Source organism: Astatotilapia calliptera, chromosome 5, assembly GCF_900246225.1.
Source record: "Astatotilapia calliptera chromosome 5, fAstCal1.2, whole genome shotgun sequence".
Classification (NCBI taxonomy): Eukaryota; Metazoa; Chordata; class Actinopteri; order Cichliformes; family Cichlidae; genus Astatotilapia; species Astatotilapia calliptera.
Genome location: NC_039306.1, coordinates 30,885,021 through 30,957,109, shown reverse-complemented (window position 1 = coordinate 30,957,109; position 72,089 = coordinate 30,885,021). Strand labels below are relative to the sequence as shown.

Here is a 72,089-nt window from a genome sequence, read left to right as displayed (position 1 = left end):
AATTGCCGTCCCGGGTTTCCTCCGTGGCGTGAGCGATAAGCAGAGTTTTGTCCTTTCCTTCTAAGATTCCTAATTATTTAAAGTAACACTCAGGTATGCCATTCAGCTGGGTTAGTTACAGCGCCGGGAGCAGCTTGGGAGAACAAGGAAACACAGACTGCTTCAGGTTGCCTTCCCAAATCAACTCAAAGGTTTATTTGATACACAGCAGTTTATATAGATGAAAAAAAAGGTTCGTGTGTCAGCTTTCCCAGTTCAAACCGGTACAGACCAAATAAGGAAACGTCTTCCTGCCTTCTGAGCAAAGTATCCCTTGTGTAGTTTATCAGTTCAGCTACAATTTATGATCATCCCAGCAAAATACACTCCTAGACATAGAATACAGAGTTCTTTCATCAGTGAATTCTGAAACAAACCACCTAGCCTTTAACGAGCCTTTTCCAGGAGATAAAGAAAAAGGGAGGATGGGAGTAAGGAAGTGGTCTCATCTCTGTGGTGTTTTTGACCTTGAGGTACCAGCTTGTGAGTCTCACATTAATTCTTGGGTCACAGAGAAAGAGAAAAACAACTAGTAGATTGGCCTTATTGAGTAACAGTTTTCCTGTATAAAACAATATCCTGTAAATGCTTACCGTGGTATCAAAATATCATAACACATAGGACACTGAGAAAAAGTTTACACAGGTTTATTTACAGGTTGCTAAAAGTGCAGAGAAAAAAACTGTCTGAAATGCAGTGGCTTCTAGGCTGCATATAAGTCTGTGTACACACACACACAGTCACATTTACTGGAGGTGAGGTCTGCAGAGAAACAGAGATTAGAGCAAACTGACAGGAAGCATTAACAGCAGGGATGGCAAAACAAGGCTTATGAAGCTCTGATCCCTTTTTCTACAACTGTGTTAAAAACTGGCCAACTACCCCAAGCTTCATTCATTGCACTCATGGTGGACATCTACTGGCAACAGTGGTTGTTGCACAGCCAAATCTGACTTCATTTGATAGGTCGTTGTTGTTTATACCCAGCACTAAAGACATCTGGCTGAGTAATTCCATCTATAAAATAATAATAAAAAACATAAAAAATATAGTGAAATGGGTTTGTCATTGATTGTAAATTACATAATTGACATGGAGGATATTACATAATGCAATGAGGCAGTACGTATGACTATGTTGTGATGTGTTTATATACAAACCCTGCCCTGATGTCGTCAGTTCATTGTTTTCACCCACATTCCTTTATCTCATTTCCCAATATTCATCTCACCATCTTCCCATATTTATTTCCCAGTGAGTAGGAAGGCAACTCTTGAATAATATGCCACCATGAGTATATTATATTTGAATAAATATGGAGAATAAACTAATTCTGAAGCACCAACTGTAAATATTCCCACACTTGGGAACGTTTCATCAATGGCTCTATTATTGAAAAGTCCAAAATACACCAAAGCAAAAGCTATTAGTAACGCTCAGTGCGCGTAGCACAAGATGTGAAACAGTGAATCAGTCATCTTAAGTACACCGAGTGTAGCTCTGGCCCACTGCTTCACAATAAACAAATTAAAAGCTCCATGGTGCTGAAGGTCAAAAACTCTACTGGGAACTTCTGATTGGAAAAGGGAGGAAAACTTTCATTGATTTTTATTCACATATTAGACACACAGGCTGTGTGTGCTGACTGCACAGGCTCAGGCTGAAGCAGTGCAGCGCCTGGCCGTTTTTCAGGTACCACTAAAGTTACAATGTCACTATTAGATGCCAGTAGATTGCAGTCAACTGAATTCAATTCTCTTAACCCTCCTAACTCCTGTAAATCCTGCATTTGTAACTCTGCAAAAAGCTGACAAACTGAGAATAGACTTAAGTAACAATGAGTAATATTTAATTTCTTTGACAGGTGTTGTTCAACACACCTATTTACAACGTGGCTGTGAAGATCTGCTGGCATCTTCCGGTGAGTTACTGTGACACCTACAGACCATCCACCTCACACCTAAAAACCTGTTTGTGATGAAGTGTAAATACTTTGAGAAAGCCTCTCTTTTGCTTTGCTTTGAAGGCTTTGGGAATTTGAATTCCCAAAAGATTTAGAAGAAAAAGAAGCCAAACCTTTTCTGAAACTGGAAATTTATTTTATTCATTATGTTCACATAACCTCTAACTGAGGCTACGTCCACACGTACCCGGGTATTTTTGAAAACAGATTTCTCTGTGCGTTTGCACCTTTCGTCCACACGTAAACGGCGTTTTTGGTCACTGAAAACTGAGATTTTTAAAAACTCCGGCCAGGGTGGATATTTTTGAAAACTCCGTTTTTGCATTTACGTGTGGACGAAAAACGGAGAAAATGCAGCATCAAAGGTGTGCGCATTTTTTGACGTCACACTGTGCGTTATTGTTTCGGTGAAATGAATTTCTACGATACTGTTACTGTTAATTGTACTCTCTGCAGTGTTTAAATGCTTACATATACACACAGTTACTGTCCCTCCACACATACGACTCGGTTCTGCTTCTATGCCCCAGCTTTGTTTACTTTTTCCCACCGAGGCTTCTAGACTTCTGATTGGCCAACATTTCTGCACGGTTAGGAATATATCGCCACCTGTTGCTTTGGCATGTTCCTAGCAGCGTTTTCCTTCATTTCTGCGTTTACGTGTGGACGGGATTATTTTTTAAAACGAAAACGGAAAATCTCCGTCTTCAAAAATACCCGTGTACGTGTGGACGTAGCCTGAAACTGTACCGTAAATATCCTTTCTGTTTCAGATGTGGGCATTAAACATAATTAATAAAATGAGGGACAGAGTTTCAAGCCTGAATCCTGCTTAAGTTTCCAGAGGCCATACCTCCTAAATTTCAGTGATTCGCAATTATTAACAGTCCAGCTACAGTGTTTCAATATTTCTGTGATTCTTTAAATAGCTTTAAAAGATAATTCTTCTAACTTTATTTTACCTAAACTCCTCAGCAATGCCAGAAATGACATCCAAACCCTTAAAGAGAAGCAGCAGGAAGCATAAAGCTCCAAACTGCTCACAGCACATGAAGTGGTAATAGAGGTAGTTCCCCCGTGTCCTTCTGGGAGCTTCCTCCTTGCCCCCTTTTGAACATGGCCTCCCAGAACCTCAGCATACTCTCCAGCATTGTCACAAAAGCCACTTTGGCTCAAGTCTCCAAAACCCTCAGAGACATGGAAAGCCAGGACATCTTCTCCTTTTCCATCAGAGATGACATGGTCCAGACTGTCCTGAGGGAGATCAGAGAGAAATATCCAGAAGAAATTCTACTCAACAAAATTGCAAACTTTGCACCAGAGCTTCTCAGAACAATTGTGGACGTAGCAAAGAACACCATATGCAAGATCTTCAAGCCCCCTTTTGGAAGTCCACCAGTGTCTGATGTTATTCCAAATGAAGAACCTTCTTCTAAAGGTCTGCCAATGTCTAATGTTCTTTACACTGAAGAACCTCCTTTTGAAACTGAGTCAGAATTTTAAAGGGTCCTTAAGGGTTAACTTCACTAAATCCTACAAGGACTAAAAACATTTGTTATGCACTGGCTGAGCATTTTATGTAGGCTAAAAAATCATGCAAAATATATTCAAATAGTTGAAATCATCTAAACTATCACACCCCAACATATAGCATAAGTGAAAAAGTGAAAAGCAGCTATAATTGCTATAGACAATTATAGCTTGGAGTGTATGAAGTTGTAGAATTCCATTTGCAGAGATAGGCATTATTGCTAAACGTTCAAGGATGCATAAACCATCACAATCAGAAGCACATATTCCACGTTTGTTTTTTGTCCTTTTTACTAATATTCAAAAGAATATTCTTGCTAACTTTGGTTTCCAATTTAATTTAATTTGGTGTAAACAATGAAAAACTAAAAGGGAAAACACGTTTCCAAAAGTTGAAGAGAGCACTGAAAAAACGATTTTACAAAAAGAAAATCGCCACTTCAGAGGGACCTGACAATGAAAGTGAAAGGCAATTATATGCCTCTTCGTAGTCAATGCTAACTGACAATGAGGTTGTGCAGGATGCTACCATTATGAAAGATCAGCTGTCACTACCAGTGATGTCAGAGAAAACGTCTAGTCAGAAATTATTGGATGAGAACCTTGAAGACTTGCCAATAGGACACCACGAACATGACGAGATAAAGGCTGGTCATCCGATCACTGATAGCGCGTTGTCAACAAATATCTGTGAGAGAGACACGGAGGATGATGATGTGTTAAAAGCGGTGTTAAAATGCTCAATCAACAATCTCTTTATTCCATACGACACTTTGAGCATTACGTCCGGATGGGAGACTTGCACAGAAGGGTGTCCAGCCAATCTCGAAGTGTCTGACCATTTCTCACATTCTTATAGTTTCGGCCCCCTCCAAACTAAGCATGCACATTATTTCTCTCTCTCAGTGAGGCTAAGTTACGACCTTGGCTGTCTGTGCAGTATGTTTTGTTCTTTCTAATCAGACAAATAAGGCCATGATTCTCTGCAAACAGTATTTCTTATACATACACACCTGATAGAAGTAACTTTTAAGTTTAAACTGCAGATGTCTATTATTAAAAGATACCTCCGTTATAAAGCTTTCAAATGTATTAAAATGTTCATATATTTTTGTATCACATGCCATTACATCCTGTCACACACACACACACACACACACACACACACACACACACACACACACACACATGCTAATAAGTAAGCTTGAAAAACAGGAAATGCTATGCAACTGTCTCTTGGTATAAATAAATCTGACTGCAATGCCTCGGGTGTGAGTATCACTCGATCACTCACCCGTGCACGTAGCTCTATAAAACTCCTTATGACTGTCTTGTATTCCTTCATCGTATTTAAAAATGTCACACACCACTGACAACACCCCTCGTCCAAAGGCAGCCTGTCACAACGCGCTCCATCCGGAGATGGACCCCAGAAAAGGAGGATGCTCTGAGGGACTGTTATGACACCACAGACTGGGATGTGCTCCTGAGCCCACATGGTGAGGACATAGAGGGGGCGACACACTATCTTACAGACTACCTCAACTTTTGTGTGGACACAGTCACCCCTGCTAAGACGGTACGGTGTTATCCTAATAACAAACCGTGGGTAACACAGGAAGTCAAAGCTGTCCTCAACATGAAGAAGAAGGCTTTCAGGAGCAAAGTGAAGGAGGAGATGAAAGCAGCACAGCGGGAGGTGAAACGCTGCCTGAGGGAAGCAAAGGACACCTACAGGAGGAAGGTGGAGCAGAAGTTGGAGAGGAACAATATGAGGGAGGTCTGGAATGGTGTGAAAACCATCACAGGCCACAACACCAAGAAAAGCACAGTGGGGGGGACTGTGGAGAAGGCAAACGAACTCAACAACTTCTTCAACAGGTTTGACCAGCCCACAACCCCCCCACCCTCACCCTCACCTTCACTACAGAGTCCTCTCCCCACTCTCCTGCCTCCCTCACTTCCCCCCCTTCCTGACACCATGACACCCCCTTCCTCCAATCCCTCTCTCAGCAGCAAGACATCTCCCCCCCTCCCCTCCTCCCAAACATCTCCCAGTGTCACAGTGGATCAGGTCAGGAGGCAACTGAGGAAGCTTCGCCCCAGAAAGGCAGCAGGCCCAGACAAGGTGTGTCCTAGGATGCTTAAGGCGTGTGCTGCTGAACTTGGGGAGCCGCTACAACGAGTCTTCAACCTCAGTCTGTGACTGGGGAGAGTGCCCGCCCTATGGAAGACATCCTGCATCGTCCCGGTCCCCAAAAAGAACCGGCCCAATGAGCTGAATGACTTCCGACCGGTGGCACTGACGTCACATCTTATGAAGACTCTAGAGCGGCTCTTCCTCAACTTCCTCCGACCACAGGTACAACATGCCCAGGACCCACTACAGTTTGCATACAAGGCGGGTGTCGGAGTGGAGGATGCCATCCTGTACCTCCTACACAGAGCCCACTCACACCTGGATGGGGGAAAAGGCACGGTCAGGATACTGTTTCTTGACTTTTCCAGTGCCTTTAATACCATCCGGCCCTGTATGCTTCAGGAAAAACTGAACAGGATGGAGGTGGACCCCTGCCTGGTGGCTTGGATCTCCGACTACCTCACCGACAGACCACAGTACGTCAGGCTGAAGGACATCACGTCTGACACTGTGGTCAGCAGCACAGGAGCACCACAGGGAACTGTGCTGTCCCCTCTTCTCTTCACCCTGTACACCTCTGACTTCTGCTACAACTCTGAATTATGCCATATTCAGAAGTTTGCAGATGACACGGCCATCATGGGGTGTATCTGGGATGATCAGGAAGAGGAGTACAGAAGTCTGGTGAGGAACTTTGTCGCATGGAGTCACACAAACCACCTGCAACTCAACACCTCAAAGACTAAGGAACTGGTTGTGGACTTCGGGAGGTCCAGAGAAGGTCCACTGCCGGTTCAGATAGAGGGGGAGGAGGTGGAGGTGGTCAACAAGTACAAGTACCTCGGGCTGTGGGTGGACAATAAACTGGACTGGTCATGCAACACAGAGCACCTGTATAAAAAAGCCCAAAGCCGACTGTACTTCCTCAGGAGGCTGAGGTCTCTTAACATCTGCAGGAAGCTCCTGAGGATGTTTTACCAGTCGGTGGTTGCTGGAGTACTTTTCTATGCTGTGGTGTGCTGGGGGAGCAGCACAGCAAAGAAGGACTCATCCAGGCTGGAGAAACTGATCAGGAGGGCTAGCTCTGTGGTCGGCATGAAGCTGGACACTCTGGTGACAGTGGCAGAGAAAAGGACACTAAAAAAAACTGATGGACATTATGAACAATGCTGGGCATCCTCTGCACACGGCCATAAACAATCAGAAGAGTCTGTTCAGTGACAGGTTGCTTCTCCCCAAGACAAGAACCAACAGACTTAAAAACTCCTTTGTCCCACACGCCATCAAACTGTTTAACTCCTCTCTGGAGGGGAGAGGGAGGGGAAACAGGAGGACAAAGGAGGGGGGAACAACTAAGCTGTAGTGCCTCTGCACCTCACTGTACAATACCTTGTGCAATACTTTTTGTAAATAGTCAACAGTGCAATAGACTCAATACTTGAAATGTGCAATTCACTTGTATTTTTCTTTTTTATTCCTATTTATTCTATTTATCCCCTTTGTATATTTTATTTATATTTGTCTCTGTATTTATATATGTGTGTGTGTGTGTGTGTGTGTGTGTGTGTGTATATATATATATATATATATATAACAATTCTGTAACTGTAACTTCGGTCGTTGCTGTGCTTTATTTTTGGAAGTCGAATTTCCCAGAGGAACCCACCCGAGGGATTAATAAAGTTCTATCTTATCTTATCTTATCTTATCAGCAGTATAATGCATCATAAAACGGTGTATCATCCCATTCCTGTTTTTTTCCTCAGAACAAACAATTAATTAAATCAAACAATCAATCTGCTGGTCCCTCTCTAGTTTAAACAACAGTGTTTTCAGTAGCTTTCCACTAGAAGATGGTCCCCTGTTATCTACTTACTCCCAGGCAAGCGTGAGCGAGGGTCTACAGCAGTCTTCAACTAACTTTAAACATCTATGAAATAGATAAATGTATTTTCATGAATAACAGGATATTTATTCCATGTTTTTTTTTTTGTAGTTAGTAACAAATATGACATGATACAGCTTAACTTTCTCGTTGACTCTTCTGCACCTGACAATGGGAGAGCAGATTGTCACTTGTAACCAGCATGATTTAGACGCTACAAAATGAATCTTGGGAGCTGAGTTTGTATACTCATAACTGTTGTTAGCTAAGAGATTCTTGTATAAAGTAAAATTAAAAATACTTAAAATACAACCCTGAACATTTGAAAAATATCAAATTGTAGAATTTCTATCACAAAGCTATTTATAATTGCTAAAGGTTCAAGAATGTATAAACCATCACAACCAGAAGCATATATCACACGTTTCTTTTTTGGTGCATTTGTAACAGAGTCAGAAAACAGCTTAATGAATTTCCTCAAAATTGATGTGCTTTGTGAATAGTTGGAGCCACCTGGTGGACAAATACCGCAACTGCAACTGTTAAGGTTCCAAATTGCATGCACAGCACATGCAAAGGAAAATACTCCCAAGCTGGTGGTAGGTAGGGTTGCCAACTCCCTGAAAAATAAATAAGGGACACCTCGTGGCCAGGGCCGGGCAACCCAGTTGTCTTCACCCTTCCCAGTGTGGTAGCTCTTTTTTTTGTGTGTGAAATTATTTTTTAACCATTTGACTTGAATTTGATTTAAGCAGATGGATATTCTTTTTGATATGACCATATGGGAAACAAATGTGCATTTAGCCATTTATTTTTAGCTCAAAATGACAACATTAACACAGTAAAACAGGTCTCTTTCTTAAACAGAAGCCTGTCATGCTTAACTTTTGAGAATATAAGTAAATCTTTCTTTAAAAGAACTCTGTCCTGCTTAACTTATTATATAAATTAATAGAAAGCAATAGAACGAAAAATATTCTTGTAACAGTGCACATATAGTGCATTTAGTACAATTGGCTTCAGCTGAGGTATTATTTCAGCTTTTCTAATGCTAATCAGCTGCTCCTGTTTGTAAACCCACTTGTTTCCATGATTATGCATCTTAACTCATCATCATATTCATCTATGTATTACTTTTATGTATTAGTCATCTATTTGTTGTAATCATCTATCCTTGCAGTTGTTTATTACACAAAATAAATTATATTATCACACTTCTGGCCACATAGCGCTGATATTCACTGCACATGCCCATATTAACCTTAACCAGAGGGTTTAAAAAAAACAAACCAGTGTTTACATACCATATCTGCTTCTGCCGTGGCCTGGTGGATAAAAAATTGGTTAAGGGTTCCCCGAGCTGTCACGCCCCTCATGTTCTTCATGTGCCCACCACTAAAAGCATGCCTATGGAAAAAGTGCGCCGGCACACAGTGCAGTGCACGTTATAGGTGTTATCGTGCATTTTCCCAGCCAGGTGTTTTCCTTTTCCCATTCTTCCCTGTACTTTTGCAGCCTTTTTTTTCTTTCTCTGAGGGGAACAAACATTGCTGCTCTAATGCTGGGCTTACACTGTGCGATTTTTGGTCCATTTTGAGCCGATTTTTGAGTCGTGCGACCGATTTGGTGATCGGACCGTTTTGGGCCTTCATCGTGCATCGTTTAGTATACGTGGGGTAACGAGAAGCGGCTGTGTCACCACACCCGCTCACACTGCTCACGCGCAAACACGTAAACGTCGGTGAAAAAGACGGAGCAGCACGGCAGTGCAGCGTGTGATCTGGACACAAGCGATGGAGGCACAACTTGTAGAACTTTGGAAAGCTCATCCGAGCCTTTTCCATGTGGCATCACAAAATTATCATGACCACAACAACCGTGAAAATAGTTGGATTTACACTGCTGCTCAATCACAGCTGCCTGATCATGTTTTTCATTAGCAATTTAGCAAAGTTGATGGTGTTGGTGTGTGTGTGTGAGTGAAAGACAGAGAGAGCGACAGATTTTCTGTTACAAGCTTCATGTTATGGAGGCACAGTGTGAGCACTCAGGTCGCATCAGAGCATCGGGCGGTATAGTGTGAGACCTGCATCGTGACCTGCAAACTTCTAACCCCTGCGAGTCAATCGTGCAGTTTGAGCAGGAGCTGAATAACGTGACTGAAAAAATCGCACAGTGTCTGCCCAGCTTTAGGTGTACAGTCGTCCGAGACTTGCACCGCAGTGTCGGCGTTTGTTTCCCTGTTGGCCATGCTTCTTGTTATGGTCATCTGTTGTCTTCCGGTATTTTCTCCGCAAGCGACCTTTCCTCGACCAATGAGATGAGCGGTAATCTGAATTGTCATACTCGAATTGTCATAAGTGTGCTTTCAGCTCATTGGTCACAAAGCAGGAGAGGGGCTGGGAATTATGTTTTCAAACAAAGCGTTAATTCCATTAACATTTATAGACGACTTTTGATTCTCACTGTGTTACAGGATAAAGTGCGTCCCTTATTAGCTCAATACGGGACGTGTACTTTTGTTTCGAAATACGGGACGATTCCGTTTTTTAAGGGACGGTTGGCAACCCTAGTGGTAGGTGCTTGTGAGCGATGCTGTTGTCAATTTTGTATGTGTATTGATGAAAACATTCTCATAGTGGTAATTGTCAACAAATGTATTTTGATTTTTAAGCAGTAAAAGCATGTATCCTGAAAGTTACAGGCATTTTGATGCATGGGTAGTAATTTTATTCACGAGTAGCATTTTTAGTTAGCATGCTAAGCTAATACTCGTTAGCTAGTTGTGTGCTTTTTGACTTGCATTCAGATCTAATTTTTCTCTATGAGATTGTAATTGTTCTAATTCTTGTTAACAGAACTGAATGTTGCAGTTGCTTTTCACACTGTTGACGACTGTGTGCTGTTTTCTTTGTACCAGGTAGGCGCTGTTAAGTACAAGTTTTAGTTGATGCTGTTGTATAGAAAGAAAATGAGGAACAATGATGTTTGTTTTATTATAGAAGAGCTGTTTTTATATGTTATTGTTGTTGCTGGTTAGGAAAAAGGAGATATAATGTCTCTCAGTTACCATAGGGAGAGAGGTAGATAAATAATACTGCCACTATATAATCACAGGTTTGGTTTCAGCTAGAACTTTTAAAGAAAGACTTTGTTGATGTTGTGTTGTATAAATATATATTAGTCTTTTGTTAAGTGTTATGTTTCGATAAAAAAGGAAAATACTCCCAAGCTGATGAACTGAATGTTGCAGTTGCTTTTCACACTGTTGATGACGACTGTGTGCTGTTTTCTTTGTACCAGCTGCCAGAATAAAGAGGGAGCCCAGAGTAAGGGCAAGTCCAGTTTCGCAGTGCCATCCTTTCTACATGGGCATATGACACCACATGCACCATAGACTCACAGAACAGCAACAGTTACACATTTTATTTATAGACAATATATACACTCAACAAAAATATAAACGCAACACTTTTGTTTTTGCTCCCATTCCCCATGGGATGGACGTAGAGACCTAAAATTCATTCCAGATACACAATATAACCATCCCTCCCAAACAGTGGTCACAAATCTTCCTTAACCAAGATGGCGCCGCGTATGGATGCCCTGGTGCTTCAGTGCGTTACTTTTGTCTTGTTTTTGTGCATTTCTTCTGTGTCTGGGCACTCCTCTGGATATTCTTACACCAGAGAAGAGCTCCTTAACTGCAGGACTACAACGCCTGTGGATTTATTTCCAATATTTGTCGCATCTGCGGCAGATTTACTGCTGACTCTGATCAGGAAAGTGAGACGTCGAAAGAGAGGTAAGCGAGCCGGCGTACTCGTGCGTTTGAGGAAACGCGGACTGAGAACGGCCCTTCCTGGGATCTTCCTTTCTAATGTACGCTCACTCTGGAATAAGATAGACGAACTGGCCCTGATGAGAAGCATGAACAAAGACTTTGCCTCCTCCTGTGTCTTATGTTTTACGGAGTCGTGGCTCAGTGAGGACATCCCGGACTGCGCGCTCAAGCTGGAGGGCTTTCATCTGCTGCGCGCGGACCGGCAGGCCGCTCTCTCCGGTAAAACCAAAGGTGGAGGTGTCTGCTTCTACATCAATAGTGGCTGGTGCACAGATGTAACAGTGATTGCTCAGCACTGCTCTCCCTCTCTGGAATATCTTTTTATTCACTGCAAACCGTTTTACTCTCCGCGGGAGTTTGCTTCATTCATCCTGGCCGCTGTTTACATCCCGCCGGACGCAGATGCGCAGGCAGCTCAGTGCGCACTCGCGGAGCAGATTCTCCACACGGAGCGGACATTCCCGGACTCTCTCATCATTGCTCTTGGGGACTTTAACAAAGCCAATCTGAGCCATGAGCTTCCAAAATATAAGCAGTATATTAAATGCCCGACCAGAGAGGAGAGGACATTAGACCACTGCTACAGCACGATCAGCGGGGCCTATCGCGCGGTGCCCCGCGCTTCACTCGGACTTTCTGACCACGTCATGATCCACCTAATCCCCGCGTACAGACAGAGGCTGAAGCTCTCCAAACCTGTCGTGAGGACTAAAAAACTGTGGAGCAACGAGGCTGTGGAGGAGCTTCGCACGTGTTTGGAGACCACAGACTGGGACACAATGAAGGCTGCTTCTAACAGCTTGGACGAGTTTACGGACACTGTCACCTCCTATATCCACTTCTGTGAGGACAGCATTGTGCCATCACGCACCAGGGTGAGTTATAACAATGACAAACCCTGGTTTACTCCTAAACTCAAAAAGCTGTGGCTGGAAAAGAGTAAGGCGTTCAGAAGCGGAGACAGGGACTGCTACAGAGAGGCCAAGTACAGGTTCACTAAAGAAGTGGACATTGCCAAACATCAGCACTCTGAGAAGATGCAGCAGCAGATCTCAGAGAATGACTCGGCCTCTGTGTGGAAAGGTTTTAGGAATATTACAAACTACAAGCCTAAAACCCCCCACTCCACTGATGACTTGCTCTTAGCCAACACCCTTAACAACTTCTACTGCCGTTTTGACGAGCCATCAGGCAGCCTTCACACCTCCAACGACCCCAACAATAGAGACACTTTGGACACTCATTCCCCCACCTCCCCCCCCTCCATAGAGCCATCACCACCTTCAAACTGTTCACCTGCAACACCCGCCCCCTCACCCCACACAAAAGAGGATTTCACACCACCTCCTCCGACCACAACTCTTCATATTCATGAAGCAGATGTGAGGAAGCAGTTTAGGAGTCTGAATGCTCGGAAAGCTCCCGGCCCAGACGGTGTGTCTCCTGCCACCCTCAGACACTGTGCAAACGAGCTGGCCCCAGTGTTTTCTGTCATCTTCAACTCCTCACTGCAGGCATGTCATGTGCCTGCCTGCTTCAAGTCCTCTACCATAATCCCTGTCCCCAAGAAACCTAAGATCACTGGACTAAATGACTACAGACCCGTGGCTCTGACATCTGTGGTCATGAAGTAATTTGAGCGCCTAGTTCTCTCCCATCTCAAGACCCTCACGGCCCCCCTCCTGGACCCCCTGCAGTTTGCATATAGAGCCAACAGGTCTGTAGACGACGCCATCAACATGGCCCTACACTTCATCCTGCAGCATCTGGACTCCCCAGGAACCTACGCCAGGATCCTGTTTCTGGACTTCAGCTCTGCCTTCAACACCATCCTTCCAGACCATCTCCGAGACAAGCTTTCCCAGATGAATGTGCCTGATCCCATCTGCCGGTGGATCACTGACTTCCTGACGGACAGGAAGCAGCACGTGAGGCTGGGAAAGAATGTCTCGGACTCCCGGACCATCAGCACCGGCTCCCCTCAGGGCTGTGTTCTTTCTCCTCTGCTCTTCTCCCTGTACACCAACTGCTGCACCTCCACCCACCAGTCTGTCAAGCTAATCAAGTTCGCAGATGACACCACCGTCATTGGGCTCATCTCGGACGGGGACGAGTCTGCCTACAGGAGAGAGGTTGAACGTCTGGTGTCTTGGTGCAGCCACAACAACCTGGTGCTGAATGCCCAGAAGACAGTGGAGATTATTGTGGACTTCAGGAAGCACACAGCCCCACTCCCCCCCACCATCCTGACTGACACCCCCATCACCTCTGTGGACTCATTCCGCTTCCTGGGTACCACCATCACCCAGGACCTGAAGTGGGAGCCCACCATCACCTCCGTCATCAAGAAAGCCCAGCAGAGGATGTACTTCCTGAGGCAGCTGAAGAAATTCAACCTGCCAACACGGACGATGATGCAATTCTACACTGCAATCATCGAGTCCATCCTCACCTCCTCCATCACCGTGTGGTACGCTGGAGCCACTATCAGGGACAAACAGAGACTGCAGCGTGTTGTGTGCTCTGCTGAGAAGGTGATTGGCTGCAGACTCCCATCTCTGCAGGACCTGTACACCTCCAGGACACTGCGGCGTGCAGCCCGGATCTCAGCTGACCCTTCTCACCATGGACACAGTCTGTTTGACCTGCTCCCCTCAGGCAGGAGGCTCCGGTCCATTCGCACCAGAACCTCTCGCCACAAGAGCAGTTTCTTCCCCTCTGCTGTTGGACACATGAACAATAACCACATGATTGTCCCCGCCACTAACATATGACCCTACGCTGTGTAACTGCATCATTTCATGTTTGGCACTGATCACCACCTGCACTCATGTATATATCTTTCTACGTAGCACTCATAATTCTTATTCTCATGTATATATCTCATGTATATCTCATGCACATATCTTTCTTTCTACATAACACTTTAATTCTTATTGTCTGCACTGAAGCACCGCAGCAATTTCCTAATGTTGTAAACCTCAATATCTGGCAATAAACCCATTCTGAATTCTGAATTCTGAAATCAGTCCAAATGTGTGGTAGTGGGCACATCTGCTATATTGAGATAATCCATCCCACCTCACAGGTGTGCCACATCAGGATGCTGATCTGACATCATGAGTAGTGCACAGGTGTACCTCAGACTGCCCACAACAAAAGGCCACCCTGGAATGTGCAGTTTTGTCTCACAGCAAAATGCCACAGATGCCACAAGCAATGAGGGAGCGTGCAATTGGCATGCTGACAGCAGGAATGTCAACCAGATCTGTCGCCCGTGCATTGAATGTTCATTTCTCAACCATAAGCCGTCTCCACAGGCGTTTCAGAGAATATGGCAGCACATCCAACCGGCCTCACAACCGCAGACCTCGTGTAACCACACCAGCCCAGGACCTCCACATCCACCAGGTTCACCTCCAAGATCGTCTGAGACCAGCCACCCAGACAGCTGCTGGAACAATTGGTTTGCACAACCAAACAATTTCTGCACAAACTGTCAGAAACCATCTCAGGGACGCTCAACTGCATGCCCGTCGTCCTCATCGGGGTCTTGACCTGACTCCAGCTCGTCGCCGTAACAGACTTGTGTGGGCAAATGCTCACATTCGATGGCGTCTGGCACGTTGGAGAGGTGTGCGCTTCACGGATGAATCATGGTTCACATTGTTCAGGGGAGATGGCAGCTGAGAATGTCCCAGTTCTTGCATGGCCAGCATGCTCACCGGACATGTCACCCATTGAGCATGTTCGGGATGTGCTTGACCGGCGTATACGACAGCGTGTACCAGTTCCCACGAATATCCAACAACCTCGCACAGCCATTGAAGTGGAGTGGACCAACATTCCACAGGCCACAATTGACAATCTGATAGACTCCATGCGACGATGTGTTGCACTGCATGAGGCAAATGGTGGTCACACCAGATACTGACCGGTTCTGGGTCCCCAGACCCCCAATAGCGCAAAAAAACTGCACATTCCAGGGTGGCCTTTTGTTGTGGGCAGTCTGAGGTACACCTGTGCACTACTCATGATGTCAGATCAGCATCCTGATGTGGCACACCTGTGAGGTGGGATGGATTATCTCAATATAGCAGATGTGCCCACTACCACACATTTGGACTGATTTGTGACCACTGTTTGGGAGGGATGGTTATATTGTGTATCTGGAATGAATTTTAGGTCTCTACGTCCATCCCATGGGGAATGGGAGCAGTAACAAAGGTGTTGTGTTTATATTTTTGTTGAGTGTATATTTATATACATATACACATACATATATATATTAGGGCTGCCACGATTAGTCGACTAGTCACGATTACGTCGACTATCAAAATCGTCGACGACTGATTTAATAGTCGACGCGTCGTTTGAAGCTTTGTAAGATCACAAAAGACGCAGGAATAAGTAGCAGGATTTAAGAGTGTAATAACGGACTGAAACAGAAGATGGCAGCACTGCATGTACAAGGATGCCAGCTGCCGTTAAACCCCGAAGAAGAAGAAGTAGCTCCGTCCCAGAATTCATAGCGCAGCCCAGCTCTGTTGTCAACAATGGCGGCAGCTAGTTAGTTTTTATATTACTCTTATTATTCTTTCCGGGTCACAAAATAAACGTTTAACATATTTTCAGGCGAGAATGTAGCTGTGTAAACCTCAAATATCTGCTCAGTTTATCAAGACACCACATATTTTCAAAAGCGCTCCGACGTTTTCGGAGACGTCTGTTACCCACTAGCTCGATAGCTAGCCGGGGGCTAGGCTAACTAGAGCCGTGAGAACACCGGACTCCCGGCAAATCGTTTTCAAACCCACTGCCGTCACTTAGCTTAAAATGTTATTGTTTGGCTTTTTTTTAGTATTTTATTTGTTCCTGAGTAAATCGGTTTGGCTGAGATTAAAGTTATAGTTTTTACACAGCTGAATAAACGTCAAGCAGACAGCTGATTATCAGAAGTGTGAGATGCTCGAGAATTTACTCCGATGTCCTGTTATATTTTAGATAGCAAGGAGTTTATTAAACTTCACCGAAACAATCTGCAAACTTCATTAAACTTTAATAAACTATCATCTTGTCTTTATTTTTAATTAGCACTTAACTTAAACACTTAAAGCTGTAAGCTAATGATAGTTATATAAGAGCAGATGCTGCTGGTGCAATAAGCTGTACGCTGTATGTCCAATGGATGATGATGTGATTAGTCGACTAATCGCAAAAATAATCGGTGACTAGTCGACTATCAAAATAATCGTTTGTGGCAGCCCTAATATATATATAAATTATTGCTGTTAGTGTTTACTAGTATTAACAAGATTAACACTCCTTCTTCCTAGCAGTTCATATCTCGCGATGCAGGGTCCGCTGTTTTGCATGTCTTCCTCCACTTCTTCCTATCCATGGCGTCTTCTGGTGTAACATTCGCAGCCTTCATATCATCTTTGATTCAGTCCATCCAGTGATTTTTTTGGTCTTCCTCGTGGCCTGTTGTCACTGTCTAATTGCTGGGCTGTCTTTGCGATAGAGTTTTTATCACTACGGGCAACATGGCCGTACCATTGGAGCCTCGCCTCCCGCATCTTGTCTGTGATTGGTGTCACTCCCCATCGTTTCCTGACATCTTCGTTTCTCGCTCGGTCTAGTCGTATGAGACCCAGAGGCCACCTCAGCATCTTCATCTCCATGGTGTGAAGGGCTTGTTCGTGCTTAGTCATCGCTGGCCAGCACTCTGACTTACAGTTTTGTTCCTCAAAATCCAATTGGTGATTTAAGTGTTCCAGAAATGTTTTGAGCAGTGTGTTTTGGCGATTTCTTTACATTGACACAGAAAGGTGGTAAGGAGAATGGTATTTTGTTAATGTGCTAGATGGAAGTTTGACTGGGAGACTAAGGTTATGGAAGAATCACAGATGTACTGCAGCACATCAACTTCCATAAATTGTTTCTTTATATCTTTAATGTCAATTTCTTCATTCAGACTAATTTTTATCATTCTCTGCAAGTCCTTCTGCCTCTTTCCTATTTGATATCAAAGGGTTTTCAGTAGATTGGTCACTTGCCTTCATCATTCTTTGGTCTTAATGACCAGTGGGCAAGTGTTGAACTATCTGAATCTATCTGAATTGAAGAGCCACCTCCACAGGACAAGACTCAGTAGTCCATCTGCATCTTAAGAACAAAGGACACTCTTTTGAGGATGACAATGTTCACATTTTGGACAGAGAGGACAGATGGTTTGAAAGAGGAGTGAAAGAAGCCATCTATGTCCACTGTGAGCGACCGTCTTTGAACAGAGGCGGTGGTTTACAACACCAACTGTCTGCCATCTATAATCCAGTTTTGAGATCCCTCCCCAGACGCCTTAACGCCCACTCACATCCTGGGCCATCTGACCTCAGGAAATTGCATGATAAGGTGGGGCCAGGTTTCACAATGAGCTCACCCGAAACCCTGGCTGATTGGGACCCACACCCATTTTTACACCTTGGCTCAGGCGATTAGAGGATCATCAGGGGGTCCTTTTGTCCCTCTGTGAGGGAATATTCTCCCACTAGGTTTAAATCTGGGACTCCCCACCATTTGACCTTAGAATTGAAGAAGCTTCTCGGATGAGAGGTGAAACGTCTTCAAGCAACTTAAAGAAGTCCAGACGCTTTTTTTTGCAAGCTCCTTTGACAACTATCTGAATCAAGTAATTCTGATTTGATGTTTCCTTCAGCAAGATGTCTGACAGCACTGGCTCTGTGATGGTTGCACCATCATGAATCAGAGCTGATTCAGGAGGGGGATCTAATAACCCATCTTCAGGCGCGTCTGAAGCAATGACTGTAGAAACATGGACGACGCGACAGCTCCCCAAAGATGATGGCAAAACGTCTCTATCGCCCCCTGGTGTCTGGCTGCAGTATAGGTCATAAACCCCACCTTCTTCTGGATGAATAATCTCAGTTGTTCTCCTGACTGAAGTTTGTATAGCATCTTGCTATGCGATTGCATTTGTCCCTGACCACCAGAATCCCTCACGTTAATTTTTATCGAGTGGAAAAAAAGTTGGCGTTCATCCTCCAGCTTCACTCTGCTAATGTTATGCTAACATAGCTGTGTCGCTAGCAATCACGTAGCACAACATTATATACCAGGTAGTCCAACTTCAATAACCCTGCAAACGCCACTGCTGTTTAGTTTTCTGTCTTCATTTATGTTGGAAGTGGTAGCAGAGCTGTACGTTTTAATTAGTTTCAAAAATCTCTCAGTCAGAACATGGCATGTCATGTTTAGGTGGAAACTAGCGAGCTAACTTCCTGTTCGTGCCAAACTTCGGGATGCCTTTGGTTTTCTCACTAGTTCTTTCTCTGACACTGTTAGGAATCTGGGTGTCTTATTTGACAGCTCATTTACACTTGATAAACAAGTGTCTGCTGTTGTCAGATCCAGTTTTTACCAGCTTCGCCTTATTTCTAAGGCCAGGCAGTATATCCCGTATAAAGACCTAGAAAAGCTCATCCACGCCTTTGTAACGTCAAGGCTAGATTACTGTAATTCACTTTATTGTGGTCTCCACTCTTCCCTTTTACATAGATTACAGACAGTTCAGAATGCTGCAGCACGCATTCTAACTAAAACAAAGAAGTTTGCCCACATTACTCCTGTCCCTGCTGATCTGCACTGGTTGCCTGTCAAATATCGTATTCAATTTAAAATTTTGTTGTTTACTTTTAAAATTACCAATAACACTGCACCAAGCTATCTTAAGGAACTTTTAAACCCATATGCTCCTGCTAGGGCTTTAAGGTCATCCTCACAGTTACTGCTGGTTCAGCCCAGATCTCGACTGAAATCTAGAGGTGATCGATCGTTTGCTCTAGTTGCACCGGAGCTGTGGAACAATCTCCCGATTGGCATCCGGGCGTCTGATTCTATTCATTCTTTTAAATCACAGCTAAAAACATATCTTTTTAAACTTGCCTTTTCTACCAGTTAAATGCTGGCTTGCTTGCAGTGACCTATTGACCTATTGTATTAAATTCTCTGCTATCTTTCCATTATTGGTGTCTTTTATCATGGTGGTACAGTCTTACCTTGCTATAACCTATGTGCTGCAGTTTACTCTTATTGGTGGCTTTTATCTGTGAACATAATTCGTTACCTTTATGTATTTGATGTTAATGTGTGAACTGTTTTATTTTTTATTGTTTTATGTAAAGCACTTTGGTATGCCCAAGGCTTTTAAATGTGCTCTATAAATAAAGATTGTTGTTGTTGTAGATTGTTGTTAACTTGTAACTCCGTTAAATTTAATAAATTCTGTTTTCATGGATGCCTGGATGTTAAACTTAATTGTTACACCTGGTAAAGCAGCAACGCTGATCATTTTATTAAAGATGAAATAATTTAGATCGTTTTTAACTCTGTGTTCTTTGACTTTGGGGCCTGAAGTGGACGGAGTTTTGGACCCAGATTACTCCGCGAAGCTCCTCACTATGGCAGCCGTAATGCTCTGACAATCCATCAAGCAGTGCGGCTTACCAAAGTTGTACTAAAACATTTTTTAACAGATTTCTGCACGCCCAAATCGGTTCGAGGTCAGTAAGCACAACCAGAATTCATACATAAGGCACACTCTCGCTTTTTGAGAAAATTAAAGGATTTTCAGTGTGCCTTATAGTGTGGAAAATACATTATACAGAAGAAAAGAATATATCGCGATATATATCGTTACTGCACGTGCTTCAAATTACCGTACTTTCTGGACTATAAGCCGCTGCGTTTTTCCTAGGTTTTGAGCCATGAGGCTTATACAAAGGTGCGGCTATTCTGTGGATTTTTCTTCCACCACTAGGGGGACTCTAACCAGAATTAGAATAAAAAACAGGATAGATGAAAAATCAATGCAAAGAAGAATACCCTACTTTTTCTTTAGCAGATAGAACACGCACAACAAATTACCAACTGGTAACCATTTTCAAATCCTCGCCCCTTCATCATGGAAACCACACGAAGAAGTTCGTATGATGCAAGTTTTAAGTTGAAGGCCATCGATCTTGCTATCCAGGAGGGAAACCACGCTGCTGCACGCAAGCTTAGCGTCAATGAGTCTATGGTGAGACGTTGGAGGCGACAGCGGGAAGAGCTCATGCAATGCTAAAAGTCGAGAAAAGCTTTCAGAGGACATAAAAGCAGGTGGACTGAACTTGAAAATGTCCTGGAGGAATGGGTGAACACACAGAGAGCAGGTGGCCGAGGTGTATCCACTGTACAGATCTGACTGAAAGCCAAAACAATCGCCCGCGAAATGAATATTAAAGATTTCAAAGGTGGGCCGTCATGGTGTTTCAGATTTATGAAACGTAAAAACCTGTCCATCAGGGCACGGACCACTCTCTGTCAGCAACTCCCCCCGGACTATCAGGAAAAAGTAGAAAACTTCCACAAATTCATTGAAAAAAAGATACAAGAAAACTCCATCGGACCAGACGATATAATCTGCCTCTGACTAGGACCGTTAACAAGACAGGTGCATCATCCGTGTTGTTGAAAACAACAGGCCATGAGAGGACGCACTTCACCTGCGTTCTGGCATGCACGGCATCCGGACAAAAACTTCCACCAATGGTGATTTTTAAGCGCATAACTATGCCGAAAGAACAACTCCTGAAAGGCATAGTGGTCAAAGTTAACACCAAAGGGTGGATGATAGAAGGTCTAATGAAGGAATGGTTAACAGAGTGCTATGGGAAGCGCCCGGGAGGATTTTTTCACTGGAAAAAAGCACTGCTTGTTTTGGATAGCATGAGGGCCCACATCACAGATTCTGTGAAAGCAGCGATCAAGAAAACAAACTCCATTCCAGCTGTGATTCCTGGAGGTACAACAAAGTTTTTGCAGCCACTTGACATCAGTGTAAATCGGGCATTTAAAGCTGCACTACGGGTTGAGTGGGAGACTTGGATGACAAGCGGTGAAAAGTCATTCACAAAAACTGGCCGCATGCGAAAAGTATCCTAACAGCGTGGAGTGCTGTGAAAGAATCCACCATCACCAATGGGTTCCGAAAGGCTGGACTGCTGCGCGAAGAGAGCGGCGCACCTTCAGAGCCAACTTCACCAGAGGATGACCGTGACACGGAGAGCGAGACTGATGGAGACAGATGTGATGAAGCGCTTCTGAGCCTGTTCAACTCCGACACTGAAGAAGACGACTTCATGGGTTTCAGCGAAGATGATTAAAGTGACTTGTGGTTTCAAATACAGGAAAAATGGAGGTAAATAAATAGCGGTTATTTTCTCTTGGTTCTGTTCCGTTTTAATAAGCAAAGTTGCTGCCGTGTTAAAAGGCATTGTTCGGAAAGAATCTGTTCAGGTACATACATGTACATTTGCAGTGCAAGATTGTTCTGTACATGAAGTAAATATCTATTTTTTCATCATAGATATCTGCGGCTTATAGCCGGGTGCGGCTTGTATATCTTTTTTAAAAAAAATTTTTTAAAAATAGAGCAGATGCGGCTTATATACAGGTGCGCTCTATTGTGCAGAAAAAATTAGGGCCAAAAAGAAACAAGCCCTTCAGGCAGACGCTGCCAAATGTGTAAAAATAACTGAAGTGTTTGGCGGTAGCTATGGCATAGCTTCCACAGATTTAGCAACATCAGTAAGTGGTGGAGGCCAGCAGGTGGATAAGGGAAAGGGGAGGCAAGAGAAGGAGAGACCCGAGGCGGCCGCCGGTCATAGTGGCAGAGGAACTGAAGTTATGACCTGCTGTCTATCTGTGTCAGATATAAATAGAGCAGGGCGATATGGCCAAAAATATTTATCACGATATATATTTGAAAATTTGCGATAACGATATAACCGACGATATAATTGATGCGAGACAAAATACAACTCCACAACATTACTAGCGCAAAAAGACAACCTTCCATTTATTTTCACTTAAATAAGAAGCTGGTTTTTATGTACATTAAAGCTTTATAAAAATGTAACAGTGCAAATGCAAATTCCTTGCCGAAAGTTTAACCAAAAGGCATTTCCAGTAGAAATGGGCTGACATATCCTGAGCATAACCATGTATAATATCCACTGAAGTTAAAAAGAGGTTCTTTGCAACATTAAACTGCAGTGTGCAGTACGTATTTTTCGGACCATAAGGTGCACGGGATTATAAGGCACATTAAGCGAAACAAAGCAGTCAGATAAATCAAACTTTATTAAACTCATTCTTCTTGCTTCCCCCACTTCTGTACCATTGATTCATTAATGTTGAATTCTCTGGCAGCTGTTCTATTCCCATGTTGTTGCAGTATATTAATGACTAACCTTGTATTGTTGATGGATTATCTCAGTTGTTCTCCTGACTGAAGTTTGGTCCGTTTACAGCATCCTGCCATGCGATTGCATTTGTCTCTAACCATGAGGAACCTTCACGTTAACTTTTATAAGTGGAAAAGTGTTAGTGTTCGTCCTCCAGCTTCACTGTTTATGTTATGCTAACATAGCTGTGTCGCTAGCGATCACGTAGCACATCATTATATACCAACTAGCCCAACTTCAGTAACCCTACAAACGTCACTGCTGTTTAGTTTCCTGTCTTCATTTATGTTGGAAGTGATAGCAGAGCTGTACGTTTGAACTTTTTCAGAAATCTCTCAGTCAGAACATGCTTTATCATGTTTAGGTAACTAGCGAGCTAACTTCCGCTAGCTTCCTGCTAACTTCTAACTCCGTTAACCCTTGTATGGTGTTCGGGTCTGTGAGACCCGTTTTCAGTTTTTTTCAAAAGAAAAATTAAACAATTAATTATTTTTTCAACCTGAAATTCATTGGCTTTGGCTTATTTTCTGTGAAGAACATAAATCCGAACTAATTTTCAATGACCTCATACTGTACCTCCCCCCACGCATTTACATTACATACAAGGTGTTCGGGTCCACTGGACCCAGGTCTAATAAAAGTGTTGAAAGTGCAGGTCCTGTGTTCCTACACTCTGTCTTCCTCCTTTCTGGTGCTGCTGATAGTGTTTTCTTCCCCTCCTGCTCTCGCACAAAGTTGCAACATTGTTGAAAATTCAACTATCAACACCGTCTGCTCTGACATTCCCACACATTTTACCCTCTTTCTTGAGGGATCCAAATTTTATTTTCTCATACCCTGTCCCACCTGCCAATTAGGGGCATAATACTATAAATAAGACTTTGCCGGTGTGGTTCTTTATCACAACTGATCAAGATGACAAAAGATTATCTGCTGCGAGGGCCATCCAATTGATTTTGGAAGAGAGAGGGGTTTCGGATGATGATGTTGACAAAGAGGTTTCAGAATATTTCGCATTTCTGAAAATTCAGAGTCTGACAGTGACTTTGAAGAAGAGGATGAGGTTGAGCACCATTTAGTAACAAAACAAAGACGAGTACCCCATCTGCAGCCAGCTCCAGGACCAGAACAAGCCCACCAGACAGCAAGTGAAGAAATATGGATGTCAATAACTGGTGAAATTGGATGGTCTTCTTGCCCAAGAAATGAGCCACCCTGCAGAGCTGCTACTGTGATAAGCCAGGGCCAACACGGCTGACAGTTACTCATGTGCAGGACATCAAGTCTTCATTTGAGCTTTTCATCCCAGATTCCATCCAGAAAATTATTCTGGATTGCAGTAATCTAGAAGGAAGGTGTGTTTTTGGAGAGATGTGGAAGGAGACCAAATTCATCTAAGAACCCCAAAGGCCTACTTTGGGGTTCTTATCCTTGCAGAAGTTTTCAGGTCCAAAGGGGAATCCACAGAATCCCTGTGGGATGCAGAAACCGGCAAGAACCTTTCCGTGCATCAATGTCTCTGGAAAATTTCCACAAAATTTCCAGGATTATCTGTTTTGATAACGGAGACGACAGACCAGCTCAACGGCAGAGAGACAAGCTAGCTGCCATCAGGACAGTGTGGGATAAGTGTGTGCACCACCTCCCCCTGTTTTACAACCCTGGGCCTAATGTCACCATTAGGGCTGGGTATCGTCACTGATTTCTAGAATCGATTCAATTCCGATTCACAAGGTCCCAAATCGATTCGATCCACGATTCGATTTAATTCGATTCGATTCGATTTAAATCTGGGAAATTTTGACAGTCAGAAGTATAATTCAGATCAGAACATTTACATATTTTTGTATCTATAAAAAGGAAGCTGACACTCGCAAGACTTTGTCCAAGGTGTGAGCATCACAGCAGATGCCTTTGTGTCAAAGTAGCTGAAGATAAAACACAGAAAAACATGAAGGTGATTTTCCTGGCCTGGGATTTTATAAAAATATTCTGCAGTACATCAAAAACGAAAGAAAACCATTAATTAATGAACATTACCTCTGACGTTACAGCGGTTTTATTAGACACACGGCTAAGCATTTTGCATTTTGAATAATATTAAAAAGTTTAAATTTGTTCAGTATTGAACAGCAGAAATGAGGTTTTCTTTTCGGAAGAATGTAAAAGGGAAAAAAACAGCGGCCGACAGCGCTGTAAACAACAGTAGACGTGTGCGTAACAAGCAAGCGAATAATGAAGAAAGCGAAACTATTCGAGAGAGGGAGAGAGGGAGAGAGAGAGAGCTGCGCATCGCAATGGAAGCAAAACAGTAAAAGAGTGAATTCATGACGATGTTTATGTGAAGCGTTTGGATCTTCTTTTGCTGCTGGTTCGGTCAATATTGTTTGGAGAGAGATCAAACTAACAGCTTTAGAATCAGCGCATAAAGGGCGTGAACACAAAGCGCGGACCCGGATCAGCGAGCTGTCGGCTTTCAGCCCCGACTGTGAGAAAGGCGACATCTAACTGATTCTGATCCGCGGGTCGCGCTGTGTGTTTAAGTCTATGTGCAGAATCCCTGTACCTGCTCTCATTTACTGTTTGGTGGTTCTTGAAATTTTGTGAGATGTCACCAGAGATTCTGGCATTTCGGACAAAATAAATTTATATTAAAAAATCGATTCAGGATTTTAATGAATCGATTTTACGTTATCCAAGCCAGAATCGATTATAATCGATGAATCGATTATAAAAACCCACCCCTAGTCACCATTGATGAGCAGCTGATCCCATTTAGTTGTGAAACATATTGCTTCACGTGTAAATGTGTTGTGTCTTTCCACTCACTCCACTTGATTATAACTGATTAATTTTATAACATTTTATGAAAAAAACAAAACAAAACAAAAAAAAACGAGAAGCACATTAATTCATAAATGTGATCTAACAAAGGTAAAGGGAAAAACTTAACCATGTTTGATGTTCATATGGCTTGTAATTGAGATGAAATAAACATCTGTTGAGTAATTTAACATAAAATTGTTTGATAGTGTTAATTTGGAAAGCCAAAACTCTAGCGGGTCCACCAGACCCATGAACACTGGCTGAGTAACAAAAATATGAACACCACACAAGGGTTAAATGTAATAAATTTTGTTTTCATGGATGCCTGGATGTTAAACTTCATAGTTACACCTGGTTAAGCAGCAATGCTGATCGTTTTATTAAAGATGAAAGAATTTAGACAGTTTTTAACTCTCAGTGATGCTGCAGTGTTGTTTGACCTGAAGAATACGGAGTTTAGGACCCAGATTACTCCCAGCTTTAAGAGCATTTTAGTCTGACAAATATGACGGCCGCTTGCATGTTCTGCAAAAAAAAGTTCTTTGTCGTGTATCTGACGGACAAACACCAAACCAGTTCCACATCACTTAAGTTGCACCATTTTTACAAACCAATTCTGGTTCATTTGTTTCACTCAACAATCGGCCATGTGCGTATGAAAACAAAGGCACTGCGCATGGGCGTTTTACTCATATTCTATCGTGATATTTCATTTTCCTATCGTTGCCTAACATTATACCGGTATTACCGTGAACGGTATAATATGGCCCAGCCCTAGATATAAACCAAGTTTAGTTATAGTTTGTTTTCGTTGTGCTGACTTTTTACAGTCGCTTAGAATAACTGGTACTGCGTACTAGCTAGCATGACGGAGTTTATATACTGCTGGGCGGGTGCTATGAAGTTACTGATAGTAAATTTTATTTTATGCTTAAGGTTAGTTTCTCAAACTCCTCAAAATCTTAACAAATTGTGCCAATCCTTACATGTTGCACCAGGCTGATTTATCATCAAAAGTGGAGAAGTCTGTGACAGAGGAGACAGAAGAGCAGCAGAGAGAGATGGAGCCAGAGAAAAGAGCAGGAGAGAGAGATGGAGAGATGACTTTATGTCATCCATGAGGGATGCATTTGACATATGTTTCACATATTATAGCCCAACAATTTACTTATAGCAATTTAAATCCGAGCAATCAGTTTTTGGCAAATACCGGAAATCACTTTTTGGCAGACAATCAGTTTTTGGCACAACACCGGCTATTGCAGCAACAGCTTCTTGCCATTTTTTGTGTTTCTTTTTATCGCTGTGTAACTGAGTTCAATTGAAAGCCTGCATGCGCTAGTACCTCTTGCCACAAGTTCCCAGAATCCTTTGCGGTTTTACCCCTGAATGACGTCACATTTTTGGTGGGCCGGTCTCTAGTCAAAATGCCCGGGCCGATTTTTTGTCCCAGTCCAGCCCTGACCACGTTGATGTTAAATTGGGGTGTAACGTCATCATAGCGGCTTTGACTGGCAGCTGCAGTCACGGAGAAACTTGCGTATCTCTGTTTGGGAATAGCAGTTAGAGCGTAGGCTCTGAGAGGAGGGCCAGCGTTCATGCTACGAAAATACGATCGACTATTTTAACCTGACAGCCTGAGGTGTTCTTCAGTAAACTGGACTACCCGACAGAAGGACCTGAGGCCCGCTGCACTTTTTCGGTAAGTTAAACGTGTTTATAAGCTAATCCGTTACTACCGTCCTTAGCTAGGTCCTGAGACCTAGTCTGCAATTACCGTTACTGTACTTTTATTACAAGTATTATACTGTAAAAGCAACAGGCTGCACTCTGCTTCAGCTCCTATGAAGAGCTGATTATTAAATATGTGCAAACAGCAGCATGTTTTCTTTCTCTTGCCACATCTGTAAAGACAGTAACACCAAATTTTAAAAAAGAAGAAGCTTGTACTTCAGTAACTCCTCATTAATCAGTAACGATGGATTAAACAGTGGAACTGAAAAAATGTAAGACAAGAACTTCAGATCCTGAGTGTGTGGGACAGAGAAGGATCAGCTTTATTTCAGATTTGAGAAATAAACTTTATATTTCAGTTTGTGATGATTCTGTTCTCTTTGACTTAATTTTGACTTATTAACTCAACATTTTGAGAAAAGTAACTTGAAATTTCGAGTTAATGCTGCCAATCAGTAATCTACGTGAATGATGTCATTTCCTTGTTACCCAGAAGCTGAATTAAGCCCTCAGGTACAAATGCTATAGCTAAGTGATGAAATCACTATAAGCTAAAATGATGAAATCCGTGTGTTATTAGCTGAATCACATGGCGTTACTATCAGCAAACGTACCCGCAAAAGCGCCAATTTGTTGCGATCCGGTTTTGAGTGCACGTTACTTTGGGGTAACAAGAAAGTGACTTCATTCACGTAATTACTGATTGGCAGAGGTGACTCGAAATTTTGCCTTTTGAGAAAAGTAACTCAAATTTCGAGTTATGTTTCTCCAAATTTTAAGTTATGTTTCTTCAAATTTCGAGTTAATAAGTCGAAATTTCATGGAAATAACTTGAAATTTCGAGTTATTGATACTTGTTTTTTTTTTTGTTTTTTTAGTGGCGGAAACGGGCTTCCATACATGAATGAATTGAAGGAAAGTTATGAACTGCTTCTGAGAGACAAATAACACCAGGATCCTTTTCTACGTAGCTGACAGCTGGTATCTGTGCAGGGGCGGGTCTAGCAAAGTTTTGCCAGGGGGGCAGCGAGGGCATGAAGTAACGCGTTAGTGTAACTACGTTATTATTGTTGTAATGAGCACGGTAACTAGTTAATATGCCAAAATCAGGAACGCGTATATTGTTACTGGGATTTAGATAGGGTCATTATTCGTTACTTTGTGTGTTGCATTCGACTTACCTCGTAAATCTTAACATGGACCTGGGAATGATGTCACACTCTGGTTAGCCTTGTCAGAGAAGTCGGGATTCCAATATGGCGATGCCTTTGAAAACGGTTGTTTTGCTAGCCCTCTACAAGAACAAATTACTACTAAACACATATGCAACTCATCTGCAGTCTGGAGTTACCTACATCTTACTACTCGGAAGGCAGAATTTTGCGAGTCCCGAGTACAATCAAAAGCACCACGACTGCAGTTTCCGTGTTGGATGTAAAGAGCGCACATGACGCTGTGACATATGCTAGAATCATCCCGGCCGGAAATGACGGTCCAGGATTGGGGTTTCTCTCGTGGAAATATGCACATTATTTTTCCTTTCTGTTGTAAAAGACAAGAATATTGTGGTGAACTATACTCTTTGTGGAGGTTCTATAACTCTTTCAACATCAAAGACCAAGTTAGTTGAAAAAGAACCTGAAGGTAACGTCGGTGACTCTAGCTCTGCTGAGCTATTCCAGCAAAACAACAAAAGCTTGATTTCGGACAGCCTGCTGCACAGTCCATCACCCAGCCACAGCTACACAGGCTGATTGGCAGGTATGTTGTGGAAGACATGAAACCCATCTCAACGGTTGAGTCCCATGCTTTCAGACAACTAATTAGTCATATACCTGGGCGAGGGAGAGGTGGGAAGACACCATGCAGAAAGACATTTTCCAGTTACCTAGACCAAGAATATGCCAACATGGAGTCAGAGCTCAAAAATACACTTGACAAGGTAGACTATATCCCCACATCAGCAGACATGTGGACTGTGCATAATACTTTTTTTTCTTGGTGTGACCACGCATTGGATAAATGCACAAAACATGAAAAGTGAGAAAGCAGCGCTGGCATGCAGGCGAGTCATAAGTATGACAGTATTGCATCTGAGCTGAACAACATTAATTCATCTCATGGCCTATCATTTAAAATCACATCAACTGTAACGAATAATGGCTCCAATTTTGTCAAGGCTTTTAAAGTGTACCAGCCACCACCTGAGTCGAATGACTGAAAATGAGGAGGATGAGGTGACTTCTGTTTCCATTGGGGATGTGCTGCAGAATGGTGCTGATGGTGCAATTTTTTTACCGCCACATCAGAGATGGATATCGCACACAATGAATCTTATCTCTTGCACTGATGTGGAGAAGTGGCTATTGTCTGAAGCTGCAACAAACACGATCTACAGAAGTGCCACCACATAATGTGTAGGGCTGTGGAACAAGGCCAGTCGTTTCACAGTGGCTGCTGAGATTGTGGAAGACATTATTGCAAAGAAGCTACTAGTACCTTGCACAACAATGTGGAACTCGTTCTATTATGCTCTGGAGAGAATTTCAAAGATACCTTTGGTGGAGCTGAACACAATCTCATCCACACTACATTTGAAATGTTTCAATGAGAGGGAGCATCAGTGAGTACAGTGCGGTCATGAAACCACTTACTGTAGCACTGGACATTCTTCAGGGAGAAGACCATTGTTTTTATGGCACACTCCCACCCCCACTGGAATTGCTGATGACCAAGACTCTGGCTATAAAAAATGGTCTGCAAATCCTTGTTGGGCTACCAGATGCAGTTGTCCAGGTAATTGATGATATTTTCATTTTTTTTTTTTATCTTTAATGAAATGTATTACTCAATTGCTTTTTATATTGTTGTTGACTTGGCTGTCTCTGACCACTACTGTGTGTTTTTTAACATCACCGGTTTTATTCAGCGGGAGACCTCGGTGCGAACTGTGAGGAGGCGCTATCTAACCTCTGAAGTGGCTGCAAATTTTACCAGGGTTTTAGACGAATGCCCCCCTGTGATTTTACCTGCACCCTGCGATTTGATTTTTAATCATTTCAACAGCAAACTGAAGAAAAGCCTTGACTCCGTTGCTCCACTCACCACCAAAAAGATTAACGTAAAACATGCATCACCCTGGAGAAACGAAGAAGTCAAAAAACTCAAAAGAAATTGCAGGGCAGCAGAAAGGAGATGGAGGAAAACTGTCCGAGTCAAGTCACAAGTCTTAAACTTTGAATTTCAAGTCCTTTCGAGTCTTTAAAAAAAAAAATGAAAAAAGAATGTTGCAGTTATGCTAAATGTAAATATTAGACCATGTAATTTTTAAATCTGTGTTTTTCTCAACACATGACAAAATAGTGAACTTAGAAAATATACACAAATTGTGAAATTGCACCTCTATAAAATGCAGCTCAATTAAACTTAGCTCCAAGAATAATTTTCACCGACAGTTCTGAGATAAGCTGCATGTTATTCTTGGATGCGGTTGTAGGACCAGCTTTAAAATCGCATGACAAAAATATCATACATATTAAAAAAAACTGCATCACCAACGTAGCCTGGACAACATTTGCTAGTTAGATGAAGTCAGCTATCTCATCGTAGCATATTTATATGCATATTTATAATTATACGGTTCTTGGAGTGAGTGCATACACTCATGAAGTTTAGTAACTTCAGGTCACTGCAACAAGCCCAGGTACAGTTTACCGACGGATGGGTGCAGGACCTTGAAATGCACCGTGTAGAAAGTAAAGACCATCGTACGTATCATAAGTTTACCAGTCTCACAAATCGTCGTCATAAATACACATTCGTTAACTGTTTATTAATAGGACCTTTGAGCTCAACGGTAATTAATTAGTAGTGGAAATAATTTCTGGTTCATTACAAAAATGTAGCAGTGACAATAATATTGTATGCTGTAATCGTACTGGGCAATTAGTGATACAAAACAACTGTTTTATCCTGTGAATAAAAGTATATGTTTTTGTCAATGTACCATAATAACAGAGGCGAAACGCAATATTGTGTCAGGACAATTTACTATTTATGCACAATAAACAAAGGAGCATAGCGCGACAATTTCTGTTCAGCGCCAGACTTGCTTGTAACCTATATCACCAATTGTGTTATGAAAATGACGTATTAACTACTAAAAAACACTGACCTTCGTGTAAATGCTTGGAGCAGACTAACCTGTGAGCTGGAGTGTTCTGGGACGTTATATTTGGTCTTTGAATGGCTGCAATCCAGGCCATCCGTCGCGTCTTTGTTACTTCGGAAACATGGCTCGAACAATTTCTCTTCAACGACGTAATCCGATAACAACCGATCTCTTTACCCGTCGGCTTCCCGTGGCTGTCATGCGACCGGCTATTGCAGTTAATAATACAACAGCTTCTTGATATTTTTGTGTTTCTTTTTATCGCTGTGTGACTGATTTCAATTGAAAGCCTGCGTGCGCTAGTACCTCTTGCCACGAGTTCCCAGAATCCTTTGCGGTTTTACCCCTGAATGACGTCACATTTTCAATCTCTATATAATATGCATGTTAAATTTTATATTTGGGGTGAAATATCAAGTCTTTTCAAGTAAACCGGTTCAAGTCCAATTCAAGTCCCAGGTCATTGGTGTAAAAGTCCAAGTCAAGTCACAAGTCTTAGAACATTTTTTCAAGTCAAGTCTAAAGTCATAAAATTAATGACTCGAGTCTGACTCGAGTCCAAGTCATGTGACTCGAGTCCACACCTCTGCACCAGACCAATGGATGCCCTTTTTAACTGTGTCTTAGATATACGATCTTGGATGGCAGAAAACTTTTTACAGCTTAACCAGGACAAAACTGAAGTTTTAATCGTCGGTCCTGAGGCTCAGAGAGAGAAACTCTTGTCTAAATTAGAGGCATTTTCACTATGTCCTTCGCTACAAGTGAAAAACCTGGGTGTTAATTTTGACTCTGAGCTTGGTTTTATCCCACATGTTAAACATGTAACCAAAATTGGATTTTATCATCTAAAAAATATAGCCAGAGTTCGCCCTATTCTCTCTCGGGCCAACACGGAGATGCTGATGCATGCTTTTATTACCAGTCGCATTGATTACTGTAATGCCCTGCTCTCTGGTCTTCCTAAGAAGAATATTTCAACTTTACAACTTTTGCAAAACTCGGCAGCTCGTGTGCTGACGAAGACCAAAGGGCGGGCCCACATTACACCGGTTTTAGAATCGCTGCATTGGCTCCCCGTGTGTTTCAGGATCGATTTTAAAGTTCTTTTATTGGTTTTTAAATGTCTTAATGGTCTTGGGCCTTCTTATCTCTCAGATCTGCTTTTACCATACGAACCCTCGCGGACCCTGAGGTCCTCTGGTACTGGCCTTTTGATTGTCCCTAAAGTCAGGACACATACTCACGGAGAGGCAGCTTTTCAGTGGTATGGTCCTCGTCTGTGGAACAGCCTGCCGGAGGAGCTCAGGGCCGCAGAGAACGTACATGTTTTTAAGAACAGGCTCAAGACCCACCTTTTTAATTTAGCTTTCACCTAACGTTTATTTATTTTATGCTTATTTATTCTATCCTGTTATTCTATTATTAATTTAGACTTTACCTAATATTTATTGATTTTATTCTTATTCATTTTTTAATCTTCTTACTCTATTTATATTTATATTTATATTGTATCCTGTTCTTATTTATTTTATCATTTTACCCTGTATATATCCTATTGTGTCATATCTCCAGTGTTTCCTTGGAGGGTGCTCTCTGCACCGGGGCTGTGATCGACCGTGGCTGCTGGGTTTCTGGGGGTCTTCTCAGCCTGGCTGGGGGGCTCCTTGGCCTCCCTCCTGCTGTGTGCCCAGCCTGGAGGCTGCAGTCTGTGACCGGCTCCCGGTGCAGACGGCTCCCTGTTATAGTGTTTCCTCACTTGGCTCATGCGAGCCCAGCCCAATTTTTACTCTTTAAGTGTGCGCGTGTGTGTGTATGTGTGTGTGTGTGTGGGGGGGGGGGGGGGGGGGGGAATATGTGTATTCACATCATTTATGTTAATGAGAGTGTGGGGAGTGAGTTGGAGGGTGGGGTGGGCTGCTTTTAACTATGTAAAGCACTTTGTGCTACATTTTTTTTGTATGAAAAGTGCTTTATAAATAAAGATTGATTGATTGTGCTATGCTGTTGTGTCACATGCAAGTGAATGCTGTTACAGTTTGAGATTCTTAATCCCAATAACAAAATAAATAAAATAAATAAATACAACATAGTAAAATGCACACTATTTACAAATTAAAATACTTGCTGTGTCATTATTACAGGCAGTCAAAACAAGGTTTGCACATGTCCTTGGAAGTGAAGATGCTTTGCTGACTGCTGTTACACTACCAAAATTCAAGCTTCATTGGTTACATGACCAGGCGCGGACGGACCTCACAAAGGCCGTCCGCGCCTTTGTGAGGCGCTCTACCAGCACATCTGCTGGTAGAGTGTCGAAATTTTTCCCCGAGCAAGATCAGCTACAACCATGTTCCAGTGCCACCAAGACAACACAGCACCCGAGTTGTTCTCCTTTGAAGAGAATTAGGACATATATGCCACTGCTGAAGCTGAGGTAGCCGAGTACCTCAAATCAGAAGCAACAGGGTTGGACTCTCTGAAGCATTTCCCGATGATAAAGAAACTCTCTCTTAAACTTAATGCAGCCACTCCTTCAAGTGCCCCAGTTGAAAATACTTTTTATTTTATTTATATATTATTTATTTTATTTCTCTTTGTCAGGCTGAGGCTGTAGCCCTCTGGGAGGCACTACAGGAGCCTCTGGACTAGACCACCAGGTACCGGAACAGCTTCTTCCCTACAGCTGTCAGATTTCTGAACTCTGCCTCCTGATATCTGACCCACATTAAACTCACAGACTTAACATACACACACCCACAACCACCTATAACTGAACACACAATGGACAAAAACAAACAAATGGACAACTGTACCCTCATACACACAATAATAACATGGACTGAACCACTGCTCACAACCACTAGCACAAATTATCCACATATCTCACTGGTCTAAACTGCACCACTGTAGATGCTGTATAGACAATCATTCTGTACAATACGACAATAACAATTCCACAACTGTTTACAACTGTTTATAACTTGCATAGTTCATATTTCTGTATAGTTTTCATATTTATATCCTGTTCATAGCTTGTACACTCACTACAGCCTGTACATACTTATAGTTATAGCATATTCATAACATACCTTCATACGTGTACATTGCAACATACCAATAATAGACCCATATATTGTACCCACATGCCTATATCAGACCCATTTTTGTAATATATCTATATTATTGCTAATATATATTTTGTAATAATCTCTATTATGGCTAAAGCACTTTCTAAATGGATGCAAACTGCATTTCGTCACCTTGTATTTGTGACATGTGCAATGACAATAAAATTGAATTCTATTCTGTTCTATTCTATTCTAAAATACTTTAAGTTTACCCGTCATTACTGAACATGAGGTCTCCAGTTGGTGCAGTTCAGCAGTTAAGTTTACAAAGAATGGACAAACCTCACTGTGTTTATGTTGAACCATTTTTGCACTATTCTGATACCTACAGCTCCTAAATGGTCTGAGGCACAGTTTAATGTTGGCACTGCTAAAAGTATACTTTCTACTCATTTCAGTGGCAAAAATGAATATATCTTTCAAAAGTTTCAACACACTGTAAGTTGTCTTTTGTGATCCAATGCTTCTTCCTAGTGATACTACGTACAATGATTAGATTTATAACACTGCTGCACCAGCCCCAAAATGATGTGTTTGCATTTGTAGAGGGTTGAAATAGATTAAAACAGACAGATAAAAAAGTGACACATAAAAAAAAACATTGTTAATTTCTAATTTAGTTTCTATCATTTCATCAGTAACTTGCACTCACACTACGACACTGCCATTTTAACCATTTTTGGTTCAGGCCATTAGGGGGCAGAGTGCACTTGTGGCAGGTTAGTGCTAACATGTAAGCAAGCTAGAAGACTGGCATCCTTGCTGGGTATCCAGTTAGGGAAACAACACATTAATAAGAGAATTATGGGTAAAACCAAAGTTACTTTCCCTAGTAACTAGTTGCTTTGAAAGTAACGAGTAACTTGAAGCAACTGAGTTACTCAGTAACTGAAGTAACTAGTAATGTAACTAAGTTACTAATTTAAAGTAACTTACCCAACACTGGTCATAAGGGCAGTTCTTCAAGAGCCATGTATTCAATGAGGTGGTAGTTATTGTGAAAAGTTTGAGAACCACTGCTATAGACTATAGTGTACACTGTACACCCTACTTACTGGTTTTTGATGTGTCAGTCTGCATCTTTCAATTGTGCGTTTCCGTAACAGCTCCGCACCACCCAGGCGGCAAAAATTTGAGTGCAGTCCAGTCTTAGGAGCACCTAACATACTGCACAGGACCCTCAAGCTTCCAGGCATGTGGTAGACAACCCAAGCTTAAAGGATAAACCACCCGCAGTGGCGAGAGGAAACATGACATGTATGATTGTTATTTATGTGTAATATATCTGTACCTTCATGTCTTTCCTTGACTCTTTCACTTTACAGGTACATGAAAAAATTGTAAATTGAGAGTTATTTGTTTGTGTATGGTTTGTGTGTATTTTAATGCCTCATCTTCTGCCATTAAAACTCTGTATACATAAAATATAAAAATTAAGTTTTCTGTAATACCTTAATAGAGTTTTGATTTCCATTTTAATTTTTTTCCCTGTTATTCTCATGTTTGTGTCTAATCATTCTAGTAATGACAAGTCAGTAAGGGCATAACAAAGTTTTAGTTGCTGTTTAGTACTTATGAAATTTTGGATCCCTATCATGTTATAGGTGGGTCCATGGTCTTAATTCAACATCAGTATATACAGTACAGGGAGTGCAGAATTATTAGGCAAGTTGTATTTTTGAGGAATAATTTTATTATTGAACAACAACCATGTTCTCAATGAACCCAACAAACTCATTAATATCAAAGCTGAATGTTTTTGGAAGTAGTTTTTAGTTTGTTTTTAGTTTTAGCTATTTTAGGGGGATATCTGTGTGTGCAGGTGACTATTACTGTGCATAATTATTAGGCAACTTAACAAAAAACAAATATATACCCATTTCAATTATTTATTTTTACCAGTGAAACCAATATAACATCTCCACATTCACAAATATACATTTCTGACATTCAAAAACAAAAAAAACAAAACAAATCAGCGACCAATATAGCCACCTTTCTTTGCAAGGACACTCAAAAGCCTGCCATCCATGGATTCTGTCAGTGTTTTGATCTGTTCACCATCAACATTGCGTGCAGCAGCAACCACAGCCTCCCAGACACTGTTCAGAGAGGTGTACTGTTTTCCCTCCTTGTAAATCTCACATTTGATGATGGACCACAGGTTCTCAATGGGGTTCAGATCAGGTGAACAAGGTGGCCATGTCATTAGTTTTTCTTCTTTTATACCCTTTCTTGCCAGCCACGCTGTGGAGTACTTGGATGCGTGTGATGGAGCATTGTCCTGCATGAAAATCATGTTTTTCTTGAAGGATGCAGACTTCTTCCTGTACCACTGCTTGAAGAAGGTGTCTTCCAGAAACTGGCAGTAGGACTGGGAGTTGAGCTTGACTCCATCCTCAACCTGAAAAGGCCCCACAAGCTCATCTTTGATGGTACCAGCCCAAACCAGTACTCCACCTCCACCTTGCTGGCGTCTGACTCGGACTGGAGCTCTCTGCCCTTTACCAATCCAGCCATGGGCCCATCCATCTGGCCCATCAAGACTCACTCTCATTTCATCAGTCCATAAAACCTTAGAAAAACCAGTCTTGAGATATTTCTTGGCCCAGTCTTGACGTTTCAGCTTGTGTGTCTTGTTCAGTGGTGGTCGTCTTTCAGCCTTTCTTACCTTGGCCATGTCTCTGAGTATTGCACACCTTGTGCTTTTGGGCACTCCAGTAATGTTGCAGCTCTGAAATATGGCCAAACTGGTGGCAAGTGGCATCTTGGCAGCTGCACGCTTGACTTTTCTCAGTTCATGGGCAGTTATTTTGCGCCTTGGTTTTTCCACACGCTTCTTGTGACCCTGTTGACTATTTTGAATGAAACGCTTGATTGTTCGATGATAACGCTTCAGAAGCTTTGCAATTTTGAGACTGCTGCATCCCTCTGTAAGATATCTCACTATTTTTTACTTTTCTGGGCCTGTCAAGTCCTCCTTTTGACCCATTTTACCAAAGGAAAGGACGTTGCCTAATAATTATGCACACCTGATATAGGGTGTTGATGTCATTAGACCACACCCCTTCTCATTACAGAGATGCACATCACCTAATATGCTTAATTGGTAGTAGGCTTTCGAGCCTATACAGCTTGGAGTAAGACAACATGCATGAAGAGGATGATGTGGACAAAATACTCATTTGCCTAATAATTCTGCACTCCCTGTACGTTTTGAGCGCCTGTCATCTCCTCTTTCAGCCTGTTCTCACTCCCGAGGCATAACATCCTGATGATTTGTCCTAAGGAACGCGGAAGGTGACCTTCAGCGTTCTTATGGTACGCGCCGGGTTATGGGTGAAATACAGTAGAATGATGGTCTCGCGGTAAAACACGTTCCAGCCATGTATTCCAGCCCTAACCCTAACCTTATCCTTAACCAGCACTTCAATGATGTTAAATAGCATTTTCCAAAGTGATCTGAGGAAAATGAACGAACATGTGTGGATTGATTTCAAACGGTTCTCATGCTTCCTCATGTATCCGATCTCATCATTCAGGAACGTTTTGGGTGCCCGGAAGCGTAACATGTTGACGATTTGTCACCTAGCATAAAACATTACGCCTCGGATGTGAGAATGGGTTGCCTCTCCATCTTGTCTTTCTGCCACTTTCCCCCACTGTTGACCTTGTCTCTGGCTATGTCTACACTAGCACGGATAAATTTTAAAACAGCGTATACGCCAGACCACGCTCTGCGTCAACACTATCGTTTTCAGAGTTGTTCATCCACATTGATACGGCCGAAAATGCTTGTGTTCCAGTACTGCACATGTGTGAAACTCGAGACAATTTGACCTGCGTCATTTCTGCCTGCCGATTATTTACTCTGAAACATCACGGCAGAATTTTGAAGGAAAAGCACCAAGTTTTTTAAAAATGGACTAACAATGAGGTGGAGTTGTTGCTGCGAGTAACACAAAAGTACAAAGTTGCAGAAGCGAGTGAGAATTAAAGAATTTGAACAAAAGCTATCTGGAGTATGTACAGATAGTAATCTGTAATAGGGCTGTCAAAATTGAGAGCAAACAAAACAACTGCTGTATAATGCCCTTCACTATCTGCATCACATGACAAAATTGTGTCTCCGGGCTTGCTGTTCACACTGCGACACGAAAACAGCGTTTTCAAAATGCTGCGTTTTCCCTTGACCAAAAACACCATCTCAGTGTGGACGGAAGGCCAAAATGGAGAGAAAAAGATGCTAATACATTTTCAAACGAAAACGTATTAGTGTGGACATGGCCTCTGTCTTCACGTTTAGTTTCTGTTCACAGTGAACATTCATTTTGTTTTCCTGCAATGAGGTTGTAGTTAATGTTCTCACCTGATTACTGTAATTACTTACTTAATACGTCTTTAATATATCCTGCGGTTTTACCATTCTCTACTTAGCCCTAAATGCTATTATCTTCTTCTCAGTCCCCCCACAACACTCTGCATTGGGTTTTTGTCTCTCTGACCCTTGCATTTAAGCTTAACCTTGACTGGATTTCATCGGCATGTCTTGAGTTTGACACATGCTTTATATTGTCATTTTAAAGAAGCAAAAGGCAAATCTCAAAGTGTTAAGCGCTTGTACAGCACCAGATGCTTCTCCACTGCTCTCATCAGCATAGAAACCACACACATATAATGTAATTTCAAAAGTTCTATCCAGTAAATGAGTATAATGTTTTTTACTATGTGGCCCTTTTTCTAAAAGATTGCTCTTTCCTCATAATACAACAACCACATAGTGTAAAAATTACTTTAAATAATACACGGATTTCTAATACCAAAACCTTTCTTTCTAAATATTTATTATATGTAGTATTTCCAAATATTACAACATGTGCCAAGTTTTGGAATTTATCAGCAATACATTTTTACATATGCATACTTTTGTCTTTTGGCATTGCCACCAGGTTCACTGTGTATTTAGAAAAGATATGAAAAGTTTGAAATATGACAAAAATAAACAGATTTGCAAGTCCAAAATAAGACTGCAGTCATGTTTCACAGACACTGTATATTACATGTCAAGTAATTTTGAGCTGTCTGACCATGTAACACTTAAAATTTCTACACCAGTGTGGACAAAAATAAGAAAAGATTTAAACATACCACGAGTTCTTTAATCCATTCACATTGATATCTTTAATGTAGGCGCCACACTGGTGAGTTGCTACAAATGTAAATGTCAGTGCAGCTCATGCTGTTGGGCTAACATCCATGCTCTTTCTCCTCCAAACTTGAGCTGGAAGTGTGGTGGCTGTCGATGTTGCTGGAAATATCTGGGGACATCGAGGACAGCAGGGGATCACTGGGGGAAATTGGCCCTAGGGTGTTGTCCCTTACCAGCTCCTTCATTTTACACGCACTAGAGCTGCCGTAAGGGCCAGGTTCCCCCGCATCTGCTGGTATATGGTCAAAGGTGATGGTGCCGTTGTTGAGGTCTAATGTGGTTGGAGGGGACATGTCAGGGGCAGAACTATGCTGGTAGAGCTCTGATGGGCAGTCACCAAGGACGGGCTCCTGCTTAATGGCACGAGCCATTAGCTCTGACGTACAGACAGTTGGGGATGACACCACTGTAAGACCATGAGCACGGGCTTGGATTTCCAACTCCTAGATAGAGATAGAAACAGTGGAAATGTTGCAATGTTTTAACACTGGAACAAAAAGTACATCTACGCTAATCAACTTCAAAATCATGTTTTGTGCAAATTTGCTAAGCCAGCATAAGACCTGGAACATAGAGCAAAGAAGAAAATCCAACTAAAGGCATCTTTTGAAACTCACTAATGGTTGTGCTGCATCTTGTTTGTAAAGTGCAAAACAATTGGTGAAAAGTGGGAGGATGCAAATACACTGCCTGGCCAAAAAGTCGCCACCTGGACTTAACTAAGCAAATAGGTATGAGCCTCCTATTGGACAATTACTGCATGGGCGATTATCGTTCAGCTGGCAACAAGTTATTTAACCCCAACTGGGCTCAGTGCTCAGGGTAAGAAGAGAGGCAGATGAAGTGATGGAGAGACAGTAACTGCCTGTGTATATGTACGTGTGTAAAAACTTCAAGTAGTCAGATTAACAGCAACAGTATTTTGTCTATATCCGCCATTGTAGAAATAATCACATATAAACAATAACGTGGCGCACAGCATCACGTCAAAAAAGGGGCACACCTTTGACATTGCATCTCCGTTTTCCTCGTCCACACGTAAATGCAAAAACTGAGTTTTCAAAAGTCTCCACCCTGGCAGGAATTTAAAAAAAAATCTCAGTTTTCAGTGATCGAAAACACTGTTTACGTGTGGATGAAAGGTGCAAATGCATAGAAAAATCTGCGTTTTCAAAAATACCCATGTACATGTGGACGTCGCCATAGACTGGCCACCACAGAGTCCAGACCCCATTGAGAATCTGGATGGAAATAAATCTTGTGACATTGCAGAAACACCCCCGTTCTCTGCTGCCTGTTGGAGCAGGGGGCTAGGAGGAGGAGTTGGCCGTCCGATTAGGGTCTGGAATGTGGGGCCTGCTGCTGCCGAGTCGGGGCAGTCTGCTTCTCTCCACCCCAGGGAAGAGGGTAACACTACCTGGGTCTGGGTACCTAGACCTGGGGCTTAGAGTACACTTGGGGAGTGTGATCGTGTGTACAGCGTCTCTTTATGTCTGTCTCCACGTTGGGTGAGTGTTGAGTAATTGCATATGAGAGCATGAGGGTGGGAATGGATGTTTGTATCTGTGTGTGCCTGTATGTCTGTGTCTATATGTCAGGTTGGGTATCAGACGTCACCCCTCTAGGGACATCTCAGGCCCTCCAAGGTATGGAGGCCTATCTCCTCCGTGCTGCACAATGATGTTTAATATTTAGTATTTTCTGTTACATTCCCATAGATCATCGTGATGTTGTTTATTATATTGCGCTTTTTTTCCTTCTGATTGTTCTCTCTTTTTTCTTTCTCAACAGGTGATCCAGGTGATTGATACATGTATTTTTTGTCTGCTTATTTTGTTGGTTTTTGTTGTTTGCCCTTTATTACCTTTCCTCTTCTCTGCTGTTTTTCTTTCCCTCTTTCTTTCTCCGCTTTCTTTTCCCCAGTTAAGTCTGTCCCATATTTAGCAAAGTGAAAATAAAATAAAATAAACAATAAAAGGTGAACCAAATAGACCAATACGGCAAGGCTGGGATGGTCCATTTGGTAAAGTAAATCCGTTGGGCATCTTTCTTCGCCTTTAGACACTAATTCTGATGGCAAAAGAGGCAAGAGGAAAAAAAAGACATTGCAGAAACTTATCGAAACAATGCCAGAGCGAATGCATGCTGTAAAGGCAGTCCAACAAAATATTAGAGTGTGTGACCCTTTTATTTTGGTGGCAACTTTTTTTTTTGGTCGGGCAGTGTATGACCCAAATTACTCAAAATTGGCTGAAACATCTGTTGAATAGAACAATTTTTTTCCAGATAAAACATTCTCTGGTTTTGCACACAGGTTCTTTTGCCACCCTTCATGCTATAGCTGCCAAGCTATACTGGCTGGACAGGATAATTCCCTTATATATTAGAATGTCAAACACAAGTAGCTTTCTACATATTACCTGTAATTGATGCATTAAAAGAACAAGCATTTGTTAATTTTGTGTTAAATACTGTACATCTGGGATCAAGTAGATTTTTGCTGTACTAATTTTGTGGTTTTACGTAAAAAAACAAACAAAACATGACCATAATAATTTAAAAAAAACCTACATAACGTCTGCAAAGCCTTAGAGTGACCCACCTGTATACGCAACATGAGATGCCGATTTGCGTGCTCCAGCTTCCTCTGTCTGCACTCAAGCTCCTTGGCTCTCTGCTGCTCGCGCTGTAATTTCCGAATATAGTCCACCGAGGCTTTCAGAATAGTGCCCTTATTCCAGCGCATGTCTCTGGGGTATACATGAGACAAATATCTACAGTCAGACTCAGCTGACCAGCTGACCAGAACACCTCAGGGTTCTTTACATCCTGCTGAGCAAAACGGCAATTGCATTTTAAAGAGACTTTGACACATTAGGATGTTGAAACACGGTTAATGCATGAATCACTACAGTAGGCAGACAAGTAGATGGCTGGGCACATGCATCCATTAGCTTAAATACATGCAAAAACACTTACGGATCATTTGACTTGGGTATTAAGGTTCCCAGCTCTTTAATGCGATCATTGATGTTGAATCTCCGTCTTCGTTCAACTAGAATGCAAAGTAAGGACATGAACTGTGAACACGGATTATATATTATAGATTATATATATATATTATAGATTTACGAAAAAACTAGCAGTAGAAAATTAAGTATAAAAATAAAAAAACTATTTGCTTTTTAGGATATTTAGGCGATTGTGTAAACCACTACACAATGAAGCTACTAAAATTAAACATAAAAAATTGAAATTCAGTAATATTTTGATTGCCTTACTTAAGTTGTGGTTGTCCTTCTTCTGCCTCTCTTTTGCCAGAGCACGAACTTCAGCCTCTGTGAAGCAAAAGAAGGCTGAATAGCAATACTTTAGACAAAAGCATTTGATTACAATGTGATTTAATCCAGAGTAAATGATTTCATTTTATAGGTTTGTATTTCACATGCTTTGAGGTTTGTTTAGCATATTTGAAATCTGTTAATCACAAACAATACAAAAAATAACAATCTGAAGGCTAGAACTGGAAAAAAGCTTAAAGTTTGCATCTCAGATTTTGCAATATACAGTAGTATAATGTGTGCAATTTAAAAATACACAAAACACTCAACATACAGTTTCTGAAAGTGAAGTTTTACAGTTTACAAAACATTATGTCTTTTTTTTCTCTTCATTTTGCTTTGCTTACCTACTGGAAAGCTCTCTGGCCTTTGATAGTTTTCATATTGGCCACAGGATCCAGGCTTGTCCAGTACTTGCTTCATGCCAGGAGCTGGAGTAATTATTTGGCACATGATTGACTTAACAGTATTTTGTGCACTTCTAAATTGCACACAATATTGACATCAGCCTAAAGTAACCTATGTATTTAGATGTAAAAGCGTCTGAGTGGACTGGGATTACATCATACAAAACAAGGTTATGCATGTATTTTATCAGCAGTAAATTTTTAGACACAGAAAGGTCACAGAAAAGTGTACTAAACTGAGTGTCCACAAATATACCAGTAGTAAACAACATGTAGTAAAGCCTTATACTTTTTCTAATCCAAACGCTCATAAATTGAGTGTTAGTTTACCAGTGAATTCCCTTTTAATGTTGGGTGGACAACTGTTGATGGCGAGGCCTGGTAGTTGGAGACTTTGGTTGGTGTATACATCCAATAAATTTCCTGACACAGGTAGCTGTTGGTGTTAAAAACCTGTCATTATAGTGTCCTCTTGAAAAGAGCAACTGTCATATATTTTATTTAAACTCAAAGAAGGTGTCAACATTACACACTTTGGTATTTATTGTAGTATTTATTTTATCTTAAAATAAATTACCTGGTTGTTCATTTGGAGTCCTGGATCCATCAATCCAAGAACATCGTCGTTGTAGCTTGACTCCAAGCTAATAATATCATCAATGACATCATCCATCTGTATAACACAAAGGCACAATTCATGAACTCCTCACTCTCTGTCGAGACATCTGCATGTAAGGATACTGAATGTCCTCGAAGTGAGCAGGTGTACCTCTTTCTCACAGTTGGTGCTGAGGGTGAGCAAAGCCATGGGACTATTGGGTGCACTGCTGCCAGGACCGGGTGGCATACTGTGTTCGGGGGGCTGGCTGCCAGCTTTACCACCCAGGGTGGTTGACAGATACTGCCTCACCTGCTGCCGCTGAGCCTGCTGGATGTGGTATTTGGTGGGACTTTCCAGGTGGGTCTGGACCTAAGTGGCAAAGTCGTAAACATTACACCACATTAGTTTTGGATTTATTTTTTGACTAAGCTCGTGTGATACAGTTAAGGGTAAGGAGAAAAATACACTGGCACGTAGAGAAAAAAATAGATTTAAAAATGAATGTTTTCATTATAATAATTCATCTGTCCCGGTGTGGTAAAAGCACAAATTAAAAATGCAAGAACTTAAATGTTCAAATGTTTCCAGCTTCAAAGTGCAACTTACAAATCCAAATTAATCACACTATACTACTCTGTTACATTAAAAGTTCCCCTGAAAACAGCCTTTTAAAAACCAAATAATCTAACGTGCTTGCTTTGCAACATTACGGTGATAAGATGTTGAAATGTCCAAACAACATTTCTTTTACATTTTTTTTCATCAAGCTCTTTTTTTCTAAAAGAGCACTATATAACATTTCAGCACCTGTCCAACTCGTGCAGCAATTTAAATACGACTGTGTGTAAAACAGCTTCCCTGTCTTCATTTAACCAAAGACTTGTGAACTGGGTACACATAATGAAGTATTTAGAACTCAACCCTAATCCTCAACCTTAAGTCCTGTTTTCAAGCGCAGCAAAGATATTTTGACTCTTTTAGTGTAAAAATCGCATCTACTCTTTTTTTTTTTTTTCAAAAATTTTAAAATATGTCAGTCCATCTCACCTGATAGTGGCTGTATTCAAGCATCTCCAGCATGGTTTTTAGGTATTTCAGAAGTTGAAAATAATGCACATACAGTACAATCCCTTTGTCTTGTTAGCTTACACTGTGGTCCACAGATAGCTTGTGCAAATCTGACAGCAGTCACTGGTCCTGCTTAATTTATCTGATATTTAAGGCTCATTAGTTATGCAAGTTAAGAAATGGAGGAGGACACCAAGACTCATCCTCCCACTCCTGTGTTGTTCCAGATTAGCTATGAATTTATGTCTTTATACAGCCCATTTGACGTCACAACCTGCAGCTCACAAAGGAGTCTTTCTACTGGTTGGCCAGTAGTCTGCAAACCGAAGCTTGCTTAAGGCCAACTAACATTTAATCTTTAGTTCTGCTCATCCAGTATAAAACATTATTTGTTCTGAACACCCAAAACACAATTGACACCATTGTTTCACTACGATCTAGCCATACGAAAACTCAAACGTATGCTGTTTTCCCTAGCCCCATCCATTTAAAACATTTTTTAGAGGTTAATTACATTTGATCATCAGCAGGTAAAAGTTAAAGTCACATTGATATCATGTATATATCTAAGGTGAATGTCTTGGTTTAGCAGCAAAATACTTTTTCATTCCTGTTTTTCCTATCTGGCTACAGTTTTGTGCTGCCTAGGTCAATTATCTTTGTATTTAGGAGAATTAACTTGGAACTGAGCAAAAGTGAACAGGGATTTGTTGCTTTTCAAATCTTTTATTGAACACGCTTCATTTTTGTGAATTGGTTGTCACCAAGTTCAGTCAATGGTGCACTGCATTGAGCCCAGAGGGTGTGCTGAATGACTTGGAAAAAATGTTTTGGCCAGATATGCATGAAGCGTAACGATGGTGGAAGTCGCGTTGTTTTCTTTCAACTGAAAAATTTACACAGATGGTCCTGATATGAATAAATCTTTTGAACAAAAAAACAACAAGTTGGCTTGTCTTATATAAAGAACCGAAAATTAGTGACCCTTTATTGGCCCTTAACAAGCATAAAAGATGGAACATGGAGATAATAATACTGAAAGCTGGGAACCAGTGCTATTTTACCCAGCCTTACCAGAAATGGAACTATCAGGAACCATAGATAAGAAACAAAGATGGGGAAACAGCAGAAAGGCATTACCCAGGGTCGAGAATAGTTGCAATGCTTGTCCAACAGGTGGTATAGAGCCACATGTTACACACATATATCAATATTTATTATATGAGTATATTAGGTAAACCGTAGGTGCTGTGTTTATCCAAAAGATTGATGATTAACTTGTGTTACATGTAAAATAATATCTGGGAGCAACAAGGGAACAATGGTGTAAAAAAATAAAACATTGCATTTTTATGCTGGCTGTGCTTTTGTCCTTTAAGCATGAAATACATAAACTGGATGCTTCAAATAAATATGTCTTGCGGCCAAGCTGCAACCCCTGGAACTGGAAAATGAATTCAATGTGGAAGTGACACAAACTGCAGCTCCTCTAGTGGCCTGTGTGGCTGACTTCAAAAGCGAGTCAGCGCGCACAAACGTACATGTTAATTGGCTTTTTAATGCCAGGAACAAAAACAAAATTGCTCTTTATGACTATTTTCCTTTCACCTTAATAACGGGCACCATTTGACCTTCAATTTGACCTTCTTCTGTCAAGAGCGTCCCACAGTGCTACAATAATTTTTCACAGATTCAACTGGAAGAAATGGGAACAAATTATGTTTGCAGTTTTTTCTTGTGATACAATATTTGAAATTGTAAAACAATTTTAAATTTTAAAACTGTCACGGCTAACAGAGTGAGCCGTGTGGAGAAATAAATGAGGACCCAAGAGCAGGCACTCGCTGAGATGCGAAGGAGGTTTATTGTAGAATAAAACACAAGGAGAGGATGGCAAAACGGAACTAAAGATAATCTATACTGGGTTAAACTAAACGGAAAACCTGAACACAAAGGAAGGTGGGCGAAGGCACATGAAGGTAGACAGCAGGGAGAACACGCACAGGTGGGGAACACAGCTGGAAGTAATTGACAAGACGAGATAGGGCAAGAAAAACTGAATATACTCACATGAGACAAGGACCTTCACAATAAAACAGGAAACAAGAAACAAGGACGCAGACTTAACCCTGAACTAAACCTACACTAAACACGAGGGCACAAGACACAAAACCTGAGAACAAAACTCTAACTAGAATAAACTGAAACAAAGGATTATAATATTCAAAATGAGATAACTAAAGAATCAGAACATAAACCATAATTCAGATAAATACCAAAATACAAGAAACTGAAAATGCTGGAAAAATGACCCAAAACCGTGACAAAAAAACACCCAAACAAACAAAACACTACATTTTCGGAAATATTTGTGGGTGCTTTCTTTTTTGTTTGGTTGTTGTTTTGTACTACTTGAACGCTAAAGTGGCCGTCACATGAGATGACCGTGCCAGCAGTGGCCCATGGGTCATTTAAGTTATAGATGCTTCCACTAGGCAGTATCATTCGAAGGCAAAGCATAGATTTTCATTGCTATGCAGATGATACCTAGCTTTCATATCTATGAAGCCAGGTGACACACGCCCATTAGGAATGTCTTAAAGAAATAAAGATCTTGATGGTCTCCTATTTCCTGCTTCTAAATTCAGATAAAACTGAGGTTATTGTACTACTAGCCTACTAGCCTGATACAATATATTATTAACTCTCCTAAAACCTCCCTGAAAACCATTCAGGGTCGATTCAAAATGCTGACAGGAAATAGAATGAGAGAACACAATTCTCCCATATAGGTTTCTTTACATCAGCTCCTTAAACCAAGATTTGGAAATCTCAGCCCAAGGTCTCAAGCCGCATTTTATCGTAAAGACCCCATAGTAGCATATCACACCAACAGAGCACTTTGCTTTCAGACTGCTTGTTTACTTTTGGTTCCTAGAATGAATCTGCTTTTAAGATCAGGCTTAAAACATTCCTTTTTGATAAATCAAATGACCCTGAAACCTCCCTTAGTTACGCTGCAATAGGTCTAGGCTGCAATAGGTCTAGGCTGCAATAGGTCTAGGCTGCAATAGGTCTAGGCTGCAATAGGTCTAGGCTGCTTCCCATGATGCAACATGTATACACCATCTGCATTTAATCATTAGTTATTATTATTAATCTCTGGCTCGTATTCACAGTGTGGCGTTTGTTCTTTTTCCTTATCCTCAACCCAAATTATTACTGAACATTTTTAATGTCAATGTTGCCAATGTTCACGAAAACAGACTAACCATTTTCACTGTACTGCTACTATTTACAGTTTTTGCAGTTTTAATGAGAAACTTCATCACCACATTTATTACGTTACATTTTATTTAAGAAGGGCAAATAAAGCCCACGTTCACAGACACCTGTCTTTTCTGTTTGTAATAGTTAGGGTTGAGGACATTTCACTCATGATGACAAGCAACATTAGACTAGCTGTGCATGTTCTTGTACCACCGACATGGTGTCAAATTTTCAGGCCATACTTCACAGAGGGGTAACATTGATGTCACGCCAAATTATTTTCCATTTTGGGCTCTGCAGATTAACCATTAAATAAAGTTCCACAGTGCTACCAGTAATTAAATTACTCATTTGAAAGCAGATTCAATGTTTTTGCTAAAAAAAAAAAAACTGCAGCATCAATTATTTACACTATTTCACATTGCATTTTGTGATTGTCAATAATATTTTATGTCTGCTTTTACAAGCAGAAAACAACTGCAAAGCGAGAGGTACTCTGCACTGAAAGCTCTTTGTGTGCTTCTTTTTTCATGATGAAAAATAGTACACTATCTCTATAATCTCACATTTATTCAGAGATCCTCTCGATGACGCTTTTTTGACGAGGGAGCTCTTTAATGCCTATATGAGCTACTGCATCTCGTGTACCGCTGATAGAACACGGAGCGTCACGCCTTTGCCTGAATTAGTGGAAACTCAGTAAAAGCTTGAGAGGTGAGCACAAACAGAGGAGGAGCCCCCTGGCTCGACAGAGGTTTATACAATGAAACAGAGAAAGCATTCTTTGCAAACTCATAGTAGAACGTTTCTTTGTCTCTTCTTCACAGCTTGGCCTTTTCCTTCAGCAAAACCTTTGGGTCCAGAGGGAACTATTAACAAGGGATGTATTTCATCTATCCCTACAGCAAGACGAGCTCTCACTTTATTCACAGACTCTTTGTGAGACAGAGGTTTATTACCTTCTCAAGGAAAGCACATGGGTTCGTGCTTTAAACTAATGCCTTTAGGACCAATAACATTTCGAGATAGTCGTCACTCTTTGACCCCTGAAAAGAAATACATCCATTCATATCACTCCACCAGCCCCACTCCACTGTTTCCAACTTCCTTGGCAACCAGCCACACTCAAAGCATTCAGTCAAAAGGAAGATGCTAATTGTGTGAGCTAACATTTAAGAATATGGCTACAGTAGCGGTCCTGACTACTTAAGATCTTTCCTATCTTAGGCAATGCGAGTCAGTAGCAGAAGTACAGTAGACAGATTGAAAAGTCAAGCATTAAATAAATTATTTTAGAGTTCATATCTTGAGTTTGAGAGAACAATATTAGTGCAGTAAAATTTTCTCTGATTCAGCCATGTGCACACTGAATTTGATCATGGTAGCAGCAAATCGTTTTGTGATATCAGCTCTCAGTGATATTATTGCAAAGTGGCAGCATTTAGAAACTACAACAAGTCAGCGACAAAGTGGCAGACCACGTAAAGGCACCAAAGCTCTGTAGACTCAGTAACTGCAGAGTCCAGCCTTTCACGGATTTATATGTAAAACTACAGAGCCCCATAGTTTACAATAAACACATGCACACGAAAAGATTTGATTTCTCTGGTCCCTAGTCAAGCTAAGCCTGACTGAAAGTAGTATTAGACATATCCAGGACATACACATTTCAGTCCTATCAAAGCACTACACGACTAGTAATGGGGGTCAACAAAACTATATAAAACATATAAACAAAAACGGAGGACCACAAAATTTAAAATGAGGTCCATAAACAACAAAAAGTCATCTGTAAATTCTTTTTTTCTTTTCCAAGTAAACCCACAAAAACAGCACTAGTCATGCTTATATTTTGGATCATTTTGACAATTTTTTTTTTTATTGTGTTAATTTAAAAGACAAAAATTAATAACGCCTTATAATGAATTTAAAAATACTATACTAGCAAAAAATACTAACATTTTCTTCTGTGTAATTTTCAGTAGTAGAATAATCGATCTCCAACATAATATCATTTTTGTAAATATAAAGTTTTTGTATTTATGGAAGGAATTCACATAAATACAAACACAAATATGAAAGTTTGCGTTTAAGGTGACAAATTTCCCAAATCATATTTTCCTGACAAATGTAAGACATAAGCTGTGAATATCTTTAGTACAGGTATTAGTACCTTGACTTTTTCTGATAATTCAGTAGAGAAAATGTCAGTGCCCATAAATGATGCACTGCAGGATTTTAGCGTGTTCAGTTAACAAACAATTAAATCTGATATATTAATGCATGGTACCGTCAAATTTGTTATTATTTTTTTTCATGTCCTCTAGCCTGATATTTACACCATGTTCCCTTTTCCTCCGTTTCCCTTTTCCTTCTCTCACAGTGCAGAATTAAATCAAGTTGTGGCCACAGTACTTCAGAGTGTAATTACTGCTCCACAAGGGGAGAACTACAAGCGCAAGGAACATCAGACTACCAGCACAGATCATCTAATCTCTGGACGTTCACAAAGAAAAATCTATTGTAAAAAGGTAACTTTCACCTCAACTTACATTTCCCATTTTTTGTTGGTGAATAACTGTTCTTAGCTTAAATTTCAATTACCAAAATGACATGCTGCTAAGCAAAACAATGCTTATTTTGATTTAAATGTCAATGTGGCCATTCATATCAATGAAGAATATCTAAAAATGACATTTTTATTAGTCATAAAATAACTTTTACAACATCTGAACAGACCCTAGTAGAATTATTAAGATGGATTTTTCACATTTCTGCAGTGCATAGTATTGTGTGTATTAAATAACTTTTCTAATAATAATAATTTCGCTTATTATTATTAGATAATAAGCAGAATTATAAGTCACTGAGTGGGCATCAATTCTTATCTGAGAGAGACCGAGACAGACCGAGTCTGTGGCATCCTTGTCAAATGAAGCTGAACTACCCAAAGCTTGTGATCAGAGGCTCCAGTGCGAGCTGGACGCCACCACTCGATGAAGCCAACAGAACCATATAATCAGCGAAAAGCAGAGATGAAATTCTGAGACCGCCCAAGGTGAAGCCTTCCACCACTTGGTTACGCCTAGAAATTCTGTCCAAAAAATTATGAACAGACTCGGTGACAAAGGGGCAGCCATGGCAGACTCCAACTCCCACTGGGAACAAGTCCAACTTATTGCCGGCTATGCAGATCCACCTTTTGCAATGGTTGTATAAGGATCGAATCGCTTGTAGCAACAGGCCAGACAAATACGTGACCCGGGACATTCATTGCCACAGAGGACAAAATTGGGTTTCTTTCAGTGCTTTTTAATATCAATAAGGACCAAAATCTGTAAGAAACTTCTTGAATAGAGGCTTTATTACATTCCTCACTTGCCATAGTTCACTCATGTTGACATGATTTATGATACCGGGACACCAAAATACCAACATATTTGGCAACATAAGTAGATCACAAGAATATGACAGAATACACTTTCCTGGAAAATGGGAAGTGCTTTTCCACTTTGCTTTAGCTGTTTATTCATTTGCACTGTGAAGACATTGAGGATTCCAATGAAAGCTTCATTCCTCCACATATTTATGTGTTTAATTTCTCATAAGACAGCAAGCTTCCATCTGACAATGAGCCATCTCATTCAATTGTCCTGTTACTTTTACTATGTATGATGGTAATAAATGAACATTTAATGTAATGTGTTGGGTCTGTCTAGCACAGGATAAATGAACATTTAATGTAATGCTTTTGTTAAACCCCTTGAATTAACGCTGACAATCAGCCCTTTAATCAGATTTTACCCTGGGTTAAATTCAAATGGTGCTTTAATCAGGAGAAATCAAGGAAAAACAAAACTATTAAAAAACACTGTATTTGTCTTTGAAGTTCACACAAAGATATAGCATTTAACAAGACAAAGCAGTCACATATTTTTACACAACCGTGACCACTGTTATTCCAGAAAACCCCGAACACAGAACACAATCTGCTTTCTACTGAAGAAATGGCCCCCATTAAAACTTTTAATGTTTTAGTATAGGTCGCTGATGTAGATACAGTTATGAATTCCTTTGCGTACATTGCAACAGAATACATAATAAACATAATAAATAAAATGTTACTGCGAAGCCTCTTTTTGAGAAAATTGTTTCTTTTTCAAGAAGGCAGCAAAAACTCTCATATCCAAAGTGGTCGTAAGAAGGATTTTGAGTTGAACAACCACACTATGTTGTTTTGACATGGCCTGAAGGAGTCAGTTTGCTCTCTTGCCCAATGCCCTCACTAGCACTTCTCTTTAGCAAAGGCAGCTACAGCAGAGACAGGCCAATTCATTAGGAGGAGCAGCTTGGGACAAAGACGTGTTCTTTTTTCTTTCCCTAAGGCTAACGGGTAACATTAGAAAGAATGTAACATCCTCTTCCAAGAATGAGACACACAGTCCAGTCAGTGTGGGATTAGAAACATGCACTTGCTTAAGTTACAAACAACAGTGCTTAATTTAGCAGCTACATAAACACGCTGTCTGGCTGTCATGTCTGATGTGGGAGCTTTGCACTAGACTAAGCTTTGAGTTTTAAAATTGAAATTTTAACCAAGCAGCGTACATTTCCATCTTGCCATAATGAGAAGGGTCACGCACTTACTCAGTGCCAGCATTTACAGATGAAATGCAGTATTAAAAATATACAAATGCTATATTTTGGGTTTGAAAATTCTTGTCATGGATTTTGAGACTTGTTGAGACATGTCCTACTCTTGGTAAACGTTATCTCGAAGGATCGAAATTGAGAACAGAGCTTTAGGTATACTCTGAAAAATGTAACAAACAAAAGACTCTCTCTTAGGTCGTTTACAGCTCAGTCTGAGCCAAACCCAAAAATCAAATAGTACAAAGATCTCGCATTATTCAGCTTATGTGCCTGAAGTTTGAGGAAAAGGTCAGTGTAAACCACAAAGGGCTGCACGCGGACTTGAATCTGATGGGTTTTTTTTATTTAGGGCTACGCAGTGCCATCAAATGACTTTGGAAAATCTTTGATGGCACTGTTGAATAAATTCAATTTTTATGCATGAAGATTTATGAATTTTTAAATTAGTTTACATGTTATTTTAAAAATCTAATATAAAACAGATCATATAAAATAATCTTTTGCAAATAAAATCATACTACCAGTAAACATCCTACTAGAAATAAGAATAATGAAAACATAAATACAAGCTCAGAGTTTAGCACTGAACATTATATTATATAAGCAAAAAAGGTAATAACTGCCACAGGAAAACATGAAAAATGTGACTCACCTGACAGTTTATTAGGAACAACTAGTATAGCATTGGACTGCCTTTTCTGTACAGAATTAATTCTTCGTGGTAGAATAAACAAGGTTCCATCACTCCCTAAAGGTGCTCTGTTGGACTGATATCTGTGGATGGCATTTAAGTAAAGTGAACTTATGGTTATGTTCAAGAAACAAGTTTGAGATAGTTGGAGATTTGTGGCATGGTGTGTACGTGCAAAGGGATGGCCGGCAACAATACTCCTGTAGGATGGGAATGATGTGCATTCAGAGATGCTGCAGAGATGCTATTCTGCGTGCCTTGATTATGGTTATTGTTGCTTTCCAATTGGATTGAAGCAGTCTGCAATTATAGCATCAATAAGGGATTTTCACCATTGTCTAAACCATAGACATCGTTGTGTGGGAAAATCCCAGTAAACTAACCCGTGGGTTCAACAACCATTCCACATGCACTGAGTTTGTCCCACATGATTGGTTTAGATATTTGCATTAACAAACAGTTAAGCCAGGGAAACCAAACAAAGTCAGGTAGTACTGGTCACAGTACCAGGTAGCAAGGAATTGCCAAAAAACTGTAGTTCCTCTAATAGCCTAAACTTAAGAAAAAATTGTGCAGGAGTTACATATTCATACAACTCGCCCATTTAACTTGGCACGTGGCAACTTTGAGTGGCGATTACCATCTGACTCAGAAAGTAATCTCCAGCAGTTTCAGGTTAAGACCACTTCCTATTTGTACCAGTGTTCCACAGGAATCTATTCTTGGACCTCTTTTATTCACTTTCTATATAACCAATATTATCTTTACCCAACCCAATATCACAGTGTAACATGCCAGTCAACCCTAGCTTGTGCCACTATTGTTTATATACATGCTTCCACATCCACCTTGAAGGCTTGTGTATTACGATTTATCACAGGAGATTTTTTTCTTACTCATCATTGTATCATACATAAAGAAGCGGTATGATGCTCCCTGGGAAACTGAAGATATTTGTTTACACGGCTCTGCTGAAAAGATTTCCTGCTTCCCTCAGCTTCTTTATGGAATTTAAGCACGCTACTTAGGATGTCACATTACGACCATAGATACTTTGATGCTCATAAATGGACTGAACTACAAAAAATTATGAAGCTGCATTTTCTGATTTTACTGGAACATTTCCACAGATAATATTTTGTGTGATCATGTATAATGTGTCCTTTTATTATGCAGCTGTCTCAGTTTTTGTATAGCCTTTGTGTACACTGGTCTCACCTGAAATATAGAGCTCAATCTCAAAGAGACTACCTGTTAATAATAACCTTCTTAATATGGTCAGTTCAAAATAACTGATCTCTTTTTATGTTCATAGTTTTTATGTTCATTTTTGAATAAAATGACAGAAAACACAAGTCTTATGCATAATGAGCTAGATAAATAAATAAATAAAATTATTATTAATCATTAATCCTTCAAACGATACCATGCAGAATCCTACCACTAACCCAGAAAATAATGGCTTTTGAGCAACTTTGATAGGAGAGAAGCCCGGTGGGACGTCATGTGCGACAGAGCTGTAGAAACAGGTGTAATGCCTTTAAACAAGTTAACTGACACCCTCGGTCCTCTTGCTTCTCATCTTTCTCACACTGTGAGGAATCTCGGAGTGTTTTTAGATGGCTCGTTTAAATTAGAGAAGCAAGTGTCCACAGTTGTGAAATCAAGTTTTTATCAGTTATGTGAAATTGCCAAAGCTAAGCCTCATCTTCCTCCGAGAGACGTAGAAACACTTATTAATGGCTTCATCACCTCTAGACTGGACTACTGCAATTCTATCTATTTGGGTCTTCAACACTCATCTCTCCATCACTTGCAGTTAGTCCAAAATGCTGCTGCACGTCTTTTAACAGGTGTTAGAATGTATGAACACATCACTCCAGTTTTAGCAAATTTACACTGGCTCCCTGTAAAATATCGTATCGATTTTAAGATTCTTTTACTTACTTTTAAAGTTTTAAATAATATGGTGCCTAGTTATTTAAACGAACTCAACATTTATGACCCCGAAAGAGCACTGAGATCATCTAGCCAGATGCTCTTAGCACAACCAAGGTCTCGATTGAAGCATAGAGGAGATCGGGCCTTCGCAGTAACAGCACCCAGACTCTGGAATAATCTGTCAGAGGAGATTCGTACTTCAGTCTATTCAGTCTTTTAAGTTGCGTCTTAAAACTCACTTTTTTACTGGCTGTTAATTCGAGTTCAGTATGAATACCATCAGGCCTGTTTTATGCTTCTATTGTTAATTCACTGTCTTCTTATTTATCTTTATTTGTTTCTCTATTGTTTTCTCTTGTTTTTAACAGATTGTGAAGCACTTTGTTCAACTCTGTTGTTTTTAAATGTGCTATACAAATAAATTTTGAATTGAATTGAATTTGAAATTCCGCCTGCACACATAATAAGGGAATTTTATTCAAGCACAGCTGAAGCAAACAAGACACAGTTCTGAAACTTAGAAGGTGGACTGGCAGGCAAACTTTAAATAGCTGCTGATGGAGCTTTTTCATGTCCGTATGTTGTTCCATGCAAAGTAAAACAGACGTTTTGTAACAGCTCTGATATGATCTTAGAAGCCACCGTGTACACACAGCACAACCCCAAGAGGAACAGTTCCAGCTCATAGGCACAAATTAAGGAAGCTTTCCTATCAGTGGTGCACCATGGAATCAAAAAGCAGTTATTATTACACACTAAGATGTTAAACTGCAAAAAAAATCACCTTTAAAATGTTTCTCTAACAAGTTTTCAAACTGAGTGAGATTTGGTTTTTAGATGACCTAAATATAATTTTATAAGCAGTGCTGTCAGTCTTAAGTAGTCTGAATTTTAGCTGGTTCTTAAAGCTTGAGAGCAGCGTAAATATCCCAAACATGATATAGATCAAGTGTTTCTTATCTTACGTTTTACCAACAAGTCGAAATGATCTAAACTATTAAAGAAACATTTCACTAAACAATCCATCCTGATATGCCATTGCAGGAAGTCTGGTTACTCAAGTAAGACGTTAGAGTTTTGTGTTGCTACAGGTACTTCCCAAGGATAACATAATAAATGGGCTTTATTTAATTCATCCCACAATTTAGCAAACACTTGGTTGAAGCAGTAGCTCAAAAAATGACAACATTTCTGTAGGGTTACGAGTAGAAACAACATTATCAATTCCAATAGGGGTCCACAACATGCATCAAAAAAATGAAATGGAAAAGGTTAAGGATGTGGGACTACATTATTCTATTTGTTAAAAAAACGTGTAAACATTATCTCAACTCAAGTTATTTTTTATTAATATTATAGTTGGTCTTTTTTCCTATAGGGTCTTTTCTCCAGCCATTAGGTCTGACAAAAAAGAGGCATTTGCATAAATTAAAGTTTTGGTTTTGTTTTAACAACAACATGTCTTCGCTTCATGTTTCGGTGTTTTATGACCCAAATTTCTCTGCAGCTCAAAGCTGTCTCCTTGGTTATGAAACTGTCAAGCATCAAACCCCATATCGTCATCAATTACCAGCCATCTGCACCAAAATTTTGGCCATAACTCAGTCAAATCCAAAAACAAAGTCATATGCAGTTCTGTGAAACCCAATTCTTAACACTGCTGAGTGAGTGCCTTTGTCTCAATCCCTGAACTATTTTACACTCCATTCTCACAGGGGTCAGAGAAAGCTTGACTAATTAAGGGCCCCCCCATCCCCTTTTGGACTTCAACTGAGCTTTATGTTTTCACTTTCATGCTCCAGCAGCTCTGCCTGGTACTTCTAAGCTAATTTTGCACTGAATACATGTCTTAAGGGGGGTCTCTCTGATAATCCAGACAGACAAGGTTCAAACTGTCAGGAAGTGTTTGCCCACATGGCATTTCTGTCTGGGTTGTGTGAAAGTTATGAAGTATAAGAAAAAGATCCTCCAAAAGAATTCCATAAATAATCTGCTTTATTACAGTAATGTTGTGTTTTTCCATGTACCAAGTAACATTATGGCAGGCTTAAACACAATGATATATCAAAGGTGCAACACATCAGCAAAAAGACTGTGAGCAGCAGGAATGAACCCAGTGAAACAGAGCGATGGTAAAGTCATTTTACTTTAACTCAAATACACATCAAATCTATAGAGCCAATCCATCAGCTACACACCAACTATAGTCAAAATTTTCTTTAACAGCTCCTTACTCACTTAAAATGCAGAATGTAAATACTCATACTTTCTCTTCATCTCAAACCTGGAAAAATAACTATATTTGAAGACCTCTTATTTCAGGAAACTAATATTTATAACTAGCGCAGACTGAAAAATGTGTACACTCACACTTTCAGGGTCTATCCGGTCATTCCAGGACTCAGATGAATGAAAATATGTCAGTGTAGTGGAGCAAATAGGATTAAATGCGTTTAATGCCAAATGTCTGGAAACAGGAATTCTGTCAAGAGATAATCCCCTGTATGGAATTAACACAGTCCCCTCTTAAAAAACTGTATTTGTTCATAGTCCATAATAGAGTTGAAATTGTGATTTAAAGAAGAACAAAATCCTTAAGCAGTTTTTGGAAACAAGGATCAACTGGAGAATACCCATTACTGATCATCAGTGACTCAAGCAGGTTTTCCAGAGTCTTGGAAGCCTTACCTTCAGGTCCTTTATGGATGACTGGCTCACAGCAGAAGGGCCAGGTGGAGGCGTCAGGTCATGGACAGACCTGTGTTGGGCGCCGTGGTGAAAAGGGTGACCGGACTTCTTCTTCCTCGCTTCCCCACACTCTCGAACCTGGTAGGGGGAAAACACTGGCATCTCTTGGAGTTGGACCTGTGACATCACGGCCGGTAGAGGGGGGGAATCCTGGCAGCGCTTGTAGAGGCCATGCTGGTCCAGAGGAGCACTGAAAACACCGGCCCACCCAAGGGCAAAAAACGGAGGGAGGAGTTAAATAAGCCAGGCTAAACAAAACGCTGGTGTGTATGTACTTGGCCAATGGCATTTTTTCCTGAGCCATCCTGAGTCACTGAGCTATATGAGGTATTGTAGTAGAGCACAATGTAATGATTGAGCAAGAGGGAAGCCAGAGACTCTTTTACTGAGAATATGCTATTGTTCTACGAATGAGGGTGAATGATGCATTTATGCTTCATGGACTGTTATACACTATAAGAGGGTGGGTAATTATCTATACAACCCTGAACACGGATGTAATCTAACTGATTAAGTATCCTAAAATAATACAGAAAGCATTACTGTAACGTCCATTTTCTTTTGTAACTCTGCTTTTGGTTTGTAAAAATATCAGGATTTGAGAAATAGCACCTAATGAACATCATGGTGTAACTTTGGTGTAGTGCTACACTGGGCTTTGCAGCTATTCAAATAAACAGTGCTATCTTTAGCACTATAAAAAAAAGTGCCAATGCTAAAAACATTTAGACCAAACTATTAAATTACCAGGCAATAAATGTTCCACAAAGCTAAGGGATTTGTGCTATAATTCCTGGTTATGGGTTCACTGCATTATCTAACCTCTACCATGTTACTCATAGTAACTGACCAATGGACCAAAGGTCATTCAATGGAAAATCAGTAATTGGTTCCAACTTGACCCCTGAAAATGGAAAACGTTTTTTCATACAGTAACCCTAACATTTTTAATGAATTATATAAATCAATATGTAAGTCAAAACAAAGTTTGTCAGGGGTCTGTGGCCCAGCATTTATGTGTTTGGACTCTATTATATAAAGGGTTTCCTTTATGCATACATTTCGATGCCAGGAAAAGTACATTTCTAAGCTGAGCTGCTAAGCTGATCAACTGTAGTTTTTCATTCTGATCTTTACCTCAATGTCAATAACAATGGCCAGATAAGATTGGTAATATCACTGGGTCTGCTTGGGTTTCTATCTAAACTCTGCCAAGTCTGACAATGATTTCAAGGAAATCTAATGCTGACTATGAACTGTCAGACTCCAAATAACCAATCAGCTTTGAGGTGTGAGGCAGTGCCTTAGGCCTTTGGAAAACCTTTAATAAGCATCGCAGATTTACTCATGTGCAAAATCTCAGTCTGTCCACTGAGAGTTCATCCATTCGAATCCATGTACATATTTCAGCAGACAGCAGCTGCACATCCCAAACTGAACTGGGTCTGGCATTGCACACGCTGTCAGGATGAGGCATTCCCTCAGAAAATGATCCTTTTGATAAAACCACTTCAAATCCTCTCAGCCTGCGCAGCTGTGTGATAATCGCACTAATTAGCCTGGCATGTCAAATCTAGCCTCTGGTCGACAGCTATTGCTTTTACATCACCAGTGAAAGAGCTTCAGAAGAAACTCTTGTTTTTTCTTTTTTATGCAACCTATTTCACAGAAATTTATATCTTGTTTCATTAAAAGTGATTCTTTGGAGTCTTGCTTATGAAAAATAAGTTCCAGTTCATTAAGTCGTTTTATAATGTTCAGTGTTTGTGTGTCGGATATTGATTTTCCACAGAAAAATACCTTCCATTTGGCCTTTTAGAAGACACAGCAGTTTTCATGCACTTGCTATGGTTTAAATCATACTTGTGTTATAACCATATTTTAAAAAGCTGAGTCATGCTTAATTTAGTCTGCAGTTCATTTGTTAAGGTTCAGTGAGACTGGCTGTATTCTCATTGTTGCCTTGCTGAAAATATCAATAAAAAAATCAATTAAAAATCGAAATAATTTGGATTATTTTTCTAATTTCACAAGAAGCTGAGTTACTGCGAAACAATCCAACTTTGTCCTTAAAACACTGTTCACTACAGACAAAAAACTGATTTACCCTGTCAGGGTTTAGGACATATGTACTTATGAGTCAAAAAAAGCAAACACGCAAAGTGAAATATTTTTATACGCACAGATTTTATATCCATATTATGCTCATGAGCTATTGTTTTAAAGTGTAAAATAGTGAGGTATACATTTAATTTCTTTATATTTTGTTTGGAAAATGGGAAAGTCTTCTTGAAGGATATACAAAGCTCTTCTTTGGATGTTGGCTGCCTTTTGTTCTGGTCTCTATCAAGATGAGCCTACACTACATAATGTTGGGGTGCAGGCTCTGGGGAGGCAGTTTGATGACTTCATTGCATGTTTTTTATTCACCTATGCTTTGACTTTTTTGGCAGCATGTTTGTGATCATTGTTATCTCTGAAGAACAAAGCCAGTCCCAATCAGACTGTTTCCAGATGATGTTATATGGTGGATCAAAATGTGAGTTTCTGAGCTCATAATTCCATCAATTTTGAAAAATCTCCATCTGTGAAACAGAGCCTCCACCATGTTTCACAGATGGCTTTAGACACCCACTGTTGTACGTCTTTCCTGGCCTCCTCCGTTGGATTCACCGCTCTATAAGACCTCTTGCCAATGACTTTAAATATGTAAATATGGCTACCTTTGTGAGCAGCCCTTCTCAAGAGACCATTTCTGATGAAACTCCTGCTTCAGAAAATGGATGGATCAACTGAACAGCCTGATATATTTGTGTCAGGAATTTGCTGGATTTTTTTTCCATTTTCTGAAGGACCTGATTCTCAGATACTCTTCATCTGCTGTAGATATTTCAAGGCCTCGCCTAGTTTCCTCAAATGTTTTAAGGACACACGTTGTAAGATGCCAAGTTTTCAGCTTCTTTGGGAATCATCTTGCTGGTGCAAGTACAATTTTATATCTGTCTGTTAAACTGTGTTATCTTTGGCTTTTTCCATAGATACAACAAAAGAAATGAGAAAAAAATCACATGCTTTTGCAATAGACAGTAACAGTAAGTAAGTAAAAGTGGCTAAAAAATGTCAGGTCTCAGTTCTCAGGAAAAAAGTTGTCAGGTATCAGACAAAAAAATGTCAGGTCTCAGTTCTCGGGGAAAAAGTCAGGTATCAAACAAAAAAAAAAAGTCAGGTCTCAGACAAAAAAAAAAAGTCAGGTCTCAGACAAAAAAAAAAAGTCAGGTCTCAGACAAAAAAAAAAAGTCAGGTCTCAGACAAAAAAAAAAAAGTCAGGTCTCAGACAAAAAAAAAGTCAGGTCTCAGACAAAAAAAAGTCAGGTCTCAGACAAAAAAAAGTCAGGTCTCCGACAAAAAAAAGTCAGGTCTCAGTTCTCAGGAAAAAAGTCGTCAGGTATCAGACAAAAAAAACATCAGGTCTCAGTTCTCAGGAAAAAAGTTGTCAGGTCTCAGAACACGAGCTATCAGCCAGAGAGAAAATCTTCCTGCAGGTGGCGCTGTTGTCATGTGCCAGACGAATTGATTTCCAAATACGTCATCAACGTGTGTGACAGTGGAAGAACATAAGGTCATTGACCTCACCGGAATTCTACCACAGTTCATGCTCCGAACGACACAACGGCTGTGTCCCAATTAAGAGACCGCATGCTTGGAGTACGCATTTTGAGACCTATTACATCACCGCCACGCGACTATGGCTGTCACAATTCGAAGTGGGGTTAGGGGTCCCGTATGTCCCACAATTCATATGGATGTGGATAATTTTGCCGAGAAATACGGCAGACGGCAGAAGCGGGGCGACCGAAGACTAAACTTTCAAAAGTAAGTACTGAATATTATGCCACTTATTTATGTGCAAATGTTTAATAACGAAGAACACTGAAACATTACTGTTGGCCACATGTCGGCAAAGTTACAAATATTAGCGATGTTTGTACTAACTTGATTTTAAAGCCTTTACTGTAAAATATATGCAGTTCAATAGTTGTCCTTAATCTGACAGAGAATGTGATGATTTTATGGATAATTAAGTTCAGTCATATATCCACAAACACAACAAGCTGAAAGTCAGTGATGCTGCTCGGTTTGCAGTCCTGAATATCACGGCACAAGCAGGATTCACTGCACTGTTAATGTTAGCTATGTTATATTGCTGCCTCTGTCCGGTGGTGTCGAGCCAAACGGACTTTAACGTGTGTTTGAACGAGCTGACGGTTCACTCGTTAAGCTGAAAGAAAGATGCTTTAATCACAGGAGTCACACATGTGTTCACTGTACCATCTGGGAACTCTTCTTGTTTAGCACTCGTAATGACACAAACACTAAATCCTCCTTCTCTGGTGCCGTTTTGTAGCAGTGTGTACACCTGAGACTGTCACCTGTCTGTCCTGCACTCTCTCTCTTTTTCTTTCTCTCTGATTGTGTAATAAAGGTATGAACATGTATTAATAAGTTACACTTGTGTTTGAATCCTGCAGCTTATCACACATTTGATTTCCATGTGTGACAACTGCAAGTGTCCAGAGTGAGGACAGACTGAGGGACCCACTGCTGCACATCATCTGTGAGGCTTTGCAGCCCTGATCATCCACCAGGACAAACTCAGCAGTGTGTGAGGAAGAGGAGGAGTGTAGCAAAAAAATACACTTCTTTGATATTCAATTCAATTTTATTTATATAGCACCAAATCACAACAACAGTCACCTCAAGGCGCTTTATATTGTAAGGTAGAACCTACAATAATACATACAGAGGTGTATGTATGAAAGAGGTGAAACAGTAGTTACTAAATAAGTTGTACTTTTGTCATTTATTTTTAATGCTTGATTAAAAAAAGTATTTTTGGAAGAGTCATAGAAACCAGCCAAAGTCGGATACTCCTTTCATCTTCGTCAGATGACATATTCCAGCAAATCTATAAACAACAACAAAAAACAACATATCGGGATCACAAAATATCTTGACAGTAGCAACAGAAAAAGAGAAATAAAGAAAACAGCGACAGAAAGGATGCAGGCTCCTCGTAAGCTTTCAGCTTGTCCATTCGCTGAAACGTATATAAAACAATTACTAACCAGTTTAAATTTAGATCGCGTTTCAACACCACTGTCGCTAGCTAGAAGGAATTAGTCAGACAAAAATAGTGCTGACTTATTTTATCGTACAAAATTAGCTTTCCTTCTCTGATATGCGTTATGTAACTTTCACAACCTAACCGCAACTTAATATAACACAACTGTCCAACAAGTATGGACAAAAGGGAGAGCAAATTAAACTTACGTTGTGTCGTTAGGAGCATGAACTGTGGTAGAATTCCGGTGAGGTCAATAGACCCTGTGCACGAGAAACTGCACAGGGTCTTCTTGGTTTGAGACCGGATGTAGGGTAGCTTTACTTTGCGGTCAATCGCTACTGCGAAGATATACTCCAAAATCAGGTCTAAAACTCAAAAACGGAAAGATTGCGTTAAGTTACAAAGAGCAGCAGGTGGGAACACTCACCACTGTTGTGTCATAAAAAATCTAATGATCAATTTTGACGTTTAAAGAGTTTAGATCGATCAGTTGTTTACATCACTCAACACAAGCAGAACTGCATTACTGCAGCAGAAGACACATCGTCCACATTCAGAAGCACATCTCTGTATAGTGACTGGTCTTATGATTTAAACAGGCAAATGTTCAGCATTCAAACTACAGGTGAAGAATAGTCAAACCAGATGTTTCCCCCATTATGTCGAGATCAGCTAGTCAAGCACACACCTACACAGCATGTTAACAAACCGTGAAAAAAAAGCCACACAAAAAATGAATGATTGCTGGTAAGGGTTTCTATACTTTAGTATTTACGAAGGGTATGTTGTGACTTACCTTCAAAATTACAGTGGTCCCTCGCTATAACGCGGTTCACCTTTCACCTCGCTGTTTCGCTGATTTTTTTAGTGCAAGTTTGCATGCTTTTTTTTTTTTTACATCACATTGTGTCCTGCGTCCTGATCGCTGCAGACGATCTCCTCCGTGACGTCTCTCCTGTACAGTACAGAATCGCTGCATCCATCGCTGGCAGTGTGACTCTGAAGTGCAGTACTGTATGTCCACGATGTCCACGAAACGTTTTGCACCGTCAAAAAATAAAATTGGCTACTTGATTTCACCTATCGCTGGTTATTTTTAGAACATAACACCCGCGATAAACGAGGGACAGCTGAGAAATATAACATTTGAATCCCTTTTCTCTTTTGCTCTGAGGCTCGGGGGAAAAAATATTGTCAAGTCGATGAACATCATTTACAGATATATTAGGTAAATGCCCGAGACATCTATAGAAATGTAAATCGCCGCTTGATTCATTCATTTGCTTAACTTGTTTTGGACCGTAAACAGGGCGCGAATAGGACACCGGAAACAAAGCTCCCCACAGGAGTTTCTGCACGGGAAGTAGCATATGCTAACGTGCACATAGTCTATGACTTTTCGTTCTTTCACTGTCACACGTTGATGACGTATTTGGAAATCAATTCGGCTGGCACATGACAACAGCGCCACCTGTAGGAAGATTCTCTCCGTCTGATAGCTCGTGTTCTGAGACCTGACGACTTTTTTCCTGAGAACTGAGACCTGACATTTTTTTGTCTGATACCCAACGACTTTTTTTCCTGATACCTGACGATTTTTTTGCCTGAGACCTGATGACTTTTTTCCTGAGACCTGACGATGTCCTAAAATGTACACCCTACGGGGTCTGGTTGAGCATTTGGAGCCTCAATACGTGCTTCCAAACCAGCACTTAATCTCCGAGAACGTTATCCCAGAGAAGTAAAGCAAGTGTGTAAGTTCATCTCTGAATTTTTGTAAAGCATTCCCAGGCTATGCTTAACAACCAGGATCCTTTTCTATTTAGCTGACAGCTGGTAACTGTGCAGGGGCAGGTCTAGCAAAGTTTTGCCAGGGGGGCAGGTAGGGCATTAACAGGGGAAGGGAGGGCACAAAACCATGCTTTTCTTTCAAATTGTCATGTCTAGCTTTTAATAAATAGTTATCTGAATCTTACAACCAAAGTTTTTATCTGATGTAAAATGTATCAAAATCCATTACTGTATATAGTAACTATTAAGTCTAATATACCCTAAGCTATAGTACTTTTTCCTTCGGGAAGATACCATCTGTGCAGTCTGCAGTTCTGTTGTAGAGAGATGGTGAATATGTTCAATCATTGTAGAAAAATTATCGATTTCTGTGCATTTTTTTTTTTTTTTTTTACACGTGCATTAAATTAAAATCAATTACGTCAATTAAGCATTATGAAGCGGGCGGGGGGGGGGGGGGGGGGGGGGGGGGGTGTCCCTATTTTTATTTTATTTTTTTGCTGGGAGTTGGAACCCTATTAGTTAGGTTGCTTAATATTTCCACTAAGTACTCTTTAAAATACCAGAATAGGGAGGATGGAGTATTAGATTGATCAGTTTTGCTGAACTATGAAATATTTTGGGTACACTGTATTTTTTGCATACAGGTATACCAGAATAGCTTTAGTTTTATTTTTTAAACTTGAGTTTGAACTTATACAAAATGCAGCAAGATATTTAAAAAAAGAGAAGGTTTTATTGATTATAAAATACTCTATACTGGATATTAGATATATATCAGTATCAGCAGGTATCCAAATTTATGATATCGGTATTGGACGTAAAAAAAAGTGGTATCGTGCCATCTCTAGTACTATGCGAGAAGTAGTCTGAAATTCTGATACATATAATTGTAAAAAAAAGCATACATGCTAGGCAGGTTACAGTATGGTCTTTCCTTAAATGTATTTTTTCCCATTTTAAATGGAAGCTCGAGTTTGTTTTCTCAGGCCTGTGTCCTCACGTTCATTTTTCTCCTGCTATAACAGCTGTTATTCCAGCTGCTGTTCTATGTACTAATCCATCAATGAATACAACTACAACCATGTGATGGCATGCCACACATGGTAAGCTCCACACCTCACCACCCGTTGATTCACTTTAGTTTAATTTACAGTCACTACTTTAAAATATTCTACTTATTGTTCAATATTGTTTCTTTATTAAATGTATTCATTTTTCCATCACACCTTCCAATGTTTATATGGCGTGCACTAGTGATGGGACGTTCTGTATCGAGGCTTCGGAGCGTGTGTCGAGTAATGGAGGGGGCGTTTCCGCGAAGCGCGTATCGAGGCTTGCTACATTTATGGGAGGAGCTGAAAATGATGACGTCCGAAGCCTCGCTGCCCGGCTGTACCACGTGACTGGTTCATGAAGTGGTTCGAACTTTGCCGCGAGATATGACAGCGATATAAACCCCTCAGACTACATTCAAAAATGTGGGTGTTTGATGGAGAGTTGTTAGAGAGAGTTTGGAGACAGTTTGGAGGTTTATGAGAGTGAGGAGAGAAAGTCAGGAGAGAATGGAGCCAGCTAAGAAGAGGAGGATGTCCTCCCCTGTGTGGGAACATTTTGATCTTATTCCTCCCAACAAGGTATGTAAATTTCTACAGAAGATGTATTTCCATGATACTGATGGTGCAATACAATTTATGTTGAGCTGTCTGTACTTTTGTACAAGGTGAAGTGTTTGCTATGTGCCAGGGAGCTGGGATATAACAACAACACCTCATCCATGCTTAGGCACTACAGAGCTTTGCATGAGAATAGGGGGAACACCGATTGTGGAGCAAGACCAGGTGAGCCATCAAATGCAGTGATAATATAGGATGCAGTAATGTTACTAAATGATATAACAACATTATATAACTGTTATAAGTTACGTGTGTGATATTTATATTTGTGCTTTATCTTTATTGTCTTTCCTCAGGAGAACAATCTCAAATAGATGAAGACCTGGTTAGCATGGTGATTGAGGACTCCCAGCCATTTAGCATTGTGGAGGACAAAGGATTCAAAAGATTTGTTAAATCATTAAATCCTAGCTATGTTCTCCCCACTAAAAAGGTCGTAAAAGCAGTGAAAATTTAGTTTTTACAGAATAAAATGTGAACGGGCAGGACTGAGGCTCAGTGTGTAGCTGTCCATACCTCAACGTTACAAAAGCACAACTACTGTCCACACCCCAACCACACCTCACCTCACAGTAAATGATCATTTCCATTTCAAGCATTTTCAAATAATCATTTCCCATACTGCCAGTATAAATATACACAGTGTACTGCCATCACTACAATATACATGTTTTACACACTCCTTTTGTTGTTGACATTTACAGGCTGTGTGCAAAATGCCACACTCTTCAAATTCATGCCAGCTATTATTTTTACGTCCAGTAGGTGTCCTGCTAGAGCAAATGAAGCTTCATGAAGCTTCGCGTTGGGGTGAACCAATTGGATGAAAAGCTTCAGTGCTTCATGGGGCTTCATCTGCCCATCACTAGCGTGCACACATTAACCTTGCAAGGTCAAAGTTCTGTTTTATGTTATATTAATACATCTTTCTTTGTTTGAGTTACCTGGGGGTTGGCTTCTCCTCCTGTCTGGTAAAGGTGTGGCAAAGGGCTGGGAGACCTGAAGTACCACTGACAGCTTAATTGGATTGCACCACATGCTTCATTGCCTGGGGGGTGTTTCATGTTTGTCTAATTGTTTTGTATTAGTTGGTTATATGGCAGCCATCTTGTTTCCCCCGTGTGTGTCATTTGGTTTAGCTAAACCAGTATTTAAGGTCACCTGTGTGTCATTTCAGCAGGTCAGTTTGTCATATGTTTGTTTGAGGTTTTGTTAATTATTATTTTGAGTTTAGTTTATTGAGTTGACCTCTTTTATTGGTCTGCCTGTTTAAGTTTTGGCTTTGTTAAATATATTTTCATATTTTTGGGTCAATAAAACCCATTTTTTGAATTAAAACCACCTGTGTCCTTTATGCTTTACTGCTTAGTCCCTGACAAACCACAATGTATTTTTTTCAAAGATATGAAATGCTAAAGGATGAGGATATTAAAACACTGTTTACATTGTTTAAGTGTAGACAGGCCAAAAAAAGAGTATTGGAAACAAATATGTAGACACCCACATTCTCACCCACTGATAAGATGCACAAGTGGATCTTATCAGTCACTCAATATCCTACGTGTTTTGTCATAATTAAGGAAACAACGATCTTCTTCCCATTTACAAAAACATGCTGATGCACAGTGTACATGGATAGTCATGTGATGTGCATTCATGTGTCATAGTTTGAGGTTTCTGTTTAGTTCCTACTTTATTTTGGAATCTCTGATTTTATTGAATGTTGGTTAGTTTGCTTCCGTCTTTTAGCTTTATTCACACTGTTACACCATATACTGTTGGAAAATTGTCTTTCAGTGTTCCACATCAAACTTTTCTAAGTTTTTGTTTCCATTTTCTTGCTCAGGTATGAGTTTTTGCATTTTACTTAGTTTCCTTATGTTCCTAGTTGAGTTTTTTGGACTGTTTTGCTTTACTTGCCCCTCTGCCACAGTGACTGACCTCCTTCTTGGTGCAAATGTTTCAGACTTCACTCTATAGGTGTGTTGTGTTTGGGTTGTTCTCCTTATTGCAGTATGGAACAAGATGACAGAAAAACAGCTAAAATAAATCTCCCCGAAAATGTTTTGTTAAACATGTTTTGGAACAGCAGAGTTTTGATAAAACTTTAAGGACACATTTTATACATATTTTCACCAGTCATAATGATCCCAGAAAGTGAATATGGCCACTGTGTAACAATACTTAAGCTTAACTGGTTTAAAAAAAGAGAAATGCCATTAGTCATGTTTTGCTTCTCCATTGTGGTTAGTTTGTTCCTTACATCTGCATGTGTTTGTCACTTTTAAATACAGAACCAACTATCTGTCATAACTAAACCTTTAAGAAATGTGACTTGTAATTGCATATATGCATAAACATACCCTAGCAGATTATCATTTATCTTATTATAATTGCACACCTGTGTTTCCTAAATTGATTGAACACATATTTAGTGCCACCGTGGAAATTTGACTAAACAATAATGAACTGATGCATCACAAATATAAATAAATGGATCATGTCTACAGCAAAATTAGTCCCACAGAGTTGTTTGTGAAATTAAGATCTCAAAGTCTCCAAAAACCTTTTGCCTTTTGATTTTGTATAACCACAAGCCATTTCTCTACAATCGGCATTTAAGAAAAAGATTTACATGCATGTGCAGCACAGACACACAGCTGATGTGTTGCCAGTTGTTGGTATGAAGTTCCAATTTAGTTAATGATAAACAAGCTTCAGTTAAATGTAGAAAAAATGGCCACGTGAAACATAATATTAAGGGAAACATAGCTGAATTTTATTCTAAACCCAAGAGGCGCATCGACCCAAAATAAAAGAAGATATATTTACAGAGAATCAAGGACGCTTCTTACCTTTTTATTTTCATGACAGTGACTCCAGGATTCACCCTTTACCACTGCTTCAGATTGAGAAATTAGATCCTTTCCTTTTTCTTTTCTTTTTTTAAAGAGCTCTAAAATGTAAGAAGTGACACAACGCTGTCTCACTCATGAGCTGGCCTAAAGACGAGTGACAGATGTCTCCACTTCCGTGATTTAATTGAACATATTGATTTAGGGAAGGAGAATGAGCAATTTTGGAATTTTGCAATAGTACTGTTATCAGGCAACATTTTTTCCATTCAGAGCTGTGATGGTGAACAGTTTTGCACCCCATTTACATCAAGAATGCAGAGGCTGCATAAAATGACAGAATTCAGTAGATCTTATCATTCTGACAATTTAATATGAAAGTAGGTAACAGAAAATGTTGAAACAGAAATTTTGCACGTTTAAAAGGGTCCTTTTTGATGAGCTGGTCCAAGGACCAAGAGTAAAATAAAATTTTATTTATTACAGTAGAAATCAAAAAAGAATAAGAAATAAAACCAGACTAGGTACACTAAGATAAGATAACCTTTATTAGTCCCACACGTGGGAAATTTGTTTTTAAGTATAAGTCAGTAACCCCTTTTTATACGGCACCTTTGAGACACAAGTGTAAAATCAATAAGAAAATTAAGGACTTGCTGCTGATTTTTTTGTTTTTGTTTATTTGTTTGTTTGTTTCTGATGGTTTTCCTTGGTTTTATAGTCACACACGTGCTGTAAAGTACTGATTATTTGGTAAGTTTAGTTTGGAATTTGACCTTTAGTTCTGTGATTTGAGTGTGTTGCTGTTGTAAGAGACTCAAAGCAAGCTGAGCATACCCAGGGTATCTTCCTGCTATCTTGATTCACTAACCCTAACACTGCCAATCAGGATACGGGGTCATACGAAGCCGGTCGGCAGCTTGTTGAGTTCACACAGGCTTTTCTGATCTGGGTATGAGTACACTCACATTAAAGGTGTGAAACTGGCAGCATGTGACAAATTACACTGATTATTTATTATTGAATGGCTGACTTTACAAATGTTCTAATATTAGGAAAAGGTTACTGTTACGTTCTAAGTCTAGGAATGTCTTGAACGCAACAAAACATTGGCTCACCACACTCCACCCAAAACAAGAACCCAAACAATAGTATCTTTTAAAATGCTAAGCAGCCATTTATTTGCTTCAGCAGTGAGCAGTGCCAAAAATAACAAACAAAACTCCCTAACGGTCCCTACGCTTCCCTACAAAAAAATGAAAACCAAACAAAAGACAATTCTCTTACCTAACTTTTTACATGAAAAACAGGAGAAAACTTAATCAACAAAAATGGCTTCTCACGCCTACTAGGCTGCTGCAGTGAACAATATATACAAGGAGGGGGGGGAAAAAATACTCAATTGCTACTTTACAAATCTATTTACAGCTATATACAAAACCACAATACCAACACCACAATGATCACGACCCATGACAAACTGAAACACAGGGCTTAAATACATAGAGGGAGCAATCAGGGAATGGACAACAGGAGGGAAACACAGCTGGGGCAAATCAGAACTGACGAGACAAGGAAGCGTAAACTGAACACACTGAGATAAGACAGACCTTCAAAGTAAAACAGGAAACACATAACAGTCACGCCTAACACAAAACACTGACAACATTGGATCGTAACATTACACACATAATAGAATGCAAGCAACACAGCTGCTGCAGATGTGTGACAGGAAAAGCACTGTACAGTAGTTTAGTGTTAAACATGCTGAGAAACTGCTGAAGAGCGATTTGATAATGAGGAGGCGATACGTAAGAAGTGCTCATCAGTGCACAGGCGTTTTAGGAGCAAATTAAAAATTTAAGTGAAGATCATTATGTCTGTCCTTTACTGTATTTTATATTGATATATACATTGTTTTCATATTTGCTTGCTTATTGATCACTAGTCTTTAAGCAGTGTGTGTTTCTCTGCACTGTGTTATGTAGCAGGATAGCTTATGTAGGTCTTCCTACCATACAGTGTGCAGCACTTGTGCCAAAGGCAAATTGACCATGTTACGTTATGCTATCGCTTCATAAAAATCTGCTGTATCGTTACAAACAGCTTTTCAGTTCTGTGGTGATGGTAGCTCTGAACCA

The 72,089-nt window shown here is 40.4% G+C and overlaps 1 protein-coding gene across 2 annotated transcripts; it reads right to left on the bottom strand.

Moving 5' to 3' along the window:
* Positions 1-39,399: 39,399 nt before the first annotated feature.
* mitfa (melanocyte inducing transcription factor a) lies at positions 39,400-70,114 on the bottom strand. Of its 2 annotated transcripts, XM_026168883.1 has the most exons (10): positions 69,949-70,114; positions 58,442-58,691; positions 44,299-44,499; positions 44,107-44,202; positions 43,860-43,965; positions 43,470-43,553; positions 43,063-43,119; positions 42,761-42,836; positions 42,384-42,531; positions 39,400-40,224 (listed from the first exon to the last, which is right to left on the bottom strand). In XM_026168883.1, the coding sequence occupies exons 1-10, from the start codon at positions 69,960-69,962 to the stop codon at positions 39,820-39,822; spliced, it is 1,437 nt and encodes a 478-aa protein (XP_026024668.1). In that variant the 5' UTR covers positions 69,963-70,114; the 3' UTR covers positions 39,400-39,819. The 2 variants fall into 2 exon arrangements, with proteins under 2 accessions (XP_026024668.1, XP_026024669.1); XM_026168884.1 differs by lacking the exon at positions 43,470-43,553.
* Positions 70,115-72,089: the final 1,975 nt, after the last annotated feature.

Coding starts and splice junctions, on each gene's coding strand:
- mitfa (XM_026168883.1), bottom strand. Junction 44,500..58,441: donor CATCCATAAAGGACCTGAAG/GTAAGGCTTCCA, acceptor TTTGCCACTTAG/GTCCAGACCCACCTGGAAAG. Junction 44,203..44,298: donor GCACCAACTGTGAGAAAGAG/GTACACCTGCTC, acceptor TGTGTTATACAG/ATGGATGATGTCATTGATGA.